This window comes from Rhopalosiphum maidis, chromosome 3 (assembly GCF_003676215.2).
Source record: "Rhopalosiphum maidis isolate BTI-1 chromosome 3, ASM367621v3, whole genome shotgun sequence".
Classification (NCBI taxonomy): domain Eukaryota; kingdom Metazoa; phylum Arthropoda; class Insecta; order Hemiptera; family Aphididae; genus Rhopalosiphum; species Rhopalosiphum maidis.
The window spans coordinates 3,758,345-3,824,083 of NC_040879.1; the positions used below are offsets into that span (position 1 = coordinate 3,758,345).

Below are 65,739 nucleotides of genomic sequence, written 5' to 3' on the forward strand. Positions count from 1 at the left end.
TTGACGATTTTTTTTTCTACTGTGGGCGATGCGGCAGTCGACAATAGATTCTATGCACAGGTATTCATAATAATAATATAATAATAATATCTAATAGAAAAACGAACAACCTCCGTCGTGTTCGGAACGGTCGCGGGCGCGCCGCATATCTGAGCGTATTCGCAAAAATACAAAAAAAAAACGGTTATTCGTTCCCATAAACGTATATAAGGTAGGTATGTGCACACTAGTAAAGTGTGTGTGTGCGCGCGTATACATAATTTCGCCTCGACGGTATGCGCAACACTACCGTTACTTACATAATATATATATTTATAAATTAGTCGTGCCGTGGCCAGTGCGCGCGGTGATGAATGAGATACGTCTTCGTGATAATATATAATACGATCATTCGGTGATGGGCGGGCGGGAAGATGGCTATTATAGGTAGGTTAGGGAATAGGTGTATTATAGCCGTATTATATGGTCATAGGTCGACATGTCCATATGTACGACGTGTGACGGGTGGCGAGGGGAGAAGACAATATGGATAACAATATAGCGACGATGAAAACATGTTATAACAGTGACTTTAACGAGTATTGTCTTAAAAATGAGGGAAATATTATTGCACGACACGTTTTCTGTTTGTTCCGTTATTAATTAATCGGTTGGCTCTTTTTTTTTTCTCGTCGAAAACGCGTATTAATAAACGTTATCAAAATCATTGACTCCTAAAACCGTACACTTTTGGTAAATTAAGACTGCACCACACACTTAAAAGATTAAAACCGCACAATTTTTAAAATTGTTGTATTCAAAAACCACACACTTATTATTTTGACCACAAAAAGGTCGCTAGACAAATAGTATTTTAAAATTCTATAATTTATTAATTATTATTTAAATAAATAAAAAATAATTTAAATTAAAAAAATGTATATAGATAGTATTCAAATTTAAAAAATAAAATACAACCATCAAAATGACCCGCGATGCGACTTTGAATTAAAAATTTTAATAATTTACAATGATGACGGACGTTGTGCCGGTTGTTCTTTAGACTCGAGTAACAAACATTTTGGATAAAAACTAATAACGTGGTGTAGTATTTAATTTATTTTACGTACCATACGGATTATGTGAAATTGTATGTATAATTACAGCGCTTAAGTTTACCGTATATAGTTTATACCTGTAATGTGATTCTTAATGCAATTGATAATTGTTTTATGTTTTTAATTTAATTTGTATCGCATAATATCATATTTTATAAGTCCTCCCCGCACCATGATAAAAATATACAAGCAGTGTCGGTACTTTTTTAGAATTTTAATTGCATGAATATTTAATGTATAATAAATCTAATAATAGATAAACACATTAAATAATATTTTCCCACGACGTCCTCGTTTCTATATTTCCGTTATAATCCAAACATCTAGGTATAGTTTTAATATTACGTAACTTGATAATATATACATTGCTACACCCATAACAAAACAGTAATTAAGGTTGAAAAAATTAGTAAATTGTTAGTAGAATTTTGGCTTAATTGTTACAACGAGGTTTTTGAGCAGTTAAATTCTAATTATTGATTTAGCATTTTAAACATTAGGTATTAATATATTATACTAATGCCAATAACTGATATACAAATAACCCCAATACTATAATAGTGGTCAAATATAAACTTGTATATTGTACGATTGTCAGAAATGAAAGAGGGTGAGTGATTACATTAATAAGTGTTGGACATTCTTTGAGTTACTGAGATAAATAAAATTACTAATTTGGTAAAATTAGCAATCTAGTCAATGAATGTAACCATTGATTCCTAGTTTTAGAACTAATAAGTGTAAAGCCTAAAGCCTGTGTAAAGGGTAATGCATTAAAATAATTTGTCAATTCGTGATTCCTTATAATAATCAATAATCGAATACTATGTATCAGGATACATTATATACTACGAGCTATATTATTTTCATCACTCGCAAATTATGTAACCAAAAAAGATTACAAAAATCGTTATGATGTATTAATTATTATTTTTTTTTTTTTTACAAATTCTTCAATTTTTTCTTCTCCAATGGTACTGAGTATAGTAGTATACGTATATTATATATTTGACGATCCAACCGCAATTATACCAATACCGTCGTTTGCATTATCACACACGCCATACCCTACATGCGTATCGAACACTATAATAAAATTCAACTGATATAACTAGGTTAAAAATTCATTGTTGTCTTTTGACATCCTCTTTGAGATGATTTCGGTGGATCAATTCATATAGTGCCTATATACATAGTGTTGGAACATTCGCTGTACGGTGACGGTGTCAGTGCCTTATACCAAAAAATTCATGCATGTGAAAAATATCTATAGGTACTATACTTTATCACAAAGTGTGACGTATTGTGTCAAAATCGCTGAGTAAAAAGAAAAGCGGTAGGCAATACAATATTATATTTATAATAATAGTATTATAGTACCTATATAGTAGCGCATACTTTCACAATTTTGATCAATTGTAGACAGTCAAGATATAGACCAAAGTTATAGGCATACAAAATTACACACGTATTGACATCAGTAATTTGGAAATTGTGTGATGTTGCTGTGGAGCCGCAATACCTATATATCATATAATATTATGTTAATAAGTAATATTGGAATCGTTGAATAATTAATGCATTTTACGTTTATACGCAGTACCTACCTAAGGATTTTAAATTTCGTAATCGGGTGAATTAAACGAATAGTTTTTATTTCATTCTTATACCGTATATTATAAACTATATAAGCTCAAAATGACAAAATATATCTAAATCTATATAATTAATAGGTGTATTAGATACAAAAAAAATAAAATATTATTTCTGAACTATTAGGTCTAACATTTAAAATTTAAAACAAATTTTTTAAGATGTATAAACAATATACAATTTTAAAATACTCATAATTTGCTTTAAAATAAAAATATAATAAAACGCTTATGAGATGCCCTCGATAATGTTCTTAGCTTTAAATTCTATAATAGGTTATTTCACTCTAATTTGAGAAATTATTATGGTTATAGTCATTTTTGTGAACGTAAAATTTGCTATGTTGCGCGTGGGTTAGAGAGAGATAACTTATACTACGTTGGCAATAACATTTTATTTAGTGTAATAACTTTTCTAAATAAGGGCTTCAGCAAATTAATTTATGATTAGGTCTGTTAATCTGTATCTAGATCATTAAATTAATCTTCTTTGATGTAAAATAAAGCAATATTTGATGACCTATTTGCCATTTGTACCATCGTATTTAATACCTATGTAATGTTTAGTTAATACAAGTTTAAGAACGAATGCTTGTCGATGGTAGCGTAATTTAAAATATAATGTTTACAAGCACTTGATTATACTTCACCATCACGACTTCATTTTACGTAGTACAGAAATCATTTTTCAAAAATAAGCATATGGCAACAATTTTAGTAAATATGTGTACCATTTATTATTTGATGGTATACAGTTCATTTTCTGTATTTGCATGATTTATTTTATTTTACAATAAATTCACACAACCACTTGAATTGGTTAAACGATGTTATAGTAAGTGTATAATTAATATCATTAAAATATTATTTAGCCAGATTTTTATAGGTATAAAACCAAGGTCATGGACATGTGACAAAATATTACATTGATTCTGTTTTTCATTTTTAAATAATACTAGTTTACTATTAAAAATCTTAACATCTCTATTATTTTTCCCAATATTTTGAATTGTCATTTTCGCCATGGTTGTTATGCAACTGGCCTGCAGACGGCCATGTCATTTGTTAAGTTGCATATCGGGTATATATACCATCTACAAGTCTTATTGAATAGCATATTTCCAATTCAATTACGATAAAAAAAAAAAAAAAATTAGAAATAGATGTGTGATTTGAATCAAAAAATATAATCTTAATGAAATCATAACATAATATAAATTTACCAAAATTTTTATTTTGTTTTTGTATTTGAAATTATTTATAAACGCATTTTTAAAGTATCTGTATTTATACTAAATTTTTTTTCCTAGTATTCAAATTCCGAATTCGTATTTTAAATACTTTTAAAAAGTAACGTTTACAAGACCACTGCAGCTATACCTATCTATCAACTACTATACCAACTCTGGTGTAAAACGTATCGTGGTAACTAGTAATGCCGAGTAAAATATGGACATTTAGATCGAGTTTTTTTTTAGTTTGCTCTTGAACGCCCGTGGCCTGTGAAATCATTTCAACAATAAATGGTATAGCTATATATGTTGTATTACTTATATATTACGGCGGTGGACGGAGAAGACTCGTGTCTACTGTTACGGCCGTGCCGGATGACGCACTTTCACGTGCAAATGTCTATACGTACATATACGTTTATATATATATAGTAATAACGACAACTATACGGCGATGACGATATAATAATAATGTCATACGTTTGCAGAGCGGACGTATATGGAACACAAGAGAGGCGGAAAAAGTGTGTGAGAGGTAAAAAAAAAAAACCTCCGCCCGCAAGTTACTAGGTATAATATATATATATATATGTTCTGCCCGCGGACGTCCGAGTAATATCGTTATATCGCGTATAATATGTGTGTGTGTGTGTGTGCGTATTATTATATTATTATTATTGGCTATTGCGCCACGGTCGAGGTTATCAGCCTCGTGAAATTGCGCGAGTGCGTGTATTACTCGAACGCCGCCGCGATGTAGGACATTGACATTGCTTTCTCGCGAGAGCAAAATAACAATAATAATAAAGAAAGAAAGAAAGAAAGAAGGAATGAATGAAAGAAAGAAAAGATGAAAAAAACTCTCTCCAGCGACGCGTCTGATGCCCTTCACTTTTGGCACGACCGTCGTCGTCGGTGTCGCGGATAATGCGTAACATTTCTTCGCGCGACCGAACCCGGAAAATCGCGAGAACTGATAATCGTAACAAGTAGTAATAACAATAATGATTTATAACGCGCATACAGTGGGCATAATACTTACTGCGAGCGGATTGGATCCCGGTCGTGTGTCTCCTGTAGAAGCAAACAGAGGTTTTGCGAGGGGTATGTGGAGTTGGGAAAATTTGAGAATAAAATTATAACTTCATAACATCGACGATGACGACGGTATACTTACCAGGCTTAAAAGACCCTCGTTGATATACAATGCTAAAAATGTAATAACTTTTTAACATTGGCGGAATGTCTACAACGGGCCATGTCACAATTGTATGCAACAATTGAGTTGGCCGTTATTAGGGTTTTAGGTAATATTACGTAATTTTACGCATTATCACATCGCATACACATTATCTTAGTCGATGTAGTACTATGGCCAACGTCTATCTGCACACCAATAACACATTGTCGAAAAAGATAAATATATTTACCATGTCTTAAATTTTGTATTCATGATAATTGTCATAAAATCAAATTCACGAATTCAAATGTAAAATTAAGATAATTATTTAATGAAAAAATATAAATTATAAAAAATTAAAATTAAATTAGAATAAATACTTTTAAATTCTAAGCTAAGACTAAAAAACATAACATTTAAGACTTAAAGCCTTGAAAGAGTTCAAGTCTAAATTACAAAAATAATTGTCTGAAATAATTGGCACCCCGATGTGCTCGACACTCGTAATTACCTACGGATATATTTGCATTAATATGTCGATAGACGATAGTTCGTAAGAAGGTTTAGTCGATATTAATAATTTTAAAATAATCTTAACCTTGTCTGTTGGAGTCAGATATTGTAATATATTAAAATATTATCATGTTGAATTATACATTTGTAATCTAATTTTATGTTTTATTTTGCTATTATGTACTTATATATTTCATGATAACCATTTGATTAATGACAGAACAATTTTCACAATGATATAATGTGAACTATATTGTCTATATTATTATAACTTATAACTGCATAAGTATTTATTTTTTAAACTAAAAAATTATTATTTTTTAACTAAAATGTAATAATGATTTTGTAACTTCAAAAATGTATTTAATATTATCAGCTAACTATAGTTTAATACATTAGCTGATAATATGCGGATAGTAAGATCAGTCAAGTTCGTGAAGGAAGACTTCTTTGATTAAATTATTCAAGCAATGTAATTCTTCGCTTTTTTTATAGTTCCTAGTTACTTTAAAAAGTTTGTATTAACAATTTGTATGTTCACTAATTAACGTGGAATAGAAGAAGAAAAATTCAAGAATCCCAAAAGATAATAATATATACCCAAATCTCTCCGAAGACTCCGTATATACTCCCGAATTGCCGTCATACTCTTACGCAGACCAACGCACAACTACACTTCCCAATTTGAATTTGTTTTTTTTTCATTTCCTACTTTTTCCGCAACGGGCCGTTCTTGTAAGTAAATTCTAAAATAATTGTTATGCCCTTGGCACAAATAACAAGTACGTAAAAAACATCTATACATTTAATAAATTATTTATACATCATAATTATAATATGTATAATACAAATTATTAAAATTTCGAAGACCAAAAACACCCGAATTCAATTACGAATTCCAACGTCTATTGCTTATAATATAATATTTTTATTTATTATGTTATATATCATTATGTTCCTGACACGGTAAGAAATCGTCTAAACGCGTTTATAAAATTATGTTCCGTATAGGTATGGAAATCGTTTGCGTATTGACCTATATTGTTATTATTTATTATTAAATTATATGTACACACAACGTATCGGACCACATTATAATACAACATTTGTGTTTTATATAAATTTATTAAATTTAAATGAATAATAATTGCTAACAATTTTTAGTAAACAGAACACGTTTAAACCGTAATATTTTACATTATTTATTTTTATTTTCACATTAAAATATAGTAGAATACAAATGTACCTATGTCATTTATTTGTTTATTTTTCTAAGATATCTTTACTGAGTAAGTACTTAGTTTTTTATTCAATTTTAAAAACAAATTTTTAAGATCGTATTATAGTTAGAACCATTAGTAAAATTAAAAATGTATTAATCCACCAAAGGTGGAGTATGAAGCGATTTGTTTTTTAAACCTAGAGGACGATGCAAAATAAAATCTTTTAAACTGATTATTAATGCAATTTTACTGAACAATAATCATTGTATACTGAAAATAATAAAAACATAAAAACAGTTCACAACAGAATGCCGTGTCAGCTTTTATTTTTAAGCATATTTTAAAAATAATGTAATTATAGTACAAGTTCTAAGAGAGCTATAATATTTTTTAAATAATTTTATATCCTCAATATACTAAAATATTGGTTAAAATATCAAGTATTTACGGTTATTTGTTTTTGAACCAGAAATATGACAAAATCGGTTTCGTAAAAAATTATAGTTTGAGTTAATATTGACATTTTTTCTAGTATTAAAAAAAAAAACACTAAGAATTTGTTTTACTTTTAACAGTTTTAACCACGCCTTCCCCACCAGACATCACATACAAATTATTCATAAGTAAAACCAATAAATCATTGTTCCGTTTAGAGTTTATACTGTAAAAATTGTTGTTAAATTTCAATTAACGACGCAATGTAAATTTACACAGAATGTGTATGCTAATTGATTTTACATGTAAAAGTAAGTAAATTTGTCACAAATAAAATTTAGGTAAATAATGTATACACACATTTCTGTGTTATAATATGGCTCAAAGAAAAATAATTATTTAGGTGATTTCTTATTTAAATTTAGTTAATATTTTTTTTTCAATTATAACTTAATTATGAAAAATTACAATCTATAAAATATACACAACAAGTAATCAGAATGGTAAGTAACATTAAAGATTGTAACTTTAAAGAAAAATTGTTTGAATCGTACCAGGTTTACGGTATGTTACAAAAAACCGTGCCAATCATGCGTGCACAGATATTTTTAAAGGTTTATATCATTATTTTATTTAAGTTTTTCGCAGAACCCCAAATTACAATGTTTTAAATCCACAGAAGTTAATGCACCTATTCGTACATATTATTTTATGGTTGATGACCCAATTCGGTTTATTTGTCTTTTTACTGGGGTGCCTCAACATCCAGATTTGAATTTGAATATTCAGTTTTTTATCAATAAGGATGTTAATATTATACAAGTTAATAAATAATATAGGGAATTATAGGGAATATTATATAATATAATTTTAATTTTCAAAATAAATTAAAAATAACTGTTTAAAATGCTCATTACTTGACAATGATTACTTACTATGTATGGAATATAAATATGTATAAATATTTTTTTTGAACTAATACGTTTGGATATAAATTCATTTAAACACCTAAAAACAACGTAACAAACATTTACTAGCTATTATGCGCAATATTCAAAATATTAGTAGAACTATTTGTGTTATATTTTTTCTCACATTTTGTGAATTGTATGATATTAAAAACTGTTTATACATTTTCTTTTATAGTGACAATAATAATAATACGACACTTGGAAAGCTTAGCGAAAACAAATTCCTAACAGAATTTAAATTCAATGCCCGTTCATATGTGTACACGCATTTATACATATATAATGACATAACAATATATATTCACTTGATAAACGCAATAGCTGTCCATTTGAATTCAGCAATTTCACGGGTAGTAAAAAAACCCTTCTGGTTGAAACGATTTTCCTCATAAGTCGTACATTATACGAATACAAATAATAGTATTATATATTAAAAATATATTGCGCCGCCTACGCAATAAGATTATATGTGTGTTTTTAATACTTATATATATTATATATTTAAGTGAAAACATATATGTAATATAATATATGTTTTTTACAAAGAAACTTGCATATTCTATTTTCTTTTTCCTTCAGTTCCAAATGTGTGGTATTTTTATTATTCTTTTGTTTTTTCAGCGCCAGTTTGGAAGATAGATGCGTATCGTAGCATAATATGTATTACGATTTTCGAGTTTATGAGTCCGTCCGGGATAGAGACACGTAAACCATAATACACAACTCATACGTAAAGATGAGAAAAAGTAAACAAATAAAAACGAACGTCTTTATATATACCTATTGTCGACTTACGGCACTTACGCGTTATGCACATCACGCACATAAACATTGTGAGGTACCTAGTTTTTACCTTTATTTACAATCCCATAAAAGCAATATTATATCAGAAAAAAAACAGATAAATGCCTACCTATTTAATAAAGGATAACGTTTAGGTTATTTATACACTTGATCCCACCGCTTGGTATCTTTGTATAATAATAAATAATAATATGATTATTAGTGTGATGTGTGGGTTGTGCCGGACCATCTACGCACGCATACGCACATGTCAAACGTGATTTTATGCTCAAAACATAATTTACAAGAAAAACTCTCACGTTACCTAAATTGGTTTGATTTTAATATATATATTTTTTTTTTGTTAGAAATTCAATGATCACAATATCTGTTGCTCAGTGTGCTATACGTGTTACGTGTAGGTACTAATTATAATAAATCCTGTAGTCTTCAAATTTAATTAGATTAAGGCATATCATATTTCGTATAATTTTGGTTTAACGAAGTATAAATTAAATTAAAGATATTCCACCAAAATCGGCGATAAAAATGAAAAAAAATGATTTTGTACGATAAATGTCACCTCTAGTGGCTAGTACACAATGAAAGTAGGAAAGTGTATAATACTTGTATATTATATTCATTGTAAGTACGAATAAACGTCTAAATCAGTGCTATATATTGTAATAAATAATAATTATTAATAATCTAAAGCATGCCTTGCGTTTCGTGTCTATATAAAAACTGCCAAGAAGATTCTAGCGATTATTTGTATATAATAATGCTAGCGCTATCTAGCAATGCTCTATTACATCTCGTTCAAAACAATATGACTGATGAAACAAATTAATGCAACATTTTTATCAATAACAGGTACAGCGAAATGCTGTATGTTACCATTAAAATTTCAAAATAAACATTAGCTAAAAAATTGTAAATGTTCATTTTATGATTAGACGAACCATATGATGGGGCCGCATAGGTCGGCAAATTTTGGAGTGCGGCAAAATTGTATTGAATATTTTAATGTACAGGCCCAGCTCAAGAGGTACGTGGCATAGGCCCACGCCTAGTGCGGTATTTTTCAGGGGCGGCATTTAACATTTTTGTATTGTTGATAATTTTTAAAAAGATTATAATCCCTAGTACCTACTTATATTGTATAATTGCTTTGCTTTTATAATAATTTATTAAAATTCAAATAAAATTAATTTTTTTATAATTTTTTTTTTTTAAATACATTTTTATGCATCTAATATACTAATATCAATATAAATGTTAAATTAAAAACCATTTTAAGTGCATTTTATACCATAAATTTTGACATTTTAAATGCATTAAATTCACAGCTCTAGTAATAAGCTTATATCATTTTAAATTTATTTTACCATTTCAACATTTTTAGTGGTGTATTTAGATTTTGTATTCGTTTATTTTTGGTAAAGTAATATTTATTTTTTTCCCAGGAACTCGTCGATGACCATGACCATTTACTTTATTATAGCTTATTTAATTATTCAAAAATTGTTTATGAAATATATTCATATAGATATAAAAGATATAATACACTATACGCTATATTATATTATTATATAAATATATAATATACCATTGAAATTAGTGATTACCCTTCGAATATTTGTCGCAACACCACATACTAACTGTACCACCGAACGTTCGTTTTCCGTTTTAAAAATAATGAAAAATTATTTACCATCAACTATATTATGTTGTAAGAAAGATTCAATTCCTTAACCATATTATATAAAAGGTGACTTAACGTCATCATTAGAGTATGAAAATACTCTATCTTGATGACATTTCAAGAATGAAATCTAGGAAAAAAAAACAAAATCCATGAATAGTTAGCTACAATTTAGTAATATAAGTTATTTTTTTTAGGATAGGGGTGGTGAATTTCATTTGGCATAGGAGGGGGACAAGTGGTTAAATCTGTCCCTGTTTAAGATACTATCAGACATAATATAATTAATTCTGTTTGAATAATGCCATGCATTCAATGTTTAAGCTGCAGAACCATTTTAATAGATATTCGTACTTAATATATAATTGACATAATAGATACAGACCTACAATTCGTGAAGAATGAAAAATACTAAACACTAAACGGAAAATACGTATACTTCAATTTTGATAAAATAAATAGTTTTTAATATAAAGTAAAAATATATGAGATTGTTTTGAATTTTTAAGAATTTAATGCGAATGCACTTTACATTAAAATACCTAATATTTTATATTACACGCATAATTATGATTTTATAACTGATTATAAAAGTATCTACAATATTCAACATCTTTTAAAATATTTAAACAACAATATAACTTTTTGTTCCATTGCTCTCGGAAAACTGTAACTTGCATATTATTAAATTTTTATCATCCCATATTTTGTTCAACAATAAAATTAATAAGTGTGTATAAATGCATAATTTTAATAAAATTACACAAACGCCAAAAATATTATCTAAGTAATCAACTACTGATTTTAGCCATTATCCTAATATATATAAATAATTAAAAAAATACATAATAAATAAACAATTACAAATTAACATTCAACAATACTTACTAAAAAAAACAGATAATTATTGTTCCTATAATATTCATTGAGCTTTTGTACATTTTTAGATATTCATATAAATATTTATTATGACATAGATAATATTATTTACTTTAATATGTATATTTTTTAATGATTTATTTATACATAATATTTATTGCAGTGGGTATTGTTATTATTATTTTAAAATTATTACTAAAAAAATATAGCAAAATGTATGTATAATGTTGCAAACGTTACAATAGATAATTTGTTATCTTACTTTGTTTTAGAGTTTAATAAAAATGATCCGTCATTATCCATCTATAATCGGAACACCGAATGTTTGAGTTAGGTATCTATGGTTTTTCTATCAAGTAATCAAGATTTTCACAAGGTAACGTTGTTTATTTTGACTTATGGATGGAGGATTGACTTATCGAAGTTCAACTGTATATCATACAAATTATTTAGTAATAATGGCTGACAGATCGTCTTGGCATAGAATCGTTTTTCGTAATCAATGATGTATTATTAAATTTAAATTGAATACAAACATTACATTACTTACTCAATAACAAAGTATACTCGACACCTACAATTCGAATAGGTACATTAGGATACTAAATTAATTTAAAATTCGATAACATGTTATAATAATAAGAGCTAATTTCATCATGATTATTTTTAGTTTGTTTTAAGCATAAATTCTTTCCAATCGAAAAACTAATTAGGTTCAGGTTTAACCTAAGATCAGATACCCTGAATAGAACAAACGATCTATAACTAGACTGAAATATCGTAAAAATACTTTAAGTTCGATTTAATTTCCAAAAAAATATTCCGACTATTTTGTACAACAATATGTTTTACGTTTTAAATAATTATATCGACTCCCAATTAAATATTATATAGTAATAAATAGTGCAGACTCGTTATATGTGTCGTCGTGTCAGTTAAAGATTTTTATAATGAAAGCCATTAGCTATCGACAAAAAGTATTTAGTTCTAATTGTAGAATATGTTTTAAATCAAAATTAGGTATTTTAGGTCATCAATCGTTAATGGCTTATTTTTTAAAATTATATTAGCATTAATTTGGGTAGTGTATTTCGTACCAATATAGTGTCGGCTCACTTAATGCTTATACATCTATATATATTATAATACTATTATATTCACATCACTTAGGTGTGCTCATGATTCATTACCATTTGCTAACATACAAGTTTAAGGTTTTAAAGTATTTCAAATTTTCAATATAAACATTCCCAATATTAAATTATTTTTCCGTGAACATTACATTTGTAAATGTCATTGTAGGTATGTAGATATAAATGGTACAATATAATTATAAACCAAAATACGTCAAGTAGAAGTTTTAAGTACACACGAATAATGATTTTAAATTATAATAAATATCTTTATGACCTTATTCATAGTTTAAAAATGTAATTTTATCATATTGGAATAAAAATGTGTATAAAAAAAAATTATTTATACATATGTACATGCTTTAGATTTTTTTGTTTCAGTGTGGAATAGTTATGAAGAGTTTTGTATTACATTTTCAAACCTTAGATATAAAATTTTCACATTTAATAAATTTGCAATAACAAAGTATATTTACAAATTTTAATCTTCAAATATTTATAAAAATTAATTGTGGCTATATATTTTAAATATTTTTATAAATATATAAGAATAACTTGTGTACTGTGTGGTATATTAATTATTAAATTTTCAAACTTCTTACCGGATAAAAATTGTTTTATTGATATTAATAGAAATAAAACTAAAAAAAAAATTTAATTCAAAGAGTCAAAATATTTTAAAAATTTGATCATATATAGAAAATGATCATTCACATATTTCGTGAAAATAACAAATATCTACAGTGATTTGTTTTTGAATTATAATAAAATATCAATAGAGTGAAATAATAATTTTACGAATCAATATATCCAATGTCGAAACACATTGAATTTCATACTCTTGTAAAAGTGAATGCGACTTCCTGGTAAACTTTTATTTTTTACTATAAATAAAAAATCTTATACTCTTATTCGTGTATAATATTTTTAAATTTTAGATATATAAAAAGAAAAATGTTTATGAATTCCTAGCTACAAAATAATTTTAAAATAATCAATATTGTACAAATTTTGTAAAAGTTAAATTTTAAAGGTTATACAAAATATCTTCTGACTACGTACCTATTTTCGATATACCTATTTTAATTGGTAAATTAGCAATTTAAATGAAGAACCTCCAAATTTATTGAAAAACACTATCTAATAAATTGAAAATGTCAATTCTATATTTAATAACTCAAAAAATAAATCCAAATATATTTAAATTTTATCATACAAAGATTTAAATTTAGAATTTTAACAAAATTTGTCAAAATCTCGAAAATGACAAAATATTTTGTAGTTATTCGTAAAAAAATTGTGTTTATATCTTAAGCTTAAGATGTTATTAAATTGAAATATTGATATGATATAAATAAATATTATTTTAATAATTAAACACCATTAATATAATAAATGCAACATTATCGAAAAATTATAACAATTACCGTAATACTAAAAGTAAGATATATATATACATATCATAATATAGGTAATCTCTATTACAATATATCATGACACTAATAAATTAGATTTTCATGTATACCTGGACTATCAACATCCATACAAATGACACAGGCTATGACAACAAGTACACCAAAATCCGAAAAATCCGTTAAATTTAACTTCTAGCTCTTCTAAAGATTCTGTGGAAGATGATTAGAGTTCTAATGACTTAGTTTATGATTCAATTTCCACACTATCTTTTCAATCAGATTTATTAAATTTTATATTTATTATTAATAGAATCTATTTATTTGTTAGTGTATATCACTATATCTCACACATTACCGGTTGGGTAAAATCTATATATTTCTTTTTTGTTATTACTTTTTATTTTTATTATTAAATTATTTATAACTAGAGAAAAAGACAAATAAAAGATAAAACTAAAAGACTAGAATTTAAACTGTTTTTCTTGTTGTTGTTGATGTTATAGGGTACCTAATAAATCTGATTTAATTAGTTTACAATTTATTTTATAGTTACATTTTTATTATTTATATTCATATAAAATAATTTAAAATATATATATAAGTCAGTAATACACTACTAGGTACTTATATAAAGTAATATATTGAATTTATAATACCATGAAAACCCTATTATCCAGTAAATAACAAAAATAAGGAAGAGAAGGAGTGAGGAGTTCCTAGGGGAAATTTACATAAGTTTTATATCTCTAAGCATGCTGAGTATTATAGTATTATTAATAACATTTTTGTCAAAACGTAATTTCATTACAACTGCTTAACATAGATAGAATTATTGAAAGACAAAATGGTCTGAAATAGTTCAGAACTCAGAACATAATTTTTGTGACCAGTTATCAATAGATAAACAAATGGAATATGCTTGCAAATCACAGCTATAGATATGAATAATATCTATAGCCGTGTTGCAAATTCAGCAAATTTTCAACAGTAATAATATTTTTTCAAAATTTTACAAGCAAAATCAATTAATAAAATTGAATTAGATATTTTAGATGAGATTTATTTACAAAATGTATTGTTTATTTTAAATTATATTTATGGCAAAAACTGGAGTTTAAAGGAAATAAAACAGCATACTTTTAATTGTTATTATTATTATTACTTATTTAAGGTTAAAGGTATATACAATCGTCAATCTGTTCCTTAAGGAACAATAAGAATATGTGATAACACTACCCTAATTTGTTTTTAATTTTTTTTATTTTGTTAATTTAAATTTTTAATCATTAAACCTTAAGTAGGTCTCAATACTAGTCTTATTTTTAGCCTTTTTAAGGATTCCCAAGAATTGTAAGAGAGTGAAGGTTAGATATGAGATAGGAGTCTGGAGTGGAGTCTTTCATAAGAGATTGTTGCTTCCTCATAGACGGTTTTAGATAGTTGTAATAATAGGTGGTGAATTGATGATTTTACAAAGGATATTAATTTGGAAAGTTTGAATTTTTTAAGTGTTTGATTTTTTATTATTGTCCCAGAATTGGAAACCATAAGTCTATATTAACTTAAACAAGGATTTATATATTAGGAGTTTAGTATTTAATTTAGTGTGCTTGTTATTAATCATTAGAGTTTTAAGTAAGTGGAGTCATGCATTTTCAAACCTTTTTGCTTTAATGTGATGTGACTAAGTTAGCAAACAGTCAATAAAACAGCATTTGAAATTTAATATGACGGTTAAGTACTTATGTTTGCAAGATATTTAAAGAATTTTTTCCAATAAGTATGGCGACCTTCATGAAGGATAATTTTCTATTGATATTAATTAAAACGAATTAATAACCACTGTAAATTTAGTGTAATAAAATCTTTGGTAATGGTTTTTAACAACTGTCCCATTAATTAAAATTAAAAAAAAAAATGTCAATATTTTAACTACGACTAAATAATACAAACCATAAATTATTTATAATTGTAATATCTAGTATAAAATGTTAAGATTTTGATAATTAAAAAAATTAAACATGCAAGCTTAGATTACATACATTTATAAACTAGTCAAACCCAAGAATTGATTTAATAACTAATAAAAAGTAGGTATATTTTTTATAAGTATAATTATTAGATACAATATAGCTACATAGACATTTGAAGAATTTATTTATTTATTTTTAAAAAAATATTGATTAACAGCTGTGTAACCTTGTACTCTATAGAAAATATAATATAAGACTCTCTACATAGAACTAAGGATAGTAAGTAAGGAACAACTGGCTCTAACTTTATGTTATGATACAATAAAATTAATTGCTAATGACTTACTGTTTTAGAATCGTTATTTTATTTAACTAGAAAATATAACCCCTGACTAGAATTATACATAATATTTATTGATTACAAAAGAAGAACAAAATAATTATTGCAAGTAAAGATATATATAAATATATAAATAAAGTATAGAAGTCATGTCATAACAAATGAAAAAATATTTGGTATTTAAAATTAAAATAAATTATTTGACTAAATACAAACTTTATGTAATTAGTCTTCTATTATTTGGGCGTTTTTTTTTTTTTTAGTAATTCATAAATTATAAATATATTTTGTGCTTATATACAACAGTACTATAATTCATACTGATGAGTATAAGTAGTACATGGCTAATAAAATTAATTTTTTTTCCCATTAATTAATTTAATACATCACAGACAAAGCTTTAAATATAGTCGGACTTTGAGTAATAACTTAATCTTATACATTTAGTATGATTCAAATAAAATTATAATCAATTTTAGTACTTTAGACCAAATTTATTTTTAATACTTAATAGAAAAAATAAATCAATAAAATTAATACAAATGTTTGTATTTAATGAAATGCCTTATACTTAAGTAAACTTTGTACTTACGTACAATATCAACTTATTTAGGGTTATTACAATTTCATTATTTAATACATGTACATTAAAAAAAAAAAATCATTTTATATAACACAAATAATTTATCAATAGAAACAAAATTTAAAAATATAATCAAATTACAGCTTAAATAATACCGTCATTTACTAATATTCAATAAATATATTCTTTTATTAGGCAAAAAATTAAACATTACAAAAATTAAACATTATTTATATACAATTTTCAATATATAATCAAAATTTGATCATACTTGAAGTATAACTTTTATCAGTCATATTAATTAATAATTACTGAACACAATTTTAAAGACATGTTTCTTTCATTTTTTACTCACATACTATTATTATTACTAGTAGGTAACTTAGAACCTTAACATTAATCAGAATTATCTTCAGTGTCATTATTTTGAGTCAATACTCTATTTAGAGCAGCAATATATTGAGGTGTACGATGATAAACATGATTTTTTTTATGGAATAATTTAGGACGTTTTCGTTTTTTCTAAAAAAGAAAAAAATATACATATACTGCTTAATTCATTATCAAAAAAAAAAAAAAAAAGTAAGGTTTATATTACATAAAATCAATTAGGTATGTAGTTATATAGTTTTTGTCAATACATTCTTAATATAATTATCTAAGATAATTTCTTATCACATAAATTAAATGCATGTTAGAATTGGAGCTCAAATTTTATAACAATTGCATATTATTTTAGAACTATAAAAATAGATAATGTACAAGTTTTTTTTCATAACATAAGGAATGTAAAGTAAAAGTATATTTGCATAATTTAGAGTTTGAGGTCATATTTTTACTTTACAGATTATATATGTTATTGTGGTAAAACTGTGATCAATATTTATATACAATGAATGACCGGAAAAATACAGTCTTCAATTATTGTTATGAGAAACACCCAAAAACATTAATACTGATAAAAAAATATAATAGTTATACGTTATATAATCCATGATTATTTGATCAGTTTGCTAAATTAAAAATTATTACATTTTAATTTTGTTTTTATTGATCAATCTACTTTTAGTAATAAGAAAAACTGGTTAACCAAAGTAAAATTGTTATGAATCAATTTTTACTTTGCAAAATTTTACGTTTCAAATATACGATGTATGTATATATCATTTTTTATATTTATTTTTGTTTAACAATATAAAATCTATATTTATAATTTATTTATTTATACAAAAAAATTTATACTTTTATTTTTAAGTGAATATTTTTCAATTTTTTTTAATATTACAGTGCATATTTGAATATTTTTAGTGTTTTAAAATCTGAACTAAAAATATAACTTTAAACCAATAAAATTTAAGTTTTAGTCAAACAATTATTGTATGACAAAAAATGTATAAACAAATGCTTTATTAAAATTTCTATTTTTAATTATTAGGGTTTGGATTTGAAGGCAAGTTTTATTTTTTTAATAATAATAATAATAGAAAAATAATTTTTACATAAAAGTATATTATTTAATATCTAAGATAATGGTTGTATTTTTTTTACCTTTTTGAATTATAAATGCATTTTTGATAATATAAATGCCTTTTTTGTGTTTAACTTTCAATTGATTTGATAGTTTTATACAGGACATGTGTCTTAACGATATAAATCAATAAGATTTTCTGAAGATGGTGATTATTGTTTGTCAATTATTTTTAATGAGATTTATTATCGGTGATATTTATCGAGTGTTTGGTATGGCCAGTTAATTTAACGTTTATAAAAGTACCCATACTACCTATTTATAGATTAATTTATGTTTATAATGCGTAGATATTAGATTCAAAATTGTTTGTCAGACTGCATTACTGAAGACAGTTTATCTAAGTACATGGTAGTGAATTTTTTTTAATACAAACTAGTTAAAATATACAACATACAAACTATTTAATTTTTTAGTAAATTAAATGCTTATTTTATTAATTATATTGTCTTTAAATCCAAATTATTAATTATTAACTCAGTATAAATTATATTATTTTTAAAATAAAATGCAAAATAAGATTAATATTTACCCTTTTCTTTTCACCACGTTTGATAGGTGCTGGTGTTAATACATCAGAAGATGATTGTTCAGATTGTTCTATAAGTTAAAAGTAAAAACAATTAAAACACAAACGTTTTAATTAAGAAAATATTTAAATATATAAGTACCATCTACAACCATGCTATAATGTAAAAGATTAAATTTTACAATGTCATATAATTTTGTAATTCCATTTTTTCTGTAATAGATTAGTTCTTCACGCCGTTTTTTTAACAAATATTCTTGTTGTAGCCGTATATTTAATGACCACAGTTCAACTTCAGTTAAATATCGGCTGAATTTTTTTATTTGATTTTCAATGCTTATTATACTTCTATAAATAAAAATATATAAATAATAGGTTTATTAATAATAAAAACAGCATACCGTTCTTCTGGTGTTAATCTACGTTTGGGTTTATCTTTGGAAAAAAAATATTTATCCATCAATTGATAATTGTGAACAACTTCTTTAGCGTACTCGCGTTCATGTAAACGTGCACAATACATATCGATACACGCAAGATTATAATCTGTAATATAATATTTATTGTTATAAATATTGGTTAAACCAAAATTTGATTTCTGATTAAAATAGTAAATAGTCTATAGTGACAATATAATTAGTATTTACCATCTCCAAAATCATTCCATTCTGATGTAATACTTAAAACTGCCTCCGCATTATTATCAAAATCATTTTCCTAAATAAGTACAATGCATTCAAATACAAAAAATTATACAATAAACTAAAAAATAATATGTAACGCACATAGTGCATACATACCAATTCAAATTCATCTCTTATTGGATTGTATCCAATTTCAGCATACTGAGCTTTAGACAATCCAGATAAATGAGTAACACTTTCATTTAGTTTGAAATGGACTGTACGATCTTCTAATTGTGGTTTCTTGATTGTACCCCATGTTAGTCTTCCAATTGTACCATCCAAGAAATATTTAGCAAATTGTAATTTGATTTCTATTAAAATTAAAAAGTGTATTCTTCTTAACATTCTTAGTTTAAATATAAATAATAATTTAGTAAAAACACTCAAAAAATATTATTTCTTACCTGATTGAGTTCGATTTATTATATTTCTTGGTAACTCATCCCAGCATCCAAAAGAATATTGTTCAGCAAAGTCTAGAATATGCATGAGTTCATCACCAGTCCATCCATCTATAGTAACTAAATACTGTCCAGGAGATTTTTGACCCTTAAAAAAAAATTATTATCTTTGAATTAATACAGAGAATTTATTAAATGGTTAATTATATTTAAAAATATACAGCATTGTAACTTAATATTTTTTATTTTTAATAAAACATACTTCAAACATTTTTAAATGAAAAATACAGTAGTGTCGCTATGATGCTGTAATCCAAACGACTTCGAGTGTATACCGTTACCATTCTATTATTATATAAACGAGTATGTATATAATTTTATTAATTAAAAAAAAAAAATGTATACAATCATTATATTTATTGTACTCAAATAGTTTACACATAAATAAATAAAAACGATTTTAAAGTTTAAATTGCAAGACAATTTTTTAACAGTTAAGAATAATCCAAATTACTTTTTTCCTCAATTCCCTTCGGATTCCACGATACTACTATATAAATTTAAAATTAATTAAGAAATAAGTTAGAATAAATAATAACAAATACCCTAATACTAATTATTATTATTTGGTTAATCTATTATTTACCTTAGCCAATTTCTGTAACTTTGAATCTCATTTTAATAATAGATTATTCTACTTCATTTTTTTTTTAATACAATCATAAATCTAATATAAAAAAGTAATCTTTATTATATCATATCATTTTTACCAAATTTTTTATACATAAATATAGAAAAAAAATTTGTTGTATTATGCCTAGATACATTCCACCCTTCACACCTAAATATTAAAATTGTACATTCTCTATAATTTACAATTGTATGATTATATTTTTAAATGGAATGCTGTTAATTATATAGATATTACCGTTAATTAACTTAACATTTAATTATAATTATAATAGTGATGATGATATTGATTGTCTAAATTCACATATTTAATTTGCAATAAACTCTAGTCAGTTGCTATCATTTATATCAGTGATTTTCAAACTTTTATTAAACATGATATATTGTGCTCTTAAAAAAATTAACACGACACCACACTGCGACTTTTTTTTTAGTACCAAATTAGATGAACAAAATTTTTTTAATTATAATTACATTATTTAATTGAAAATGTGTGCTAGATGGGTATTACAAATTTTTATTTATTATAATAACATTTTATTACTTATTAAATTTATTTTCAAAAATAGTGTTGTTGGTAGAAAAATCAAAACCTGTGCTTTTCTTCTTATATCTGTAGATTTGTCAACTTGTAGTACAAACATGAGAGAATCACATAACTTATTCAATATTTGTTCATCAATATCTTATAGTGATATATGGTTTATGCACCCACTAATTGTATTATCAGACAAAAAATGTTTCAATATTTCTTGTTCAGCTTCTATTCGAGAGGATATTTTTATAATCTCATGGCAAGCAGGTGGTAAAATTAATTGTTTACCTATTGTATTTGGTTTCATTGTTTTAGCCACAAGTTCTGCCACTACCTAACTTGCTTCTTGAGATTTATCAGAGATCTTCACAGTTGTTATCATATTTTAACTTTGCTGAGTTTGTAGTAGTGTTAATAAACATTGAAAATATGTTACCTACATTTTTGTAGATCAAATGTAATGAATGCTTAGTAGACAAATGGTATTTAAGTTTACTGAACACCTTTGCTTCATTTAACAATTTTTCACCACATATGAGCACTATAAATGTGGATCATCTATATTACTAGTACAAGAAAATTCCATTTTTAAGTAATCTTTGTGACACAGAAGAATATTACTTTATTTTGGTGGTTGACTTACTGATGTATTGATGTCAACAGAACGAGTTACAAATTTATCGATACTTATAATAATTATTACAAGTAAATTAACATCATAAATATACATATAAAAAAAAAAATACTCATAAGTTGTTAAATAGAATATAAATTAAATAGAACTATGAAACAAATAACACTACAAATAAATGTATTATTCAATAGTTTTCTAAGATAATTTATCTTAATTACTTTCTCCCTACAAACTCATTTTATTAATACATGTATATAATTTGACTACAATGTGTGATGATTGAACGCATTATATTAATTTTAATAATTTGTGTATCAGAAATCAATACAGTAATTTATGAAAAAAAATTTTCAGAAGATGTCTGCACACCTAGTGAATGCTCGCGACACCCAGTTTAAAAACCACTGATCTATGTCTTATTATAAAGAGGAAGTTGATATTGTTAATTTATTATTATTATTAGTAAATCTCATTTTTCAAATTTAAATAAATTCAGTATGTTTAATCATAATAATATATTATCAATATAATTTTGTTGATTATTTTATTTTGTTTAACTCTATACATTTTCATTTAGGGCGCTCAATGGTAACTATTTTTCAGTATATTTAAACAATTAATTATAGATTCATTAATTTACTAACTAGTTTTAAGAATTAAATAACAGATATTTTAATTTAAAGATTACTTTTAACTTGTATCCATGGTTATTTTTATGATCTCCAATTTCTGCTCCATGACTATAACACTAAAATATAAAACTTATTATCATACAATTATATATGTTTATAATAAGCACGTAAATATTTTAATCAAGAGGATGCTAAACCCAAATATGCTATCTCCGTCTTACAAATGTACAATATAGCAAATCTGTAATCAACAAAACAAACTTTATGTAAAATGGTATAAGTAAATTATTATTAAATTTAAAGGTATACATTTTATCTGGGATCTTCTTAAATTTTATTAATATTAACATTTTAAAATAAGTTATATGCATTTTAAAATTGTATATAGTTATAAGTAGGGCCCAGAAATTCATGAATTTACATATTTTTACTGAATATATAAAAAAATTATAATATTAATAGATTTTTTTACTTATACTTATAAATTAAAAAAAAAAATGATGGCTTTTTGTAAAGCACATATAAGTGTTTTTAAGCGCATATTACAGCAAGTTTTGGTGCATAATCTTCTAAGTCTTAGTTTAAACATTTAAAGTTTGTACTTAATTTTAAAATTAAATATCTATAAAACTTTACGTGTCCTAGATAATATTCTTTAATTTTGAGTTTGATAACAGGTCAATATATTCTAATATTAAAGCAAATAATACTAAATTGATTCTGCTGAATGCAAAATTGCTATGTTTATAGTATATTAATAAAACAAAGAGATAACACATACACATATAGTGTCTTTTTAAATATATTAACTGAGAAATTGTGAAATACTTACGGCCAAACATAATTGAAAGTATGAACATTCCAAACATACTACAGTTAAACTGTCTATGACATCCTGGCAATATGTACAAGTGTTATCCATAGCTATAATCTGTAATTAATAATATAAAATTACTTCAATAAAAACATCGGCAACAATTTAAAAAAATAATATTAATCTTAACTCTATCTATACTCTATGTACGTTGAGAACCAAAATTGGTATCAACCAGTTTTTGTCAGGCATCACCTGTTTGTCTCTCGCCGAGTTAGTATGCTTGCCATATGGTAATGCCATGCTTTTATGCACAAGTACAGTTATTAACTTGAATAAAGTATAGAATACACATAAATATTTATCTTATTTCTATTGTTATATTTTTATTAATAGGTACTCCAATGTTATATTTTTATTATCATTTACATAAATTATAATATATTATTACTCAGTGCTGTCTAAAATATAACAAGCGTTGACTGTTTGGTAGAAATTTAGTATTTTTATGCAAGTTATTTGTAGCAAGTATTGACTTATAAGTAAATTTACAATACATTGATAAATTTCATAATAATATCAGTGAGCCCTAGAGAATTTTGATTAAAATAATGAATCAATATTTATAAATTATGCCTTACAGTATAAGTTTCTGACAAATCATTTTTATTATTTATTTTTTTATGATTTTAAATAAAAATTATTACTTTATTATACTATCAAAGTATCAAACATTCACCCAAATGTTTAGTTTAGTGTTTCTTAAAAATGTGAGTTGGCTGATTTATATCAGGTATTTAGTAGCTGCCAGCTGGTAAGGTATATAATATATTATAAAATAGTATGAAATTTACATGTAAGAAAACAACATCATATAATATACTCAGTATATATTTTGGTACATGTTATATGTAATCCAACTTAAATGTTACTGGTTAGTGATGTCTAAAACCTACCAACTTTAAATTAAACTAAACTAATTACAATCCATTCAATAGCAAAAAGTAATTTTGGTAACCGTATCTAACTAAGCTTGGTCACATTCTGCCGTAGAGTACCTGATGATCAGGGCTCGTAAGTTCATGCACTAAAAAATGCATAAATTAGCATGCAAATATACGTTAAAATATGTACTAAAAAGTTCGGAAATATGCATTTATATCTGCTTATATTTTTAAAATACAGTAGAGCCTCGATAATCCAGACAAATTCAGACCAAGCATTGTCCAGATTACCGATTCATCTGGATTACTGGAGGTTTTTCAAGATAACCTACTCAATGACTAAGATTTTATTTTTATTTCCACCACTTTTATATTTATTGCACTTTAAATTACAAAAATAGGTAAATTAATCGGTAAGTAATAAAAATGACCAATTTTTTTTTGTCAATAACATTATTTTATAGATTAATTAAGTTCCAGGAATTCCAAATAAACTACATAAGTTCATTATATTTACAAACAAATGGATTTATATGCAATCCGAATTACCAACTGGATTATCGTGGGTCTAGACTATCGATACTTTACTGTATGCACAATGTAAAAAAATTAGGGAAATTTTGAAATAATAAGATAAAACATCAATTCATTTTAAAAGTATTTTATTCCCTTTAATTTTTATACACTTTAAAATAGTCAAAATTAAAAAAAATAAATCAAAACTAATACTATCATTTTGTAAATAGGAAAATAAATAAAATAAGAAACAAAAAAGAACTAAAATATTTATAAATAAATAAAAAATTTTTTTAAGTGATAATATGCGTTAATGAAATCTACTATATGATAAATATGCCTTTACACCCAAAATATGTAAAAACATGCACTATTAAACTTTATATAATTATTACTATTGTTATGTAATGGATTTGTATCTCAGTTAGCATCCTAGTAGCTATCTGTATAGCAAAAAATGAACTTACGAGCCCTGCTGATGATCAATATTATTGAATGATAATAGATATAAGGGCTTAGAAGTTGATACATTTGTATTTTGTATATTTTTAAACCTTTATTATTGATAGGGAAGTTAAAACAGTAATTCATGGTGCAATATTCAAGCAAAAACTGTATAACATGTTAATACAAATTCAGTCATTCTTTGTGAACAAATTGAATTTGTCTAACATAAATGTGAAACATGATGATACAGATTTTTTCTAATAATATTTTTTCCAATCATTCGATTTAATGCCGGTATTGATACAGGAGCGTCATTTGCGGTATGCAGGGTATACATTTGCGTACCTAAAATTAAAATTGTAAATTTTGGCTCGCAAGGCACATCCACATGGCCTGCTCAGGCCACATCATAATAATGTCAAATATGTAGAAAAAAAATAAATAGTGCCTAGTTCAATATTTATGCATACCAAAAAAAAAATTGAAATGATTCCCCTGTATTGATACATTCTAAGTTGTTAATTCATATTATTATTACCATGATAATAAATGCTGTAATAGTCACTTAATTTACTATACAAAAAGGTAAACAGGTATGCACTAATAAAGGTAACCCATAGAGATAATAAATATCATAATCCATAAATTAAAACAAAAACAGTGTTTTGAAAAAAATTTAGATTCTTTTATCAGTGAAAGGAAAGATATTTAATATTGTATTAATATGTGTGAAGTCTACACTCTATACTATAGACCGATTGTTAGGTGGAACAAAAAAGATTTATGATAGCATAGTTGTAACATAAAAGGAGCTTCATTTTCTATGCCATTCATATTGTTTGGGTAAATATATAAACAAAATATTGTTACAATTATTTTAAACAATTTTAAAAATTACTTTTATATTTAACAAATACTAACATAAAAATATGACTATAAATTCTAATTCAAATATTTGAAAACGGTAAATTATATTTTTAATAAAAACATCAATATATTAGGTTATTTATTTAGTAGACATATCAGTCACTGTACAGCCGACTGTTGATAGATTCATAACAGGCACCTATGCTTATTAATGATTTGTTTATACAAGTTACATTTAAAACTATAATAAAGAAACACATATGACATTTTTAATACAGAGATAGCACTGAACATGGATCAATTTATGTAAAATAAAGTGTTTTTGTGCAGTATTAACTAATAATTACTAACTTATCTACATTTTATATGTTAGTAAACTAAGCAAATTTGTAAACGTTAAAACGTTTGTTTTGTAATGTTTTTGATTTAATATGTAAGTGTTATGCCTAACTGTGCGAGAGTGTTTCATACCTTTGCATTTCAACACTTCCCTCTCCCACAACACTTAAAGGCTCGAGGTATGTAATGATTAAGCACGTTACAATCCACGAAAATTCAGCAGGACAACAATTAAAACGTTTCATTTGCAGATAAACACGACGGGTTTTTCGTTTTGAAAATCGTGAGTCAGACGTACAGCGCGAAACCAGTACGTTGCACGCAGTTAAATAAAAATAAAAAAAGGTGTCTGCAAAATATACTGTCTGCGACAGTGGACTTCAGTGAAATGTTTAAACCGGACGCAAAGGCGTACGGAATAAGTGCTCAAGTGCATATTGTTAAGTACTCGTAGACGTGTTCTCACCGAACGGTATGATCCTCTCCAGACGACTGCGACACAGGACGAACTGCGGCCCAAGACGACCGTGCGGGCGGCGAACCGATTGCGACTGGAACACCGGGAGTCCAGGAAGAGCAACAATAATGCCGCTTACGACATTTCAGAGAGCCGCGATCTGTGGCGCGTAGTATTTGCGGAATGCCACTGCGACGATTATCAGCGGAAAAACGTCAAAAACCGTTTGAGAGGTACGACGCTGATAACGGTGGCGGCGGCGGCATCATTAGCGCGTCAAACAAAACAAAACACAACGAGCGCGCTAAAGGGCCGCGGCTTCTGTCCCCCCCCCCTCGGTCCGTTTGATGGGCCGATGGTTGCTGGTGCACAACTCCCAACGCACACTTGTACAACCGCGGCTCGTTACCGATGATATTATTATTGTTGTGATGATAACGCGAACGCCGTGGCGTACGCGGTACCGCACTAATTAATCGGTATGGCTATGTAAAAATATTTTTACGGGCAAAGTTAGTTTCACGTTAAATTTAAGATACTAGAGAAGTAGGGAAAAATTCAAGTTATCCTAATACAGTGAAAGTAATGAAAAAAGTTTTTTTAAACTCATTTTTAACACAATTAGCAGTATCTGTTTACTTGAATCCTAATGCTTATCTTTGTATTTTTATTGCAGTATTATTTTATTTTTAAAATAAGTCATTCTATTTTATTTGTATGCATCACTAATTAGTTATAAATACAAATAAGTACTGTTGAAATTAATACGTAGGTAATTACTCGTCGTTTTTATGCATCTACCTAAATAGGTACCTTTGTTTTTAATTAACAACTATTTGTTTTGTTTATTGTTAAATTTATAGTACCTATACCTCTAGTTATTGGCCATAGTAAACTATACTGATAATATAATATAATATACTTACAGTACAATTAATGAATTAAACATTGTTAATTGGTATTTGGCGCTATGTATTCTAATGTTATTTTATTTTTATTTGTTAAATATAGTCCAACTAGAATATTTTATGTAAAATTTTCTGAAATTACATGTATAATAAAAATATTAGGTACCTACCTACATACAGTTTATTAGTGTTATAACTTATAATTGTCACTTACAATTAAGTTTATCATGGAGTACCTAGATACACACTTGGGAATGAAATACATAATTTTTTATAGTTTGGTACTTGTACCTTAATTACCTTATATTACCTACTATTAATTTTCTATAACCTATTACTCTTTAAAGGTAAAACAAATAATTCATTATTTTACTTTTTAAAAATACAATTAGCCACTAGGTACCCATATGACAAAACACAATGGGAACTTTATTACTAAACCAGTAAAACCACTAGCATTATATTATGGTTTGTATACATGTATATAGTATATAAATATAATAATATACAAAATGAGTGGTGAAAAATTTGAGCCCCGTTTATGGACGTCTATAGTTGAACAATTGAACCAATCAAGAATATTTATAAATATTACGATAAATGTATTATTGGTGATTTTGAGACCTGAAATAAGATTTACAGTGTCCATAGACTATAAAAAGTTTAGTGCCCTTAATTAAGTAAAAATATATTGTAAGCCTACATTTTTTAAATGTTTCAATTGATAACTCATCATTAATCTACTTGATACCTGAATAAATAATAATATAATATTTTAGGTTTATTGACCATATCAATATGTCCGTGTATATATGTAAAAACTAAAAAACATATTTTAGTCATTTTAAATATATAAAATAATTAATATAAACAAAACCATTATTTATATTTTTCTTTTTCTTGCTATTTGATAAACAAATGTGTTAATAGTATTATTAAAATTTAATTTTTCAACCAATTCTGCTTCAATGCTATAAATAATAAATACTACTAATGCATACCGCCTTTTATGCTTCGAGATTGTCCTAAAAAATGATTTTACTCTTTTGAAAATGGAAAAACCTTCTTGCTTGAGCAGTTTGAAACTGATGTACATACGCATAACTATTTCTAAATATAAAAGCATACATTCTAGTTTTTTGATTTTGATATACTTATATATAGAGAGAATAAATTTTGTTTTTATTCGTGGAAATTAATTTTGAAAAATGAATACACTCAGCTACAAGTAAGTGTAATATTATCAAATACTAGCTTTAATTAACTATTTTAGATTGTAGATATTTTATTAAAAATAATATTAGGACAGTATAAGGTGCCCCTAAAACAGTGGTTGTGTAGATTGCAGCCTACAATGCTTACGCCTTAATCTGGGTTTGATGATTGCTATTAAAAATATTAAAATTATGAATGTTAATTGAACTGTTAGAGTTTATAAATTAATTATATAATCTTTTGGTACTTTCAACACAGAGAAACAAACATTTTTTTAGTGATCAGTTCTTGAACAGCATTTGTTATTTATTGAACTACAATGGTTCATACATTTACATAAAAATGTTGATTATCAAGGTTTTGCTATTTAATATTTTGGTGGTTTAACACTGTAATGGTCTAGTTTTGAACTACTCAAAGCTAATTCAAAATTATAATTTGTTTAAAGATTTTGTAATTTAATGAAATGTGTGTTCTTGTAATTATTATAAATTATATCAAATTATATATTTTCAAAATTGTTGTTCTTTATTAACTAAAATAAGCCTACATAATATAGGTACTATAGTAAATTGTAATGTATTATATTTTTATAAATAGTGTTAACTCAAAATATTGATATACATTTAAACATACTTATTTATTTATTATTTTTAGTTTATCAACATTTTTTATAATAGTATTATTATTAGAAAAAAACTATTTCAGTTCTATAGAAGTGTAATTTTGGAACCTTTTAAAACCATTATTAAAAAAAAAAAGTTAATAATATCCAATTATATTTAATTTTAGAAAAGCTGTTATATTTTAATATTTAACATTAAAAATAAGTTGATATTGTGTACTTTGATGATTTAACTGATAAATTTATGTTGAAATATACAATTAATATTAGTATGCATACATTGTAAGGACACGGGTGCATGTGTCAATATATTATGTATCATAGTTAAACTTTCTATTGTAATGTGAAGCGATACTTATCAATTCCACACACATACATAGGTATGATTATGTGATGTCAATGATGCGTATGTGTAGGGCTCTTTTTGTGTAAAAGACTCACTCTTGGACACTCTTGGACACGGTACTTTGTACAATGTTTGTCTAGATCTAGTTGTATAATACATTTATATTATACTGTTATTATAATCATAAAGTCATGTTACTATTTGTGTTAAATACCTCAATACTCAAATTCACTCAGGTTTCAATTTCAACAATTTACTACACACTTCATTTGTCAATATATAATATAATAATTAACAATATCCATAATTTAAGGGTTATCTTAAGGACATAAAATTTAAATTTATAGATTCAGCAATCATTTTAAGATCTATGTATAAATGCGTAAATTAAAATCCATTTTAACAAAAAATTAGACAATATTTTTAATTAAAATTAAATATTTTCAGATTGTCTCAATATTCTTTAAATATTAATGTCTCGATAATATTGAGAATTTGTAACATGAATCAAAGAAAGAGAACTGATTAGGCAATCTGATTTTGTTAAATATAATACAATTCAATGTACACTTCCATTATATATATGTTACATCTTAAGTATCATAATACCATTAGTGCTGTATGCTACCTACTAGAAAGCAATTATTGATAGCTCTTATAAAAGTATAATTCAAACAAGATAAAACACAAAGATCTATGTTTGTTTTTTCTATGTAATTAATTATTATTATTAAAATAAATTTCATCAAACTGTGGTTAAATAGACTCGTTAGGAAACTATTTAACTAAATCAATATTGTAATCAAGTACATTACAATTATAAATAATAAGACTGATAACTAAATACAATTAATAGGTACATAATTACATATTATAATTAAATGATTGAATTTTTCATGTTTTTTGATACTATATCAAAGTTTAAGTAAAAACAACAGATAACATACTTTTAAGTTAGAGTATTTTTCCAGCTTGAATAGTGATTGTTAATTAAAAATAAATATATTTAACGTTTTCTAAAATATAACTTCAATAAATATTAAATAGTTATTACAGTAACATTTTTTTATGACAAATATACCTTAATAATCAATAAAGAAGTATGTAATAGACTATTACTTATAGTAATTGGTAATTTAAATGATCTTACAATTAATTTGTAGGTAGCAAACATAACAATATAACATGTAAAAGACTGGTAGATAACATACAAGAAGACTCTATAAATAGGTAAAAAAAAATCATTTTTATGATTTTAGAATTAAAATAAAATATTTAAAATGATACATGTTAGTGGCAGCTCGAGTCTTCAAAACTCTAGGAGCAATCTTCATAAGCTACCCACCCAGCCACCAACTAAATTTAGTATTTACTATGATTAATGCAATATTTTTAGTTTTTCTAAAGTTATATTTTTCTCATACTTTTACAATTAACTATAGATAAACTTATTTTTCTATTTTCTAGTCTTCTGTTATAATTAAACATGACTAACTTTAAAAAAAATAATGAATGATATTGATTAAATAATATTTAATATGTTATAATAACTTAAAACAGGTGAGTAAATTGGTACCACTATGCTGTAACGTATAAGTTTTAGATTAATTTTCATATTGGTTCAGCATACCACCATACCACCCATAGGCTATAATAGATACACACCCATCCATTTTTGGCCAGAAACTCCTAGTATTCTTTTAATAAGCTGCCTCTGAATTACATATAAATATTGTATTAAACTATTATATATATATAACAATTTTACATTTAATTACAATATACTAATTGTTAAGTAAAAAAGTTTTTGTATATGCAAATAATAATTATGATATTTAAGTCAGAAACTGAAACCATATATATTAATATAATTACAGTTATAAAATTACAATTACAGTACAGATAATTGATAAAATTAAAAACAAACAAATTCCTTTAATTTAATCATTATTTATGTTACTATTTTTTTAATAAATATATGATTTATTTAAAAAAATAATTGTACATCATTCTTAAATGAGCTCATATAGTGCGGAAACACAAATTATTAAAATAATTGTACGCGCAAACGCAACTATATAATATTATGTCGAAGGATTCAGTATTATGAACCAAGAATAATTAAATATTAACCAAATCAAGAAAACGCCTGAAAATATTTGGTTAGGCAATTCATGTTTCATTCGACTTACGGGACACGATAGACAACCTATTACACATCAACAACATTAGTTCGAGAACGGTTTAGAGTAGGGAACAAACTAGAATTTATACATAGGAGTTAGGATGATACACAGATTAATTATCGGGGAGGGGAGGTTCTCTATGGTGAAGTCGGTTTTGTGCAATGACCATAGAAAGTATAAATACATGGGAAAAATGATTTTTATATACTAAGTTAACCACTACGGAAGTCCGGTGATGCTAGAGGCTGAGGTGAGCGATGATGATCTTTGGATATTCTGAGCAGTCTCTCACACAACTCTCCCACCCGAGTTGTTGAGCGACTTACGCGGCGTGATCCTGGGCTTAACAATGAAGTAAGCTACAAAAGTAGCTAATAAACAATAAAACAATAACAATAATGCGAACAAATATGAAAACCAAAACAATAATAAAGGTGTTTGGCTGAACAATTAATTACACACAAAAAAAAAAAACAATACACTGAATAAGAAAGATTATCAAGAAAAACGCTAACCATTGATAATACAAAGATATAGTAAACAATAATAACGAGGAACGGGAATAAAAAACTGTATGTTGTCGTTCTTATTAGCCTATTGCCATACCAAGCCTAATATTAATAGCATCACGGTATAATTCAATTACATGTCTTTCGTTCTGACGTAAACAATAATAACAAAAAGTAATAAAAATATTTTTTCTTTACGAATTTATAATGTAAAAAATATTGGTTATCAAAAATATATAAAATGTATTAAATATTGAAAAAAAACATAGTTATTGGATAATATTTTACATGATATAACAATGTTGCACTCGATATCATTATGATTATAGGTGATTAGACAAATATGTATAAATAAGAATCTATTAATATAATTTCAGTTATTAAAATGTTTTATAAACTCAAAGATAAAAAGTAATCATTTTTAATTTAATTACAATACTATTATAAATTTAGCTTAGTTCAAAATATATTCAATAATTAAATATGGTATATGGATCTCATTAAATAATGCAGTCAATACTTAATTTACTATTTTATTTTTTGGTTTCAGATAAATCAGTCTTGTTAGTATCAATAACTAAATCTTCAGAAGTTTCTGGTACACATTCTGATATCCATTTCAAGTAAGGAATATTACCATTTTCTATCTATAAAAGAAAAAAAAATGCTTTAGTGTTTACTAGAAATATCTAATAAAACTATATTATTTTATAATGCTATAAGTTATAATGCCAAATAACAAAAAGTTAACCACTTTCTATTCATATTAATTTCACTTCAAATTGAAAACTTTTGAGTAACATTAACTGTAATGGAATACTAACTTTAGTAGAAATTACTTCACAGACTTCATATGGGTGAGCAGACCTAAAAATGTATTGGTTTTCAAACATTAATTAATAAAATATAGTGTTTGTACAATAGTAATAAATCCATTAAAACAGCTAAATACTAAAATCAACACTTAAACATATAAAATAGAAACAACTTGCAGTTGTTATTAGTCTTTTTTAAATAATAATAGAAAATTACAATTAATTTAAATAAAATGTTAATACAGATACAACAAAAATTGTATATTTGATAGTTTTTTTTTTTGTCAATAAGTTTTTATATTTTTAATGATGATGAATACATTTTTCTTAGTATGAAGAATTGAATTATTTTCGATTTGTATAAACTATATAAATTTAATACCTATAAGATAAAGATAAGAGTCTATTAAAATATTTATTTATTAGTCAAAAATTATCTTCTCTCAATTTTCTTGGAAAATATAATTAGACTAGACAAAAAATATTTTTCAAGAACTTTAGAACTTAAATTAAAAACAATCAGAATGTCTTTTATCAATATCATTCTTATTCAAATAGTTGAAATTATGTATTATATAATTATAATATATAATAATTATATAATTGTATAACTTAAATATTTAGACTGTTTCAATGTCATATAAAAATATACCTAATTAAGAATTTTTTGAAATTGTGTTTCATATATTGTAAAAAAAATTTGTATATTTGTAAACATGACCAATTTAAATATTATTAAATACAAAATTTAAAGTTTAAAATGCTTAAGTTTAATTTATTTTGTTAATTAATTAATACTTAATTATATTATATCCAATTTTAATATATAGTCTAACTAGATAATAATTGCATTTAAATTTTAAATAAATATATTTGTATACAATATACATTAGATTGGGTAGATTGCATTATCAGTCGCCAAACATTTATTAAATCTATAGTGAGCATGGATCTTATTTTAAACAAGAATTAATAGCCCATTAATGATCCATTCAATTTTTATAAATCATTATATTAATCAAATACTTTTGATGCCTGAGTTAAGAACAAAATCTACAATTTAATTTCCTTAGGTTACCAAGAGAATAGTACTTACTTAACATAATTAGTTAAATCTTCTATTCTCGAAGTTCGTGTTTTAATAATCTATACAAAAAACAAATAATATTATTAATATTGAATAAAAGTTAATAATTAGTAATAAATAATAACATTAATAACATATTAAAAAACTGTTAGATATATTAATAAAAATTAAGATTATGATATATTTGTGATCGCTTTATGGTATGATGATAAACATGCAAATGTTAACAAATATATTAATATTTATACAATTTAATAAAATTAATTTAAGATATATTTTTACAGAAAACACAAATGAATAAAATTACCTTAATTTCACTAGCTATTAATATAAAACAATTATGTATAAGGTATATTAGAGTCTTAATATACCAAGAACCATTTATTACTAGTTATAATTAAGTATAAATATATAATACCAGAATGCTAGTTTTATTACCTACATGATAATTTAAATACTAAAAACAATTTATTTACTATATACTTGTAATATACATAAAATTTCTTACCATCAGTATTTCAGAGTCTTCTGTTACTTCACCTTTCCATTTATAAATTGATGTAACATTAGGGATCAAATTTACACAAGCTGCAAGATCTTTTGTTATAATACCACTGTAATATACATTTGTACAAATTAACTTTTTGTATTAAACAATAATTTAAAGATTATTTTTTTCTTTATTTACTATTGAAATTTTATAAACCTCAGAAATTAAAATTAATCATGTAAATCTACTTGTAATGATAATCTCAGTGTTGGATAGCAACGTAACGTGTGTCACTCGTTACTGTAACGTAGTTACAATTTTCAGTAACGTTATGGTAACTTCGTTACTATTATTTTTGGGTAACGGCAAGAGTAACGACATTAACAGTGGTGTTCCCATTAATTTTTTTGAGAGTATACTATATCGTCAAATATAAACATTTAATACAATAAGAATATTTTTCTTATGGTCTATAAGAGTAAAGCCGGTAAAGAGCGTGTCAATAATATGGAAAAAAATTGAGATTGAGAGCATTCGCTGTATACTAATACTGAAAAAAAATCTTGAGAGTATATGGCATATATGTAGTATACCCTATGGGAACTTTTCATTTTCTTATATGGCGCTTCAAAAATACTTATTGGTTACTCATGATCTATACTTAATTCTACCTACCTACATAATATGTATTGATAGAAATATTGTTTTTTGTATTGAATTTTCAACTCAATCCTACTTTAAAAGTATTGACATGAATATGATATTCTAAATATTTTTTAATCCTATTTATAATATAAAATATTATATATTTGGAAGTCACTAAACAATTAATTAAACAAATCGCTAAAGTAAACCGTTTGAAATAATCTTCTTCAAATTTAAATACTCATAATCTAATTACCTTACGATTATGTGATGTTACTTAAAAATTCAAAGTTTTTACTATAATATTAAGAGTATGTTAGCTCATTATTTGTTTTCTATCTCTGAACCAGGAGTAACTTTGCATTTGACGAAACCAACCAAGTAATACATTAGTATTTAGTAGACTTAGTAAATAGTTAAATTTATTTTTATTGCTTGACTCACCGAGCTAAACTTTTTGCGAATTCAATAGACGGTGCAGTAACATGTACAATAGAATGTATTCCGCATTTGTACATTATGGATTTGCGTCACGTAGTCAATTTCTATGTAAAGCACAAGAGTAATTTTTAGTCTCCTCTATGATAGTTCTAAAAATAAAATATTTGTTCATTATTCTTTTACACTCGACCTCAGTAGTGAATACAACTTACAGTTACTCGCTTCTTTGGTCACCGTTCCTTTTTATTTTATTCGTAATTATTTTTGATCGACTTCAGACCGTTCCGAAAAATAGCAAATAGAGAATTCGTCATTCGACAGTATACCAAAACCGGCAAGTGATAACGTTTATGAGGGTAGATCATGATAGATAATATAATTTTTAGTGATAATAATTTAATCAATATCATTGTGTTTTCCTTAATCCGCCGATTCAAGAGATTGCCCGCTGTCTTGATAACCGGACTGAAGTAGATATTGATACAATTTTATTCATTTTTCGGATGTTTCATGTGATTATTGTTTCATATTAGATTTTGAATTTTTATTAGCCATTGGCCATCTACTGTGAAGTGTGAAATTGTGTTGTATTAAACTGTATCATTGCAGCTGCATTTTAAAGTAAGCGTTATTATTATGTTTTAAATGTAATTTACTAATAGATTCAAAGCTAGCACAAGAATTATGGGTCTGGTACAAATCAAATTGCATTGTTACTAGTATTTAATTCCCTGTTATGAAGATCTTATTATCTTTATAACAAACCTTTTGCTTAGCGAAAACTAGAATACTTTTATAAATTGTTATCAAAGAGGTCAATTGTGATGTGGACGATGTGATTGCCTCGTTTATTTAATTATAGTGGGTGGTCAAAATATGTAAATTTGTTATACCGTCACAGTTTATTTTAATTTTAATATAATTTTTACATCTCTAACAATCTCTAGGGTTAGATATATACAAAATAATAAAATAAATTTTTAAAAATAATGGTTTAATTTCGAATATCATATGTGTTGGAGCATTTATACATAAATTTATTGTTTTCTTGATACCTACATGAATATATTATGAGAAGAAAAAGTTGGGCAAGTGGCTATAGCTTTACTGTACAATAGATGTTGAAATGGGTCACTGTAATAAATGTGTTACATTTGAATTCAATGATATATCATTGTATATGCAATAGTCGAAATAGCTCAAAATAATTGAAAGGATGCCTTACAATTCAAATTACCATAAACCTCCATTTATCAGTTATCAACAAAACATTGTCAGAAATTACGTTTAGATATTTTAGCATAAATCTATGTCCCAAACTTATTATCATTAGTTTCGTCATTGTTCTGTGATAATTTAAATTTAAAAAAATAAAAGATATGTCATCCCTCCATATGGTGCCCTCCACTTCGAGCACTGTATACATGAAAAAAGATTAGAGACAATCTATCAGCCTATATTACAAAGTATATTTTATGATATGTATAGTCATATAGAGACCGAATTGTATACTTTTATGGCATGTTTTAACTATAGAAATAAGCTACAAATCCAAATCAAGAGATGTATAGATTAATTTAAAGGAAGTTTTATTTTGCACAAAATTGCACATTTCTGGTGTTTTTTATAAAAATGTACTAATTAGTACTTTTGTCCAAATATTTTTGAACCATAATCTATTATAATATCTATCTACTATCATTGCTATATTATGCTGTAATATAAAGTATTGGACTTTAATATCTAATAATAAAATTATATATACATCAATATAATATGACATAATTAAGATTATGAAGATACTATTACAATTGTCGATTACATACACGCATACTACAGTCTATCCGCATCAGTTGCAGTTAACTTGTGTTTTCACAATTCAAAAACATATTAGGTAACAGAAGAAATAATTTTACAGAAAAAAAACTTGGTAATGTACATGGCAATACATTTTAATTAAACATTGTAAATCAGTTTATTATTATTTTATTTCAATAAAATTAATTTTTTTTTTTAAATCTTATGTCTTAATATAATATTTAAGGGTTAATGCCAACTAATAAATAATAATATTGTAAAAAATAAATAGCAATAAAAATAAAATTTGAAGTGCTTATAATAAAAATTTGTATTTGATTTTGCATATTTCAGCATTTTAATTGCACATTTTTAGGAGTTGCCACACTAAAATCCAATCTTCAATTATGTATTTTAATGTTGCTATTATCAGTGGTGGATTTAGCGTCAGGCAAAGTAGGCAGTTGCCTAGGACGATAATTTTAAGCCAATATTTTATTGAGAATTTAGGTTTTTTTTGATTTTCTAATGTAGGGTGATTACTCTGAAGGATGGCAAATAAAAATGCTTAATATTTAAGTATAACATATTATTTTTGTTAATATAATTAACATTTCTTCTTTATTTTATAATACATAACAATAAACTATAAACGTCTAAGTAAATTATCGAACGACTGCCAGAAAGTATATCTAATATCTAAATATAAACCATAGATAACATATTTCGTTATTTTGTTTTTTTTACTAATTCGTAAAAATTATTAATAATCAGTCGTGGGTTGTTCGATCACATGGTGTACTCACTACATGCACAAAACATAAATAAATGATACATTTTATATGAATACGGGTGACGATCGGTTCGTATTGGATTGATAATCTAATTATAAACTAATCACTGTGAATATTTTTATATAATATATTTGTATGTACTAAAAGCAAGACTGAAAAAAATTAAATAGTTTATTTTTTTACATTATTTGTACGTTGTATAATAAAGAGTATAAATTTTTAAGTTTGAGTATGTGCTATTGTTTTTTACAATAATATAATTTAAATTTGATTGAACACGTTAGTTTGCTGAAGGAACTTAATTATACCTATATAATAATTATATTTAATTGGTAGAGCAAATTTATTCAAAAACAATGGTGATATATTATATTTTAATAAAAATATTGTATTGGTACTATTTACTTAATTAGAACAGTTTATTAACATAACCAATAGTTATTGTTTAGTATCAATATTTATGATTTATTTTTTTAGTAGTTATATCAAAATAAGTACTTAAAAATATGTTTTCTCGTTAATAAGTTTGATGGGGCGGCAAAATAAAATTTTCCTAGGGGCGGTAATTGTGTAAATCCATCTCTGGCTATTATGTAGAGTAAATTATTTTAATTTTAGTTATACAGTTAGTCAAATTAATTTTTGCAAAAAACATTACGTTTGAAAATATTGTCATGTGTATAAAATTTAATAATGCATATTATACAATTATACAAATTGTATGTAGCTTTGAATAATAGTTTTGAACTATAACAAACTAATTATTATTAGTTAGTATTATCATTTTGTTTAAATTTTAACTTAAAATATCTATAAAAATATTATGCTTTTATATTTTTTGATTTTGTATGAAATACTTATGAGGAACTTTGTAGTAAAGTTCAAGTATTTACTATAAAAATGACCATTTAATAAAATTTTAACTACAAAATAATTTAAAAAAATGTATTTCTAAATATTTTTTATATTAAATAAAAGCAATTTTGTTAAAAACTGGTTTAATATAAAAATTCCCGTTTTTCTTTACTAACAACAATTTGTTATACAAAACAACTCTCAAAGTTAAAAATTGAAGCATATTTTTTATTATACTTATTGTATAAACATACACACACATTAAAAAAAAATTATATCATTGTATAATCAATAATTTCATCTGCTCAGAATCTAAAAGAAATATAATACCACTCATTTTAAACTATAAAATATTTTTATGTTTATTCAATAATTTTCTGAGCTCAGTAAAGCACCTAGTATCCCCCTTGTGTTCACCCTAAATACTAGTAAAATACTATTATTCCAGCTTTAACGTCATAATGTAATAATCATAATATTATCACCTATAATTAAGTTTTTTTTTTATTTTGTTCTCAGAAAGCTGTACATCTTCTCAACAATATGGGCACTTTATCTACAATTGTAAGTTAAATACATTGAATTTTTAAAAAAATTAATTTATAGTAACTCTTTTAATTGAACAATTTTTGAATTTTCTGTGTTATTGAAAATATTCAATTAACATATTTATACTAAAATTTTTTATACAATGACAAAATATTTTTTTAAAACAATCATTTTTTTTTGATTGTTTTAAATTGTTTGTCTTTGGGTAAAACCATTATAAAATAAAATTGATTAACTGGAAAATACACACAGCAAAATTAAAATTGTTGTTTTATAACTAATAAATATTTGTAACAATTATTAAGAGCCTTTTTCTTATTTATTATTAGCCAACTGGCTACCTGCTTAATCGATAAAATAAAGATTAAATATTAATATATAATTATATATGCTAATATTAAATAAGCAGGTCATACCACTTGTGTCATTTTAGCTTTCTTTTAGGATGTCCTGGAATATTTTTTGGATGAGAATTGAGTGATAAGATGATAGGAGTGGTTAGGTTATTGAAGTGTTTATAATAGAACTGTGATAGTTTAAAGACAGCAGCGAGTATTATAACTAAGTGAAAAGTATTATTTAAAATGTAGGATGAGGCTTTCGAGATAATGTTATGTCTTCTAACCAAATGGGTCATAGCAATAATTTATATAGTAATAGCTTGATAGGTAAACTTTGTCTAGCAAATGAACATACCAATTTTACACATCCCCACTCAATAATCTGCCATCAAGACATGTTCTACTATTACAGGGCGTTGCGTGGAAATATATAGAATTACAGATTTATGTTGATATTCCACGTGCTATTTCACTGGACAGAATATAGTTTTATACTTTTTAATATTATGATCTGACAGAGAAGATAGAATTGGTCATTGAGTTAGTGTGCTTTCATATTTAATTTTTAAAAGAAATTTTGTAAGGCCAATATTTATTTATAAATATTACAAATTATAAATAAAGTTTCTTTAGTTTTCTGAGAATAGTATTTGAAACAGAAGATTGAGACTAAACATTTCAAGTTCTATTTACCATTTAAAATATTATATTAAGATTATAATTTCAAATATATACACACCAGTAAATAAATATATTTAACTACTGTTACTGTTGATGCCATAATGAAATTATATGTTTTATTTTCCACTTTCAACATTTTATTTTAATAAGTACATAACAACCATAAGATTATTTAGTTAGTTGTTCAAAATTACTATCTTATATTTTATTTAGTTTAAGGCACTGTATTTAGTTAAGTGGTTTAAGGCTTGTGATGTTAACCATGATGGTAAATTGATTATTATACAAATATTGAGATGTCTCATCTTTATATATTAATATAGATGAAGTGTTTGTTATTATTTATTAAATATTATTGTGTGTAGTCAACAAAATGAATAAAATGTTTTTATTGCTGTAGTTTTATTAAATTAATTTGAGTTAAAATATATTATATTGGATATATATGTATAATTTTAGCTATTCAATTTGTTTATTTATACATTATAGATTTCCTTTGGTCTGGGTATCTATACAGGGTTATACGCAGCACAAAACTATGAAGTAAGCTTTTTTTTTTTATGATTTCCTGTTAATGTTTAACTTATAAAAATATGTCACAGGTAGCTAAGGTTGATGATCCTGGAGTAATTATAGAAAAAATGAAAAAGTATTTAGAAGAAGTAATGAAGCCCAAATCATAAATTACTTTAAAATGTAAAATAAAGTTTAAGTACTGAGCTAATAAATTATTTGTTGTTACATAGAAAGATTTTATTTTTGGAAAATATGTTTGTACTATAGTTGTTTTTTTACCTTTGTATTTTGTTGTATTTTAATTCACCCAGTTAAAAAACAACAGTGTTATTTATTATTTAGGCTGCTCTTGTCTATTGTTCAATATTTATCAATTTTTGATACCAGTCACCAGAAGATGCAAATATTAACTGGGAGATGGTAAACTGCGACAAAATTTCACCTTTTTTAATATTCAATATGTAAACTTTGCAAAAAAAAAAAAAAAATTAACATTATACAAACTGCGACAATTTATTTTATATATTTAATATATATATACATATACTATGTACATAACCGATACATGTTAATCATTTAATTAAATATATATGTTATGGTATTGGTATCTATAACTTTAGATTATGTACCAAGAATGATTTTCTTTGTAGAGTAATATTTTCATTGTTTAAGAGGACGTTATACCCGCATGTGTTGTCTGTCTTACTAATGTAGATTATAGCAAGTTTTTGTTCAGCAGAACACATTTTGTGATGTTAGCTTTAATATTAGAGTAAATTTACATATTATCAAACTTAAAGGTAAGAATATTATCTAGGGTATCTCATAGGTTTTTATTGATATTTTAATTTTTAAGTGATTTATGGTTATGTAAAATATTAAAACTTCAAAATGCTCGTAACTCGCTTAAAAATTAAAATACCAATAAAAGTGTATGACATTTTCTAGATAATATTTTTACCTTTAAACTTGATAATAAGTTACTTTACTCTAGTATTAAAGCTAACATCACAAAATGTGTGCTGAACTCAAATTTGCTATGATCTACATTAGTAAGACAGAGTCAACACATGCGGGTATAACGTCCTCTTAAGACCAATTTGGCTCTGCATGTTTTTTTTAAACAAATTCATGTCGAATAACTGCTTATTTTGGAATTATATTTAAATTTAAATTTAAAATTGTTTAGCATCAATAATTGTTTGCCGTTTTGGCTAAACATTTGTGCAAGTTTCATTTTAAATACAATATTACACCACACAGTGCGTACAAACTTAACTTGTAATAATCTTGTACTTGTGAAGGAGCCAATATTTAGTATATTGAGTTAAAACTTAAAAAAAACTGGATTTTAATTAAAAATTTGTCTCCAATATTACATATTAATTAAATTGCATATGTACATAATAACATATAGGTATATATGATGAATTTATAGACCTATATATGTTATCGTATCAGTATGTATATAGTATTTATATATATAAATTAAATTGTTGCAGTTTGTATAATATATCTCATCGGTTTTGTCACAGTTTACATATTGACTTTTGGAAAAGGTGTAATTTTGTCACAGTTTATATACTATTTACGCCTATTAACTAACCAAAAATGCATACTTATAGAGTATCATTTATATTATACCCAAACAAATATATACTTATAAATATACATTCATATCTTGGAGATATGAATGTATTTAACTGTATTTAAGCTTTGGTCTATTTATCAAAATATTTTTATAATTCAAATTTACAACAATAAACTACAATATAATTATTTTTGTAAGGCTTATCAAACAATGTGTCTTAACCAAATTGAAATAAAATATATTTTATAAAAGTGAATTGAATACTAAGATAAAGGTGTTGCTAATAAAAAAAAACAATTGATTTCTACCCAAATATAATAGTAAAATAAAGTAAAAAAACAGAATCAAAATATTAATAAGTATTATGCAATACATATTTTTAAAGGCATCCTTGAACTAATATTTTCATTATATTTTAGCTGCTTTTGAATTCTTTAATATTACACATGCTACATTCATTAAATTTTATGAACTTCATACTACTATAAAATTATTAAAGTAAATAATTTAATAAAAAAAATGTGGCAATTATACAAAATTATCGAAAATATGCTATGTTATTAAATGATTCAATACACATATTAAACCTAAAAAAAAACATTGAAATATAATCACAATTTCCACACAAGGCAGTTAATTTGTCATTTCAGTTTCATATTATAGCTCATAAATTCCTTGAATTGCATTTTATGATTAACTTAAAACAAAACCACCTCCAGAGTATTCCATTCTAGTAGGTTGATTGATAAAAGCAAGCCAATCTGATGCATGTGTTGGTAATAAACCCATAGACTGGCATTTATATAACGCTAAAACAATATTAACGCAATTTCCAATGAAGAATATAAATTTTTGACCCCATGCTTGAGTTCCTTCAATGGTTTTAAATGCTGTAAAATAAAAATGAGGAGTTTTAAATATAATTTTTAATCTTTTTTGTTAATAGTTTATTATAAAAAAATAAAACGTTGCTCTGAATCTTAAATAATGAAAACTATATTCAGTAAATGCATTTATTTCAATAATGAAAAAAAGTGGATGGCTTTACTCTACAGTAGTGGTCGAATGTTAACTGTAATTCTAATCATTGATTGGATCGTTATAATAAATAAATTCAATGATGGTACTAACATTGTATATAAAAACAATTCTGACCGGGGTAAGCTAAATTATTGTTAACAATATTTGTAATAATATTAAAATGTTATTTTTTTCTCCAGTCGTTTTAAAAAGTACTTAAAATGTCTGCTTCTAACCAACTAAATTACAAACTATATCCAATTTTCTATTAAAAATAATACATTCAAGTAAAAAAAAAATGTTATAATTAATTTATTCATAACTCCCCTTAGGATCTAAAATGATTTATCTCCAATTTTCTTACAGGTAAGTCACTAGGAATAATTATGTTATTTTTTTAAGTTTTCTTATATGCTTTACGTTTTTGAATAAATTATATTATTCTATTTTATACACAAAAATTATAATACCTTAAACTACCTAGTACTTCAAAATGTTATCAATAAAATATTTTCTTTTTCTTTTTTAATTAAAATAGACAATATGCTTTGGTCAAATAATAAATTATAGTTATATACAAAAAAATTGTAGTAGTTGTATTTTTAATTTATAAATAACTAACCTAACTATTAGATAAATAACATTAATGATTTAAATATATCAAAAATTATACATTTATACTCAGAATTTAAAATATTAATATTTTTATTACTTAATTAAATAGTTTTTTTTTAAAAAAAATCTTTTAGGTTGTAAAAGTACTCTAAAATAATCACAAGTACCTATATGAATAGAAAAAATTAAACAATAATTTAATTTTAATAACAACTTTAGTTTTTTTTTTTTAAGAAATAAGAACAAAAAAAATACTTGAATATTATAAAATAAAATATAATTGGTTTAAAAATATTCCCCGCAGAGATATAAAAATGCAATGATTGTTTAATTATAAAAATAAATAACAAGAAGAAATATATTATGTTAAAACTATAAAAAGCAACAGCAGTGGAATTTAATTTTACATACATTATACCAATAACATGTTTAAACCAAGAAAAGTTTATTACAAAGTAATAAAACTAAAAATCATTTAGTTTAAAAAACAACATACAGTGAAACCTGTAATAACAGTCACGGAACCAAAATAATTGTCCGTTATAGATATAGGTGTCTGCTTTAGACAGGTTTCAGTGTTTAATAAGTAAAATTAGAAACATATTTGTTTAAAAGAAAATAAAAATGTTGTATGTATATTATATTAATATTGTACATATTATTATATTTTACATATTTGTTATAAATTTAATTTTAATATTTATCAGCATGTTTATGAATAGACAAGCCGCTAGACTCTCTACAACAAAGAATGTTCATCTTTTGTTTTAACTAGAAAGATTTACACGGTACAGTAAGTGTCATTGCTAAGAAAAATATAACTGCTAATATCTAAACTCTGTGTGCAAACCGATAGAAACTAAATAAAAACATTAGAATTACTTAAAATGGTTTTCTTTTATACGTATTATTACAATTTATTTCTATTTCATTGTATCTTAACTTTATAAATTCAATAAGTACTCACAATTAACGTTATCGAAATCAGTGATAATTCAATCTGTGTTTTCACATGTACTTAATTACGCTCTGTATTGATTATGTTTCGTAGTTTGTATGTACATAATATGATATTACATTTAGATTTGAACTAAGATTTTTGTCCGTTATGAAATCACCGGGGTAAAATATTAGTGTCCGTGTCCGTAATATAAAGAGTCTGTTAAAGACAGGTTGAAATACATTGGAATGCCTATCTTTTTGCTGGGAGCGGGTCATGTTATATACAGGTGTCCATTAAGTCAGGTTTCACTGTACTTAATAACTTGTTAGAATCAATTTTGGATCATAAAAATTTATAATTTAAAATCATTAAGTGTAAGTATAATAATAATACAGCTCAAAATTATGTTAAATGCATAAACTATCAGGTTTCTATGAACATAGTTTTACATCATATTAATGAATATACTATATTAATTGTTATTAATAATTTATGCAAGACAAATCTAATAACATTTTGACTCTCATTTGTGAAATGTCCTATCTGTTGAAATGTTAATTTGTTAAAAAAAACTAAGTGTATGATAATAATTATCCACCGAAAATTATATAGTTCTGAATTTATTATTTTTTATAGCAAAGTATAGTAAACTATTTAAATATGTACTAAACACATACAAAAATTTAATTTTTTATATTGAAAACTAGTTACAATATTTATTATCTATATTTGTTTCAAATTAAATCTACTAATTAATGGAAATAGTTATAAAAATTATAATATTATTAACTTACTTGTTTGTAGTGTAAATAATGCTTTAACTGGTCTCACTATCAACATACCAACCATCATGATTGGAAATATGGAAATGGAGTTTCCGGCCATATACATAATAAATAAATTCATAGGTACCTAAAAAAGCCAGAATATTAATAAATAAATATAAAATTTGAAATAGATAAACTTGAGTACTTGTTTTAGTGGTCCTAAGGCTAGATCCCAAGATTTTTTGATAATTAGTCGACTCGATTCACTGTCTCTTGTCAATTCAGTACCATTTTGTCCAGCTAATTGACTATATCCTGGCGGACTAACATTGTCTGTTGTTGACTTTTCATGTTTGTTTCTAAAGGATAAGAAGTATACAAAAAGAATTATCAAGAAAAATAAGTTTAACGTAATAAAATAATGTGTTATGCAAGAAATATGCAATATAGCAATTACTGATTAGATATTTTTACCTAGTAAAATCCAACGACCACTTAAAGGTTTTACTTTTGATTGTGGTCATTTTGTGCAACAATTCAAACACGTATCGGAGAGTCTAGAAAGGAAAGAAAAAAAAAAGTAAGATGTTTTCACTACTAATTTTTCTCTTGAAGATTTGTGAACGTTTCGGTGACTATGCAACACATATTAATAACAAACGTTGACAAGTATTTAAATCAAAAATCATAAATACTTACATTTTACAAGAAATCGATGGATACGACAACAATTGAGGTTTCACAAAAATTAATAAATCGTGAGACTTCAATAATTATTAAGATGATAGTGTACAATTTGTTTATAAGTATTGATAACAGATAACCGCTGATAATGTTTGGTCACCGCCCAGAATGTAGTGATCACGACGTTCGTCTTAAGCGCAGCGTATCTCGTCATGAATAACCAACAGAATACGTAGTATGATCACTGTGGAGTCCGGATTTTTATGCAAAACCATATTTTAACAAGCGTTATTTGATGGAGTAAGAAATGTTTGCATTTGCTAACCTGTAGAATCTGTCAAAAAAAGTTTTTTTTTTTGCATATTGATGCATATTTTGACTTCAGAGAATATTTCAAAATATTTTAGTTTATTTCCGTAATATTGGATTATATTAAAGGATATTCAGCAGGTTAAAATCACGAACCGCCGAACTAACTTTACTCCAAAAAATTTGAAAAATATATTATTGTACATTCCTTTAAAAACATTGTAAAATATATATATATTTTTTTTTTACTTATTAGTTAGTATTATCAATATTTTTCAGAATATTTTTATGGAATACTTCATCAATTTTAGCTGCATATAAACATCATATTTCAAACGTTTTAACAGAATATAAATCCGGACTCTAAATTGATCAGTAATACTCCGTCCCCGGGATTCCGTTCCTACAACAAATAATAGTATAATAGGATAATAGTATTATGTAGATAAAAATCTAATAACTCGTTATTGATAACGAATAATGATAAACATTAATAAATAATAATAAATTACTTTAATACTTACTTTAATAATTTAAATAATTATATTGTTATAGTGGAGAATCAGTGTTTGGAAGGAACGCGTTCAAAGGAATCCGTTCCATTTTTAGGAACTTATCGGGAACATAATTTCTTTTTCATGTATAGGAACGTTTTGGAATTTCGTTCACTTTTTAGAGGAACATGAACGATTTTTTTCGTTCCTTAAGTTCCTTTAAAGTAATTAAATCAACAAAAATGTATAGCTTCTTTTGAAATTTAGTAACTAATATAAAAAGTATTAAAATAAACCTGTATACGATATTATTGATAATGTTAAAACTATTACTAAATAACAATGTGTTGTGTTTAAAATTTTAAAATTAAAACATAGGCATTATGGTATAAAAATGTACCTATGTTTTTTTAAATTTTATTTTACTTCACATTTTTACCTTATGGTAAAGGATTTACTTTCTTTTTAACAAGAGGAACGTAAACGTGAACTAGTACCTTTTTCAAGGAACTTTCCAAGCATTGTGGAGACTGGAAGCTTGGTGGAATGATGGAACGATTTTAAGATTCCAATAATCCTAGAAAATTAATATTAGCATTAAAACTACTCAAAACTGACCGTCTGAATTGGAAGCTTTTATTCAATTGGTTGGTGCTCTGTGGTTCTTATGTTGACAAGTTTTTTCAAGGTAGATTACTTTATATAGTTTTTTAAACGAATTAATGGCAAGCCATAATTCCAAAAAAGATATCTCCCAAAAATGTTAAAAGCTTTCTTTATCTATGTATATAAGGTACCAGATTTGTAAAAAATACTGTTATGTAATTTTGACTTTTTTATAGTACGTATCAAACATGTACATGAACACCTATCTAATAATTAAAAAATAATGTAATACAACATGTTCGGGAATAGAATTATAATAATTAAGAAAAATATCAAAAATAATACCTGCATTTAATACAGTGTCGCGACACACCTGCCTGATGAGCCCAAATGTATCGCGAGAAGTACTAATATTAAATGCACAAACTTTATTAACACTATATTTACAAAAATTAATAGGTATTATTCTTATTTTTTTTTATTATGTATCACAGAGTACGAAAATTTTTAATAGTGTGTCTCCATAATACAAAAGTTAAGAAACACTGATTTAATATATACATACCTACTTCTTATAAAATTAAATAATTATATAAAATTTTCATTGACAGAGATGACACAATTCATGTGTTTAATTGCTGTTGGTCCTTATAAGTTTTAACTAGTATGACTCACTTAATATAATATAGTTAATATATCTACTATGCCTAATGTCCTAACAACCATAACTCCTAATACCATCGAGTATTTATTGTATTACTAACATATAATACATAGTAAACGTTCATAATAAATATTAAATAATAATGTCAAAGTTGTGCTCTAATAAAATCATTTATCTTTTTATGTCTATGAATTATAAAAACCTTATAAATATTAATGTATGTTGTTAAAAAACTGAATGAAATATTTTTAAATCAATTTTCTTTTGGTAATTTTAGAACATAATCTTATTGAATTAGTTAATATGCTAGCTAATATACAACATATTATTTTATTTATTTATAATAATAAATGGGTTAGAAAATTGAAAATTTTTACAAATTACATAATTACAATCATTATAATAACACTTTACACTTATAACAAAATATTAAATTAAATTAACAATTATGATAAAAAAAAAGGTATATTAAGAACTTAAAGTAGATTAATATTAAAAAATTAAAGATCGATAGAGGGATCCTCATTGGCCATTAACATTAAACATAATAGGCTCATTTTTTATATAATTACTCGAACACATAGGAAAGGAACCCTAAAAATTAAACAATGGGATTTTATCTCTGGGACTTATTATTATTAAATTATGGACACTTTAATAATACATTTTAAAAAGAGATTTTTATCTGAATTACCAAATTAGTAGCTTGGAACTAAGTCGATATGTCCGTAATACACTTACAAGCACCATTTGTCAATGATGCGTTATCTTTTCCACGATAATCTATTACAAGAATACAGTAACAAAGGACAAAAAAAGAAGAAAATATTTTCAACATTAAAATCATGTTCCATTATATTTGTTAACATAAAAAATGAATTTTACTTTATTTATATTAGCAATGAATATAATATTAATGATATTTGTGTATTTAGATTCTGTAAAAAAATGAAGAGATACCAGAGTATGATAAAATTGATGCAGAACAACCAATGAAAATTTTCATTGCCTGAGCTAAATTTCGAGGAAACTATAATAAGCCATGTCAAGAGAACCTATCAGATAATTATAATAATTGTATGATTTAATATAATAATTATTCTCAGTAATGACATATGTCAAATACATACATGTAAATTAGAACATTTCTTTTTATAAGACTGGAACTTATAAAATTCTGTATTAATAAAAGGATATTAACTAAAAGGAACAAATTATTTGTTGATTGTTATACTTATTTGAATTTAATATTATTCCTTTAGCAATGTTTATTAATTATTATTATTGACAAAAGTTAATATAATATGATACATTTATTTATAAAAATCATATTTTTTGTTGACAATATATCATGGAGGTTATAAAAAATATTTGATTAAACAATATTAAAGCATTATATTTTATAATTTTTATATATTAACTAAAATAAATTATTATTATAATAATTTAAAAGTATTTTTTTAATTAAGTTTATGGTAAAAAAATATTATAATACTATTATATAATGATGTTTTTATATTATTGTTATATTAATAACTTATAAATAATACATAAGTATTAATAATATAAGGTAACTTCAGTGACCAACCATTATTTTATTAACAATATTAAAATATTTTTGTAACTAATTTCATGGTTAAAAAAAATGTTTATATAATATTGTACATCACACCAATAAGATTTATATATTGTCAAAAAAAAGTTTTCTTGCTATCTGGGTATATCTTATTTCCTCTTCACACAATTTCCTACGTTGATAATACTATTTAATTTATTGAGAATACCTACTCACGATTGACACAATTAACTTGTAATATAATATATTAAATCTACCTATTAATTGTTTATTGTTTATCAACAATGTGCGTATGTAGATTCCGCCGGCTATTGACTCCGTCGGTTACTGTTTATAATAACTATATATCGATACCACCTGCTACAAATTTTTAAACCACCATTGTTAGATTTAACAAATTCCATATTAAAAAAAAAATTTAATTTCCGTAAAGTATCGCGTATTCACGTCGAATGATCAAGACGTAACTGACGCCTAATGTTTTATAAAATATGTCGAAGTAGCACCTATAGTTTATATCCATAATCTTATCATAACATCCAAAATCGTAATTTAAACTTTTATTATACTCAATAAGAAATAGGTGTCTGTTCTCTATATTATTATTATTATCGCTCATCAAAACTACGTAGGTATACATAGTTACAAAATACGATTACATTTTTAACGATAAAATTTGGTTTGTCGCAACCCATGTGTATCATTGTGTAGGTATACAAATATAACTTTAGGCTAATGACCTGTGATGTACTTACTTCTAATAAAAAAAAATATAATATAACTTACATATTAAAAAAGTTATATAAATGTAAAGTTTATTTCAACAAGCGTACTTTTGAATTTCTATGTAATTTAAAAAAATTTTTTATTTATGACGACAATTATTTTAATGATTTTTAACCAAAATTAACGTTTTTCACTTAGTCGTTTTTTTCCGTGTCGTTACCGTTTATGTATATATCTGTATCATAAAAAACATTTATTTTAAACCTTTTCCGGGTAAGGCTGATATTATTTTAGTATAATATTATAGTAACATGTGCAATAATAATAATAATTTAATTTGGTCGATTGTTTTATGTTGTAAACTTAATACTAAAATATATAAGAAAAATCTCTTTAAAATATTAAGTACCTACGCTATTTTTTACGCTTATTGAGAAAATAACGTGTATCAATATATTATGCTGTGCCTTCTAAACGACATAACGTACCTACATTATCTACAGTACATTTAACGTACCACCTACACTATATATTTCTTTCGTATAGGAGACTTACTTCCTTTTACCAAAAATATTGGATGGAATATATACCTTAAATTGATTTATGATTTTTGATTGTTGTCAATGTTCACGATTCACGACACGAATAATACACGGTTTAGGTTACGACTATATTATATAGCATGTATGGTGTGTTGTAGTGAATGGTGATAAATATTCTTTGGGTCAACGTATACAGGTTACCACCCGTAAGGACATTGTGTATTTATATAATATCTGATGTCTGTGTAGGTATCATTTGATCGGAATATAAAAATAGGGGTCCATATTGAATGGATGCTAACACAGCTACAGAACGTTTTGACAATAAAAACGTTTCTGTATAAACATATATGTACAAAAATTAATTACAATATTACATTATACAGTATCAGATAGGTACCAGGTACCTGTAGCTAGACCGTAAACCCTCTGTCATCCTTTTTATACTAAGAACACAATATACTTACCCAAGTGATTTATTTTCTTAATGTAAGAATGCATTTCAAAACATTATTTTCGAGTACCTTTTTATAAAGAAAATACTTTATACAGCATACCACTGTGAGCCCGTGTCTCGGTTATAGGGTGAATCACGGAGATGTTTCTATTTTACAACAGAATCTTATACAGGGTGATTCACCGAATATGCTCGCTCATATTTTTTTCTTTAGTAATAAATTCATTTAAATTCTGGTTTTTGGAATATTTGAAGGTTTTTTAAAGACCATATCTTCAATTATTTAAATTTTTATACTGTTCATGAAATATTTTGTGCTTTTGTGATGATTCAAACTTATTTTTTTTAAACAATAACTATTTTTTTTCTATTCTGGTATATCTATGTGATTTTTTTTTTAAATAAGTAGGTATCTAAATGAATGTTCGAAAGAGTACATTTTTCTTAGTTATTATATATGCTTAGTAATTACCAAGGACGATAGTCCTTGAAAATTTTTTTACAAAATATAAAATAGATGTAATAGGTAGTATATATCGTATGTATTAATGTATTAAGAGGATGCAGAACCCGCATATGTTGTTTCCGTCTTACACACGTGAGACATAGTAAATTTTTGTTCACCAGTTTCAATATTGTGTTGTTAGTTTTGATATTAGAGTGAACTGACCTATTATAAAATTTAAAGGTAAGATTATTATCTAGGGCTCCTCGTAGCCTTTTATTGATATTATTATTTTTAAGTAAGTTATGATCTTTTTGAAACTATACATCATAACTCACTTAAAAATAAAAATATCAATAAAAGGCTACGTGGGGCTCTGGATAATAATCTTACTGTGCGGGCCGGGAGCGTATGACCTTGTACTACACGCACCCCGGTCACCAAAATACTTCGCGCGTCACACACACCAACTGACTTGTATAAATTGTGTGTACATAATATGTAAATATCACTCTACAGGAGGTGGACAGGGTCATCGAGCAAAACCTGTGTGCTAGTATGTAGGTGGTGTGTGTATGTGTGTATATTTGTGGGTGTGTAAACTATATAACACAGGTAACTCAAAATAATTTGTAACGCAGTAGAAATTTGGTAAAATGAATATAGTATAATATGACAATAATTGATAATAAATTTACGGCCCTTTTGGCCCAAAAAATAAAAACTGTATAAGAATGTAATAAATAATAATAATAATGAGATGCCGATTTGGCACAATACTGATAAATAATATTATACAGCTAAACGCCAAATAGTATTGTATAATAAATTAATTGTAAATAATAATAAAAACTCACAATTTATTGTCGTTGCCCGGCTGGCCAGCTGCTACCTAATCTAGCCTATATAAATAATTTCTCACACACAATAAATAAAATAAGTAATATAATATAGTAAGTTAAAAGATTCACGTCTACGTTTAAGTAAAAAAGGTGGCGATTAGCACCTATAAATATAATAATAAAATACGGCGATTTGCGCCTAGCAATAATACGATTTATAATAATGGACATTTGAACATTTCATGATGAACTTTGCATAAATTGTAAAATATTAGCTATAAAAATGAATACATATTTTATAACAAAATACTTATAGTTTTTAATCTATTGAGGAAGGGCGATATTCCCCACTGCCCCTCTCTAAATCACCACTAAATATGTCTATTTTCGTAATACTTTTAGTTTAGTGATGAGCACTATTGAAAAGTTTACACTTTTTAAAATACTTCCAAAATTACTAAGTCAATAAAAATTCTAATTTATTATGATATTACCATTTTGTGCACCTTAATAATTGTTCCCACTAGGAACTACCAATAACTTAACTTAGTTACGGCACTATATGTATACAAACATGCTGGCTAATATGTGCTCATTACACACATTCATTGTAATAAGTAAACTTATAAATATAATAAATAACGGCCAGATTGTCACCCCTAAACCCTAACACAAATCTTTAACACTGACAAAAAGGACAAATCGTATTGTACGGTCACGTATGTAATGGCATAAGATGTCTGGCTCTCTTATTTACCGCCAGAGAGAAGGGATGGGGCTGGAAAGGGGGTTTGACGCCGAACTGCCGAAGATATAGTTGTAGTTCTTGGAAACGTAAAAGCCTTTGATAAAGCCGCCTGCCAGTATATTTTCGGTATGGCCGTGTCGTTCTTTTCGACAATGCGAAATGCGAATACATTTCCCAACATAATATTGTTACTATTGTATAGTACCTAACATTAATCTGTTCTCTGAAAACCGAGTCCTGCGTACTATAATAACTCGATTTCTTTTAACGAGCATAGTATAATAGTAAAGTAATCAGTGAATTTTTATTTGGTTTACATTTACTTATTGTAATGATGTGTGTAATTATACTTCGAGCATATCATAAAAAAAGTGTAAACTTTTCAATAGTGCTCATCACTAAACTAAAAGTATTACGAAAATGGACATATTTAGTGGTGATTTAGAGAGGGGCAGTGGGGAATATCGCCTTTCCTCAATAGATTAAAAACTATAAGTATTTTGTTATAAAAAAGTCAAATATTTTGAAAATTATACAATGAATAGCAAATGTCTATTTGATGCAAATTTCAAGTTACTATGTCAAAATTATAAACAATTTTTAAACTACAAAAGTATAGTAAAAATTTAAACTTCAGACGATCGTTTAAAATATTTAGAGTTAATTAAGCTTTACTTTTTCAATAGTTATTGTAAGAACTTTCTGTCTTTGTTGTACGTGTTTGGTAGTATAGATTTAGTTTGTATTTTATAGATAGGAGGCTTGATATCAATTAAGAAAATATTCGTTAGTTTTTAATCTTAGTTACAGTTTCTGTACCACTACATACAGCAACCGTCCAACTTAAAAAAAGGTTTAAAGTTTTATACGAAGTAACTAACAAATTTAATTTTCTTGTACCTTAAAATATTTTAAAGCGTAGTGAACATGATGTTGTAAAGGCAACTTATGGCTCAACTATTTTATAAAAATGACATCAGTACAGATATAATTAGACAAATGTTATGTATTAAAAATATATTTAAAGATTCTATAAAAACAATATACAACATAAAAAATCTTTTGCAGTGTCTATTAGACATTTAGACAATGATGTGGCCTCTATTTAAAAGATATTTTCAGTGCATGTATTATTTTCCTAACATTGCCCGTCACTGTAGCAAATGCAGAACGTTCATTTTTTAAATTAAAAATGACCAAAAATTATTAAAAAGGACGTCTCACCCGTATGTGTTGTCTCCGTCTTACACACGTACGACATGGTAAATTTTCGTTCACCAATTTCAATAGTGTGCTTTTAGTTTTAATATTAGAGTGAATTGACCTATTATCAAACTTTTAGGTAAGAACATTATCTGTGTTCTCTCGTTGGTTTTTTACGATATTTTAATTTTTAAGTGATTTATGATCGTTTTCAAATATTTAATAATTTCATACTTATAACTCACCTAAAAATTACAATATCGTAAAATGTCATTTGTGTTGGTTTATCAATGATCTTAACAAAATTTATTATTCTGTAAACATACATTATTTCCAAATAAGTTGTTCCATAGTTTTCAAAAGTTTTTGAGGTAGAGTGGAAGTTGACATTATATGAGAAAGTAGCATTAATATTTATTTTTGTGGTGTATGATATTTGAATACTATTGTATACCCTCTCCTATCAAATCATAGGTCATTAATTCATCAATGACTCAAAATTTAGATACCACTGACAATAAGGGGCATTAGAGGCCTCTAAAATTAGCTGGCACCTAGACCTCAAAATTGTAGTTGCGGCACTGCGCATTAGATAAGAAATAAAGAACACCACATTTGTATTGTATTTTTAAGAGCATGTGGTTTAATTAAATTTTAAATTTTATTTTGTTATCATTTAAAATATTGTCATAGCGTACAATTTAAGAATAAAATTAAGACTCATAAAAATCAGTTGGTCGCGAACTACCTGCGGCTACGACATTGACCCATAGACGCGTTTTCACGGTCTAACGCTCGGGCGGCGTTTTGTTTAGCTCTGGCTTCGGCCAACTTGGTGGTGGCTGGTCTGCGACTGCGACAACTTGCCGTTCTAGGTTTCTGTCTTTTGCATATCACGGGTGACGATGGTGGTGGTGGTGGCGGTACGGATGACGACCTCGGTCGTATGTAACACGGTTCCGGTTCCTCCGTGTCCGGACACGATTGTTGAATTTCCGGTTCGATATCAACTGACACATTGAAAAGTTTGAACCGAAAGTTTTGTACCTCACGCATGATGTTCCTCTCCAGGAGTGGTTCAATCGTGTGCTCCAATTCCGGTACATTGGCCCAATACTTGCACAGTTCAATCATGATATGATCCAGGAGTTCAGTGCTTACATCACACCGGGCCAGATTTAAGGCTGCAAACGAGCCGCGCATCCTGCGTCGCATTTCCACCCAGTCTGGTTCGTCGTCCGGATCGGCCAACGCTATCTCTGCCGCTTCGACTTCTGCCCGTTTCCTTTCCGCGGCACTCGGCTTCTCGACACAGTGTGTGGCTTGTATGTCTACTCTTTTCAATTCTATCCGATCATTAGCCTCGTTTATGGCCCCGTGTATTTCCATTACCTACAACAAGCAGTCAATATAAATTATTTATTCAAAAATAACGCATAGTAAAATTATTGTTAAACAAAAAAAAAACTATTTAGTCATCACAAAATAAAATCATTTGAATCATTTTATTTTATTTTTATTAAAAATTAGTTTTTTTGATTATGAAAATATAATCTACTATACATAATACATGTAGACATTTCAGGTAATAGTTGTTTTGTATCATGTACCTACTATAAAAATAAAGGTTATAAATAGTGCGTAATAAACATAATACATATGATTGGGCTATTACAAATTTCACACAATACCTACTTATTAGCTGTTTTTATGTATTAAGGGTGGACAATTTGTGGCTAGAATCTTATTTATAAAATCAAAATTTACTTATTATTATTATAAATTTTAATATTTTTGGTAATACATTTATAAAATTTATCAAAATATATAAAATGTATTTATAGAAATTTTAGCTCTTTGTATCAATGTATTTATCCTAGTAAGTTGTAGTTTGCAAACATATTTATGTTGACCATCTATATTATATGATCCCAAGTTGTCCACTATATATTATATTTTAATAAGTTGTGGTACCAATAGTAGAAAGATGACTAAAAAATTGGGAAATATAAATATTGAAAAATTAAAAAATGTATACTAAATTATAATAGTCTTGTCAAATTTTTAAACAAATATTATTATAACCAGTTAATTATAAGTCATACGACATCCAGGAAGATTTGTGTTTCGTAGGACCAAGTAGTTATAATAATTAACGTAGCCACGAATTAATTTCACTTAATACATTAAATTGCCTGCTAAATACTAACAAAATAGGTAATTTTATCGTATTCGTATTCGGAATCCAGTGACCAATAACATCGTTTTCAAATAGTGTGCACTGTGAATTAAGTGCCGTTTATTGTGCGTGTGAGTATAGTATTGTATCGGTCATCAATTAATCATATAGTGTGCTGTACTTACTATGTACAGGTTGTTTAAACGAAGACATATATTATGTGTTTTTAGGGGTCTTAATAATATATTTCGTCATTATTTGTTCATTCTATGTTCGGTGTGACGTGAAGAAGATGGTTAGAGGATATATTGTATTCAATGTATTAGTTTTTCAACAAAGCATTTAAATAATTTCATGATTTTTTTTCTCGGGCAAAGTTAGACTATTAAGCTTCAAGAATGATTTACATTGTTTAATTAAATTGACTACAGGAAGTGTGGAGGATTAATTTATCAAGTAATTTTAACGAAAAATGCATAAGCGGGGTGTAGGCCTTAATAATAAGATATAATGGACTGACCTTAGCGGCGTCCACTCGGTCGTCGACGTACATCAGGTCGATATCACATTGTTCGCTTTGGTTCGCGTCGTGTTGGTCGCGATGTCTGAGCACTTCAGCCCATACGGCCAACCGGACCTCCTCGTCGCCGGCCAGCCACTCTTCGCGGTGCTGCCAGTAATCGGTTACGTAGTTGCATCGGTAATAAAGTTCACACCACTCGTTGATCACGGTCGGGAACCACGTCTCGTCGTAGAATCGGCCTAGAGTCCGGAACAGGCTTTCGCTTGTGCACTTTGTCCATTTCCACTCAACCGAGTCCTCGAACCGAGTGACACAGGGCCCAGCGCGTGCAGGTGGACAATCAGTCTGGGCTGGACACCGCTTCTTTTTTAACGGCATCAAAAATGCACCTGCGCCATCTTCCTCGCAATCGGTTCCGTTCATGGAGGTAGTTATTTATATTGTTATTGAATTAGTGTCGTTCTGTTTATAGTTTTCCTTCGATAATTGTGTGCACTGTAACCGGCAATTTAATTGGATTTACTACGTTTTTGTTAATTTGTCAACTCATTAATTTTGTTTTTTGTAATTTAAGCCACCACTGGGCGTCGAAGATTTGTTTGACTTCTCAACGTACACGGCATGTAGTTGGTACCTACCCAAGTAAACATATCACGCATAGCAACTGCAGCCGGTTTTAGCTAGATACACTATTAATTATAATATAATTGTTGTAATAAATAATAATATAATAAATTAAGGAAAACATTATAATTTGTCACAATATTAATATAACTCGTTCGTATTTATGTTTGTAATGTCGTTAATACTTACTAGTTACTATACATTATCAAAATTATCAATTTTAATTCGGCTGTGTAATGATTGTAATCGTATAAAAAATTTTAAGATGAAAAAATTGAATTTTAAGTGCAAGTAACTTTTAAATTTTAATACTTTTATTTTATTAGCTATTTATATTTTTAGTTTATGTTGTAATTGGTAACGCAAAAAAGAACTATAGCGTATTAATGTATATTATGAATATGATGTATAATTATCGCTTCTATCGATAGGAACTCATAATAATAATAATTTTTATTTATTGTAACCAAACATATATACATTATACAATAAAATATAATAAAATAAAAAGTTACTAAACCCCTATAAGCCATAGTTTGTAGTGGGGTTATGAGTTCTATTGTTTTACCTTTTACATAAGATTTATAATATAACAACGAAATAATTTATAGCTGTTCAAATAGAGTAGGTACATATATAAAAATGATAGTAAATATTAATTACATTTTAAATTAAAAGTATAATGATGTATTTATAATATTAATTAATTTATAAATTTTTTATATATAATAAAATTTTGGAAGCTTAATATATTAATATTGTATTGGTTTGTCAGTTGCCATAAGACATGTCCGATGTATCTGCATAGTACATACAGAATAGAATGTAGATACTTTTTTAATATAAATAGGTTCGCGTAACGCGTTGTACGTCTAGTACTTACTATTTAAATGTTTTTAAAATTATTAATAATATTAAAATGTACTGATGGTTTCACTTTGAGGTATCCATGATTTTGAACAATTCAATCTTACAGATACATACAACATTTTGTTAATATAAATTTAACATCCTGTGTCGATGCACTATGGAATTTGAACGAAAATAAATCAGGATTTGTGTCTAAAGATTAATAGACTGTTGGAAAAAGGAATTCTTACAGTACTGAGTATCGACAGAGGTATTGTTATTTTATTATCCTTATTTTCTAAAGATGAGATCGTCAATACATATTGTTCGGTCGTGTAGATAAGTATATATAATATATATATGTGTGTGGGTGTATGTGTGCATTGTATGTAGGTACCCGTGTATATATTATAGTTAAATGTTACATGCATTATGCGTATATTTTAAAAGATATGTTGGTATATAATTCCTTTTTGTCCCTTACTCGACCCTCTTTTCTCATATTATTTTCAAGTACAAAAACACGTTTTAAAATTGGAAATATAATGTGGAAGTAACGCGTATATTTTATACGTAAATGACAAAAAAATAATACTAAAATATTATGAAAGTATAATAGTTGTCACTTATTAGTTGTTATAACTTATATTACATAAAGTAGCATTTAAGATGAGTCAAAGCACACGCACAGTTAACCAATAATAGTTTATAGGTATAATTAACAATGTATTATATACTTTAAAAAATATGTAAACTTCCTAATGTAAAAATAAGAAAAGTATTTTGAACCAACGTAGTGCCACTTACTATAGTTGTTGAAAATTAAATTTCCGAAAAAATATTTTTGTTTCGAGAGAAAATATTTATCTGGAGTTGATTTAAACATAATTAAGCAACTTATCGGAATACGATACATTGTTACTCATTTTGATAGGGAAGTTTTATTTCAATAAACCATTTTTCTCATTATTTTATATGTTTTCATTAGAGCCATATACATAACTGTCTATGATATTTTATTTATACTCTCAAATAATACTCAAAAATAGTGAGACTATAGTAAATTGGTGTGTCAATATTAGACCTTAAAATTGGCAACGTGATCTTGAGAAGAACCACACCCTGTACCTACGCCCGAAACATTGATTCAAGGCTGTAAAATGTAGGTGGGTGTAGGACAAGTGGCATAAGATATGTGCAGTATAAATGAAAATCACCAGAGTTACAGGTAAGAGAGGAGTGAAGGGAGCCAGAGTGGCATACACCACCCTATTTCTTTTTATGTATGTACCTACCTACAGCTGTAGGTACAACAGTGGGGGTCAGTGCTGGTGGTCCATTTCAGACGACCCGGATTCTTATCTTCCCTCCCAAAAGAGAAAGCCAGCCCTTTCCGAACGTGCCGTGCGCGACTACAACTGATATTTAAATGTGATAAATTACAATACTGGATAAAAAAAATTGGAAATCATTAAATATAATAGTTATATTATATTTTATTAGTAGATACTAAAAGTGAATTGTGCATTCTAAAATCCAGCATTCTACACTTTTAGAGTAGGTACCTAAATAAAATAAAATACTTATTTTGTTATTTTATTATAATATGCAACATCTTTTATTTATCTTTTTTTTTTTATTATAATCAATAACAATGTAACTAGGAACTAGGTATTTTTATACCCGAAAAAAATATATCCAATGAAGACACTTTTTAGGTCAATATTGAGCAAATTTAAATTGATTCACGGCATTCGGTTCACTAGTAATTATTTTCAAACTTAATTTTTAATCTATTTCGAAATCCATAGTGTCATCTATGATCATAGTGTGGACCGTAGACTTACGAGTAGGCAGGTGCCTACGCTCATATCTTTTGTAAATTGTATTATTTAAATTTATTTGAATTTAAAAAACCTAGACTTTAATACCTATAATAATTAAAATATTATAAATATTTCAAAATAAACTTTTTTTAAATTTAAATTTTAAAATATTTAATCAAAACATCTATGATTATGTTTATAACCTATACCTACATTATAGAGTTTATTTTTTTTCTATGTATTCTGATAATTATATGTATATTATAAGTACTTCAAATGTTCAAACAATAATTTTTTGATATACCTACATAATATATAATATATTTATTATCATATTTTAATAGATTTCATAAATTAATAAATCAATGTCAATCATTTTGTAAACTGTAACTTTTTAAAAAATAATTGCGAAAAACGGAAAGCGCGTGTATTCGCTGTAGTATGTGGCGTTGGTATATCAATGAAAATAGTGTGTTTCAATAGCAAGCGGCTGAAGCAACAAAAACGCAAAACCGTATAGCATACAGTGATGGCCCGGGGTACACGCGTTAAAATCGCTCTAGTTTGGCGCGCTGTATACATGGGCGCAGGAATTTTTCACAGGGTGTGCAAAATTATTTTAGTAGGGGTTACTTAAACTAATACAATTTATTAAGATAAATATTGTCTCTATAATATAATAATTAGTTTATAATAAATTTAAATTTTTTAAACGCTGTTTTATTGATAATGAAAATAAAGAATATTATATGTATATTTAATATTATTATATTGGCTATTGTATAAAATAAAACAATTATTATAGTTTACATATTACATATTATTACATAATATACAAATAATTTTACTGAATATACAATAGCATTTATATTTATAATGGTAATTTTTTCTATATTGGTGTCAGTGTTTTAAAATCACCAATAATTTATATCTAAAGAGTTTGCAATTTTATGTTCAATAAATATTGTCAGTAAGGCATCTAACTTTTCTTGAGCCATTGTACTGCGTAATTTACTCTTAACTATTGCCATTTTTGAAAAAGCTCTTTCACATTGTTCTGTACTTTCACTGAAGACGCTATATGACCAGATATTGTAAAAGCACCGTCGAAGCAAACCGACAACACATTATTTTACAGAATTCGTAGTTAAATCTTTGACTACGGTCATGAACATAATACCAAATAATACTACAATATATATTAGATATATTACTATTATTATAAATTATCTCGTGGACGGAGTATATTTATTTGTGTATTATACATAATAATGTGTGTTCATGACACAGGATAAATTATACCAACGCGCAATAATCAGTTTTAAATAATTAAACAATTATTCATCAAAAATTTAAAGTAGGCTCTCATTTTTAGCAGGTTGTGTTGCTGCATACCCCGTGCGCCCGCCTATGCATGGAGTGCGTTTTCGTTTAGCGTAATCGGCACGCGTCAAAATCGCTCTAGTGTGGTGCGGCCCTTATTCCGAGACGCTTACAGCTGGCATGCGCTTCGCGGTCTCGCGGGTCGCGAGGTGTTTTTAGCGGCGGTCAAGTCGATCAGTTTATTATAATAGGTATTATATAAGCATATTTTAAGTGTATTATTTTTATTTTATTCCAATATACACCTAATATCAATTGCGTGATTAAAAGAAGTTTCATTTCATGCGCGCGTACTTGTTACACGTACAGTTTATTTTTATTATCTATGGTTAGGTACTCATATTTTTTTATTTTTTCAAAATGTCATTTATTCAGTGTGTTGTACAACCAATAATAACGATCAAATAAAAGGAATTTTTAAGTCGAAAAGAGAAACTCGAGCCATAATTCAAAACCGGTCAATATTGTTCAACTTTATTGTGTTAAATATTCTATGACGAATTTATATGGAAAAGGGATTACAGGTCGCAATTCTTGTGCATTGGAGAATCTTCAAAATATGGTCAAAACGTGTATATGAAGGAACAATGAATGACCATTGAAATTCTACACGTAGGTATTCGACCGGATGCGGTTCATTGTGGGAATAGAAAGGTCGAATGTTGAATTAATTCGTCACGACTACAGAAAATGATGATAAAAGAAAAAAAACTGTTTCACGTACTAGCTATTAAGTGATTATTGAATATGACGGTGAACCATTATTAAGGAGTACACATCGTGGCCATTTTATAATATATCATTTTGGCTGAATACATTGCGTCCCTAAATACGAAAATATACGTCGCGACGACTGAGTTGCTTCAGTCACTACTTCGTGTTACGTTTATAACAATAATTGTTATACTATTTCTACATGTTTATTGAAAAACTCGTAGGCAACCTCGTTTATCGATGCCTACCTTATCTGTAAATACCACTATATGTTACACCATGTTTAGTGAAAAAAATAAACAATTATATTGGATAACAATTTATTTTTCAAAAGTGTTTAAATGATAATTTAAACGACTTTGTAGATATTTTTAATTTTAAAGCTATGTGTTTTTTACAATATTTTAATTATCCTATCACATTCTTAAAATATTATACATCGATTGAAAAAATAATATTTAGTTTTGTATATTTTTGTAATGTTATAATCTAGTTGTATTCTTTTATAATATTTTATTAAATCAAACAAAAATACCAAAATAGCTAACATTATGCTGAAAACAGTGAAAACATAATTACAATTTTTAATTTAAAATAATATTTTAGTGTTTAAATTTTAGTTTTTAATTTATTTCACTAGTTTTAACCGATAAATTATAATTTATATTTCAAAAAAAAAATAGTCTAATATTTTCGTCAGGAAAAATGAATATTATGTTAAATCAATATATTATTTCATAAAAGAGTAAGTATGTTACAACGATATTAACAACATCAACACGACGATATTACTGCTAGTATGAAAAATGTTGATATGTATATAATTATTATATTTTCGGGAAATAATAATTGCAATACGGCGAGGTACTCGCTCGATATCTTATCAAATGGTCTTTCCACTTATTCAGATGATGCCATCGTCATTGTAAAATCTGAAGTATATTATTATAAAAATAAGGTCTATAACATAACTACATTCGTGTTACCCTAGACTGTCGTAAGTACTTAGTACAAGCCGTCGCTCGTCATACTACCTAGTATCTAATCATCGTTTATTAAAACTTTATTAACTAACTTTTTGTTTAGTTAGTTAATCATGGTACTGCTCAACAGCCGTGCGTACTAGGCGGGACAGTCAGTGGCGTACCTAAGCCTTTCTTACGGGTACCTACTTTATAATCGCACATCCAAATATTCCACGTATTGATGTCAGCTGGCTGTGTGGATTTTTTCAAAACTCCTGAGAATTTTGTCAGTGAATATATTTTTACTATATGTCTATATGACTGACATTTTGCACTTGGCCACAGCCACATAAAGGAGATTCCGCCTTCCCCAAACGATACACCAGTGATAATAATTGTTTACTAACTATGCATTGATTATCATAAATTAAAAGAAAACAAATAGGTAATTGTGTTTAAAATATCTTCAAATTTATTTCATTTATCAAAGACGATAATATATTTCTCATAC

The 65,739-nt window shown here is 26.0% G+C and overlaps 4 protein-coding genes and 1 long non-coding RNA gene across 5 annotated transcripts; 1 reads left to right on the forward strand and 4 right to left on the reverse strand.

Moving 5' to 3' along the window:
• Positions 1-17,274: 17,274 nt before the first annotated feature.
• On the reverse strand, positions 17,275-27,381 carry LOC113559826 (transcriptional adapter 2B). The gene is made up of 10 exons (XM_026965591.1): positions 27,143-27,381; positions 23,582-23,680; positions 22,806-22,865; positions 20,262-20,406; positions 19,972-20,168; positions 19,819-19,888; positions 19,573-19,717; positions 19,314-19,519; positions 19,175-19,242; positions 17,275-17,636 (listed from the first exon to the last, which is right to left on the reverse strand). The coding sequence occupies exons 2-10, from the start codon at positions 23,669-23,671 to the stop codon at positions 17,511-17,513; spliced, it is 1,107 nt and encodes a 368-aa protein (XP_026821392.1). The 5' UTR covers positions 23,672-23,680; positions 27,143-27,381; the 3' UTR covers positions 17,275-17,510.
• A 4,861-nt stretch (positions 27,382-32,242) lies between these two features.
• On the reverse strand, positions 32,243-36,749 carry LOC113559911 (protein CutA homolog). Its single transcript, XM_026965689.1, has 6 exons — positions 36,613-36,749; positions 36,404-36,549; positions 35,333-35,438; positions 34,834-34,883; positions 33,747-33,789; positions 32,243-33,569 (listed from the first exon to the last, which is right to left on the reverse strand). Exons 2-6 carry the CDS (start codon positions 36,475-36,477, stop codon positions 33,456-33,458), a joined length of 387 nt encoding a protein of 128 aa, XP_026821490.1. The 5' UTR covers positions 36,478-36,549; positions 36,613-36,749; the 3' UTR covers positions 32,243-33,455.
• Positions 36,750-36,838: 89 nt separating this feature from the next.
• Positions 36,839-42,105, forward strand: LOC113559912. Its single transcript, XR_003406071.1, has 4 exons — positions 36,839-37,021; positions 40,366-40,410; positions 41,907-41,960; positions 42,020-42,105. It is a non-coding gene; the product is annotated as an uncharacterized LOC113559912 (long non-coding RNA).
• Positions 42,106-44,026: 1,921 nt separating this feature from the next.
• On the reverse strand, positions 44,027-47,711 carry LOC113559787 (ER membrane protein complex subunit 4). The gene is made up of 5 exons (XM_026965541.1): positions 47,569-47,711; positions 47,344-47,426; positions 47,075-47,228; positions 46,897-47,014; positions 44,027-44,414 (listed from the first exon to the last, which is right to left on the reverse strand). Exons 2-5 carry the CDS (start codon positions 47,391-47,393, stop codon positions 44,218-44,220), a joined length of 519 nt encoding a protein of 172 aa, XP_026821342.1. The 5' UTR covers positions 47,394-47,426; positions 47,569-47,711; the 3' UTR covers positions 44,027-44,217.
• Positions 47,712-56,909: 9,198 nt separating this feature from the next.
• Positions 56,910-59,290, reverse strand: LOC113560034. The gene is made up of 2 exons (XM_026965816.1): positions 58,865-59,290; positions 56,910-57,557 (listed from the first exon to the last, which is right to left on the reverse strand). Exons 1-2 carry the CDS (start codon positions 59,288-59,290, stop codon positions 56,910-56,912), a joined length of 1,074 nt encoding a protein of 357 aa, XP_026821617.1.
• Between the last annotated feature and the right edge of the window lie 6,449 nt (positions 59,291-65,739).

What these genes read in the sequence shown, in the direction of transcription:
- LOC113559911 (XM_026965689.1), bottom strand. Translation starts at nt 36,477, where the DNA reads ATGTACAAATGCGGAATACATTCTATTGTACATGTTACTGCACCGTCT. An exon ending in AAGACTCTGAAATACTGATG is followed by an intron (nt 34,884 to 35,332) that starts GTAAGAAATTTT and finishes TTTTTTGTATAG; the next exon opens with ATTATTAAAACACGAACTTC. An exon ending in GATTTAACTAATTATGTTAA is followed by an intron (nt 33,790 to 34,833) that starts GTAAGTACTATT and finishes ATACATTTTTAG; the next exon opens with GTCTGCTCACCCATATGAAG.
- LOC113559826 (XM_026965591.1), bottom strand. Translation starts at nt 23,671, where the DNA reads ATGGATAACACTTGTACATATTGCCAGGATGTCATAGACAGTTTAACT. An exon ending in ACCATGGATACAAGTTAAAA is followed by an intron (nt 20,407 to 22,805) that starts GTAATCTTTAAA and finishes TTTTTTTTTAAG; the next exon opens with GGTCAAAAATCTCCTGGACA. An exon ending in TAAGAGATGAATTTGAATTG is followed by an intron (nt 19,889 to 19,971) that starts GTATGTATGCAC and finishes GTACTTATTTAG; the next exon opens with GAAAATGATTTTGATAATAA.
- LOC113560034 (XM_026965816.1), bottom strand. Translation starts at nt 59,290, where the DNA reads ATGAACGGAACCGATTGCGAGGAAGATGGCGCAGGTGCATTTTTGATG. An exon ending in ACCGAGTGGACGCCGCTAAG is followed by an intron (nt 57,558 to 58,864) that starts GTCAGTCCATTA and finishes TGCTTGTTGTAG; the next exon opens with GTAATGGAAATACACGGGGC.
- LOC113559787 (XM_026965541.1), bottom strand. Translation starts at nt 47,393, where the DNA reads ATGACCACAATCAAAAGTAAAACCTTTAAGTGGTCGTTGGATTTTACT. An exon ending in CCTTAGGACCACTAAAACAA is followed by an intron (nt 47,015 to 47,074) that starts GTACTCAAGTTT and finishes TGGCTTTTTTAG; the next exon opens with GTACCTATGAATTTATTTAT. An exon ending in ATTATTTACACTACAAACAA is followed by an intron (nt 44,415 to 46,896) that starts GTAAGTTAATAA and finishes TTTATTTTACAG; the next exon opens with CATTTAAAACCATTGAAGGA.